This window comes from Megachile rotundata, unplaced genomic scaffold (genome assembly GCF_050947335.1).
Source record: "Megachile rotundata isolate GNS110a unplaced genomic scaffold, iyMegRotu1 scaffold0211, whole genome shotgun sequence".
Classification (NCBI taxonomy): Eukaryota; Metazoa; Arthropoda; class Insecta; order Hymenoptera; family Megachilidae; genus Megachile; species Megachile rotundata.
The window spans coordinates 97,866-169,954 of record NW_027473508.1 but is presented as its reverse complement, the minus strand read 5'-3'; positions in this window follow the sequence as shown (position 1 = coordinate 169,954).

Here is a 72,089-nt window from a genome sequence, read left to right as displayed (position 1 = left end):
GTCACACAATCACAGTCACACAATCACAATCACACAATCACAATCACAGAATCACACAGTCACAATCCCACAATCACGATCACACAATCACGATCACACAATCACAATCACACAGTCACACAATCAAAATCACAATCACACAATCACAATCACAATCACACAATCACGATCACACAATCACGATCGCACAATCACGATCACACAATCACACAATCACAATCCCACAATCACAACCACACAACCACAGTCACACAATCACAATCACACAATCACACAGCCACAATCCCACAATCACGATCACACAATCACGATCACACAGTCACTATCACACAATCCCAATCACACAATCATAATCCCAAAATCACAATCGCGAAATCACAGTCACACAATCACAATCACACAATCACGATCACACAATCACGATCACACTATCACGATCACACAGTCACAATCACACAATCACAATCACACAATCACAATCACACAATCACGATCACACAATCACGATCACACAATCACGATCACACAATCACGATCACACAATCACTATCACACAATCACAATCACACAATCACAATCACACAATCACAATCACACAATCACAATCACACAATCACAATCACACAATCACAATCACACAATCACAATCACACAATCACAATCACACAATCACAATCACACAATCACAATCACACAATCACAATCACACAATCACAATCACACAATCACAATCACACAATCACAATCACACAATCACAATCACACAATCACAATCACACAACCACAATCACACAATCACAATCACACAATCACACAGTCACAATCCCACAATCACGATCACACGATCACGATCACACAATCATGTTCACACAATCACGTTCACACAATCACGATCAGACAATCACGATCACACAATCACAGTCACACAATCACAATCACACAGTCACAATCACAATCACTATCACACAATCGCTATCACACAATCACTATCACACAATCACGATCACACAATCACGATCACACAATCACAATCACACAATCACAATCACACATTCACACAGTCACAATCCCATAATCACAATCCCACAATCACGATTACACAATCACGATCACACATTCACACAGTCACAATCCCATAATCACAATCCCACAATCACGATTACACAATCACGATCACACAGTCACAATCCCACAATCACAGTCACACAATCACAATCACACAATCACGACCACACAACCACCACTACACAATCACAATCCCACAATCACATTCACACAATCACAATCACAATCACGATCACACAATCACGATCACACAATCACGATCACACAATCATGATTACACAATCACGACCACACAATCACGATCACACAATCACGATCACACAATCACGATCACACAATCACTGTCACACAATCACTATCACACTATCGCGATCACACAATCACCATCACACAATCACACAATCACAATCACAACCACACAATCACAATAACACAATCACAATCACACAATTACAATCACACAATCACAATCACACAATCACGACCACACAACCACCACTACACAATCACAATCCCACAATCACATTCACACAATCACAATCACAATCACGATCACACAATCACGGTCACACAATCACGATCACACAATCACAATCCCACAATCACGATCACACAATCACGACCACACGATCACGATCACACAATCACGATCACACAATCACGATCACACAATCACAATCACACAGTCACTCAATCAAAAACACAATAACAATCACACAATCACAATCACACAAACACAATCACGATCACACAATCACGATCACACAATCACACTATCACAATCCCACAATCAAAATCGCACAATCAGAGTCACACAATCACAATCACACAATCACAATCACACAATCACACAGTCACAATCCCACAATCACAATCCCACAATCACGATCATACAATCACGATCACACAGTCACAATCCCACAGTCACCGTCACACAATCAAAGTCACACAATCAAAGTCACACAATCACAATCACACAATCACACAGTCACAAACCCACAATCACGATCACACAAACACGATCACACAAACACGATCACACAGTCACGATCACACAATCGCAATCACACAATCACACAATCACACAATCACACAATCACAATCGCGCAATCACAATCGCGCAATCACAATCGCGCAACCACAATCGCGCAATCACAATCGCGCAATCACAATCGCGCAATCACAATCGCGCAATCACAATCCCGCAATCACAATCCCGCAATCACAATCACGCAATCACAATCACGCAATCACAATCACACAATCACAATCACACAGTCACACAATCACACTCACAATCACACAATCACGATCGCACAATCACGATCGCACAATCACGATCACACAATCACACAATCACAATCCCACAATCACAACCACACAACCACAGTCACACAATCACAATCACACAATCACAATCACACAATCACAATCACACAATCACAAGCACACAGTCACAATCACACAATCACACAATCACAATCACAGAATCACAATCACACAATCACAATCACACAATCACACAGTCACAAACCCACAATCACGATCACACAAACACGATCACACAGTCACAATCCCACAATCACGATCACACAATCACGATCACACAATCACAATCACACAGTCACACAATCAAAATCACAATCACACAATCACAATCACAATCACACAATCACGATCACACAATCACGATCGCACAATCACGATCACACAATCACACAATCACAATCCCACAATCACAACCACACAACCACAGTCACACAATCACAATCACACAATCACACAGCCACAATCCCACAATCACGATCACACAATCACGATCACACAGTCACTATCACACAATCCCAATCACACAATCATAATCCCAAAATCACAATCGCGAAATCACAGTCACACAACCACAATCACACAATCACGATCACACAATCACGATCACACTATCACGATCACACAGTCACAATCACACAATCACAATCACACAATCACGATCACACAATCACGATCACACAATCACGATCACACAATCACGATCACACAATCACGATCACACAATCACAATCACACAATCACAATCACACAATCACAATCACACAATCACAATCACACAATCACAATCACACAATCACAATCACACAATCACAATCACACAATCACAATCACACAATCACAATCACACAATCACAATCACACAATCACAATCACACAATCACAATCACACAATCACAATCACACAATCACAATCACACAATCACGACCACACAACCACCACTACACAATCACAATCCCACAATCACATTCACACAATCACAATCACAATCACGATCACACAATCACGATCACACAATCACGATCACACAATCATGATTACACAATCACGACCACACAATCACGATCACACAATCACGATCACACAATCACTGTCACACAATCACTATCACACTATCGCGATCACACAATCACCATCACACAATCACACAATCACAATCACAACCACACAATCACAATAACACAATCACAATCACACAATTACAATCACACAATCACAATCACACAATCACGACCACACAACCACCACTACACAATCACAATCCCACAATCACATTCACACAATCACAATCACAATCACGATCACACAATCACGATCACACAATCACGATCACACAATCACGATCACACAATCACAATCCCACAATCACGATCACACAATCACGACCACACGATCACGATCACACAATCACGATCACACAATCACGATCACACAATCACGATCACACAATCACAATCACACAGTCACTCAATCAAAATCACAATAACAATCACACAATCACAATCACACAAACACAATCACGATCACACAATCACACTATCACAATCCCACAATCACAATCGCACAATCACAGTCACACAATCACAATCACACAATCACAATCACACAATCACACAGTCACAATCCCACAATCACAATCCCACAATCACGATCATACAATCACGATCACACAGTCACAATCCCACAGTCACCGTCACACAATCAAAGTCACACAATCAAAGTCACACAATCACAATCACACAATCACAATCACACAATCACACAGTCACAAACCCACAATCACGATCACACAAACACGATCACACAAACACGATCACACAGTCACGATCACACAATCACAATCACACAATCACACAATCACACAATCACACAATCACAATCGCGCAATCACAATCGCGCAATCACAATCGCGCAACCACAATCGCGCAATCACAATCGCGCAATCACAATCGCGCAATCACAATCGCGCAATCACAATCGCGCAATCACAATCGCGCAACCACAATCCCGCAATCACAATCACGCAATCACAATCACGCAATCACAATCACACAATCACAATCACACAGTCACACAATCACACTCTCAATCACACAATCACGATCACACAATCACGATCGCACAATCACGATCACACAATCACACAATCACAATCCCACAATCACAACCACACAACCACAGTCACACAATCACAATCACACAATCACAATCACACAATCACAATCACACAATCACAATCACACAATCACAATCACACAATCACAATCACACAATCACACAGTCACAATCCCACAATCACGATCACACAATCACGATTACACAATCACGATCACACAGTCACAATCCCACAATCACAGTCACACAATCACACATACACAGTCATGATCACACAATCACGATCACACGATCACGATCACACAATCACAATCACACAATCGCAATCACACAATCACAATCACACAATCACGACCACACAACCACCATTACACAATCACAATCCCACAATCACAATCACACAATCACAATCACAATCACGATCTCACAATCACGATCACACAATCACGACCACACAATCACGACCACACAATCACGATCACACAATCACGATCACACAATCACGATCACACAATCACTGTCACACAATCACTATCACACTATCACGAACACACAATCACCATCACACAATCACACAATCACAATGACAATCACACAATCACAATCGCGCAATCACAGTCACACAATCACAGTCACACAATCACAATCACAAAATCACAATAACACAATCACAGTCACACAATCACAATCACACAATCACAATCACACAATCATATAGTCACAAACCCACAATCACTGTCACACAATCACTATAACACTATCACGATCACACAATCACGATGGACAATCACGATCACACTATCACACAATCACAATCCTACAATCACAACCACACAACCACAGTCACACAATCACAATCACACAATCACACAGTCACAATCCCACAATCACGATCACACAATCACGATCACACAATCACAATCACACAGTCACACAATCAAAATCACAATCACACAATCACAATCACAATCACACAATCACGATCACACAATCACGATCGCACAATCACAATCACACAATCACACAATCACAATCCCACAATCACAACCACACAACCACAGTTACACAATCACAATCACACAATCACACAGTCACAATCCCACAATCACGATCACACAATCACGATCACACAGTCACTATCACACAATCCCAATCACACAATCATAATCCCAAAATCACAGTCGCGAAATCACAGTCACACAATCACTATCACACAATCACTATCACACAATCACTATCACAGAATCACGATCACACAATCACACAATCACAATCCCACAATCACAATCACACGATCACAGTCACACAATCACAATCACACAATCACAATCGCACAATCACAATCGCACAATCACAATCGCACAATCACAATCGCACAATCACAATCACACAATCACGATCACACAGTCACGATCACACAGTCACGATCACAAAATCACAATCACACAATCAGAATCACACAATCACAATAACACAATCACACAATCACGATCACACAATGACGATCACACAATCACGATCACACAATCACGATCACACAATCCCTATCACACAATCACTATCACACAATCACGATCACACAATCACACAATCACAATCCCACAATCACAATCACACGATCACAGTCACACAATCACAATCGCACAATCACAATCGCACAATCACAATCGCACAATCACAATCGCACAATCACAATCACACAATCACGATCACACAGTCACGATCACACAGTCACGATCACAAAATCACAATCACACAATCAGAATCACACAATCACAATAACACAATCACACAATCACAATCACACAATCACAATCACACAATCACAATCACACAATCACAATCACACAATCACAATCACACAATCACAATCACACAATCACAATCACACAGTCACACAATCACAATCACAATCACAATCACAAAATCACAATGATACAATCACAATGACACAATCACAATGACACAATCACAATGACACAATCACAATGACACAATCACAATGACACAATCACAATCACGATCACACAATCACACAATCACAATCCCACAATCACAGTCACACAATCACAGTCACACAATCACAATCACACAATCACACAATCACAATCACACAATCACAATCACACAATCACAATCACACAATCACAATCACACAATCACAATCACACAATCACAATCACACAATCACAATCACACAATCACAATCACACAATCACAATCACACAATCACAATCACACAATCACACAGTCACAAACCCACAATCACGATCACACAAACTCGATCACACATTCACGATCACACAATCACAATCACACAATCACACAGTCACAATCCCACAATCACGATCACACAATCACGATCACACAATCACGGTCACACAATCACAATCACACAGTCACTCAATCACAATCACAATAACAATCACACAATCACAGTCACACAATCGCAATCACGATCACACAATCACACAATCACAATTCCACAATCACAATCCCACAATCACAGTCACACAATCACAATCACACAATCACAATCACACAATCACAATCACACAATCACAATCACACAATCACAATCACACAATCACAATCACACAAACACACAGTCACAATCGCACAATCACGATCACAAAATCACGATCACACAATCACGATCACACAATCACAATCACACAGTCACACAATCACAATCACAATCACAATCACAATCACAATCACACAATCACAATCACACATTCACACAGTCGCACAGTCACAATCGCACAATCACAATCACGATCACACAGTCACGATCGCACAGTCACGATCACACAATCACACAATCACACTCCCACAACCACAATCACACAATCACGATCACACAATCACAATCACACAGTCACACAGTCGCACAGTCACAGTCACACAATCACACAGTCACAATCGCACAATCACGATCACACAATCACGATCACACAGTCACAATCCCACAATCACGATCACACAATTACGATCACACAGTCACGATCACACAATCATAATCACACAATCAGAATCACAGAATCACAATAACACAATCACAGTTACAGAGTCACAATCACACAATCACAATGACACAATCACAATCACACAATCACAGTCACACAATCACAGTCACACAATCACAATCACAAAATCACAATAACACAATCATAATCACACAATCACACAATCACAATCACACAATCACGATCACACAATCACAATCACACAATCACACTCACACAATCACAATCACACAATCACACTCACACAATCACAATCACACAATCACAATCACAATCCCACAATCACAATCACACAATCACAGTCAGACAATCACAATCACACAATCACAATCACTCAATCACACAGTCACAATCCCATAATCACAATCCCACAATCACGACCACACAGTCACAATCCCACAATCACAGTCACACAATCACAGTCACACAATCACAATCACACAATCACAATCACACAATCATATAGTCACAAACCCACAATCACGATCACACAAACACGATCACACAGTCACGATCACACAATCACAATCACACAATCACAATCACACAATCACAATCACACAATCACAATCACACAATCACAATCACACAATCACAATCACACAATCACAATCACACAATCACAATCACACAATCACAATCACACAATCACAATCACACAATCACAATCACACAATCACAATCACACAATCACAATCACGCAATCACAATCACTCAATCACACAGTCACAATCCCATAATCACAATCCCACAATCACGATCACACAATCACGATCACACAGTCACAATCCCACAATCACAGTCACACAATCACAGGCACACAACCACAATCACACAATCACAATCACGCAATCACAATCACACAATCACAATCACACAATCACAATCACACAATCACAATCACACAATCACAATCACACAATCACAATCACACAATCACAATCACACAGTCACAATCACACAATCACAATCACACAATCACAATCACACAATCACAATCGCACAATCACAATCGCACAATCACAATCGCACAATCACAATCGCACAATCACAATCACACAATCACGATCACACAGTCACGATCACACAGTCACGATCACAAAATCACAATCACACAATCAGAATCACACAATCACAATAACACAATCACACAATCACGATCACACAATGACGATCACACAATCACGATCACACAATCACGATCACACAATCACTATCACACAATCACTATCACACAATCACGATCACACAATCACACAATCACAATCCCACAATCACAATCACACGATCACAGTCACACAATCACAATCACACATTCACAATCACACAATCACAATCACACAATCACAATCGCACAATCACAATCGCACAATCACAATCACACAATCACGTTCACACAGTCATGATCACACAGTCACGATCACAAAATCACAATCACACAATCACAATCACAAAATCACAATAACACAATCACAATCACACAATCACACAATCACGATCACAAAATCACGATCACACAATCACGATCACACAATCACAGTCACACAATCACAATCACACAATCACAATCACACAATCGCACAGTCACAATCCCATAATCACAATCCCACAATCACGATCACACAATCACGATCACACAGTCACGATCACACAATCACGATGGACAATCACGATCACACAATCACACAATCACAATCCTACAATCACAACCACACAACCACAGTCAGACAATCACAATCACACAATCACACAGTCACAATCCCACAATCACGATCACACAATCACGATCACACAATCACAATCACACAGTCACACAATCAAAATCACAATCACACAATCACAATCACAATCACACAATCACGATCACACAATCACGATCGCACAATCACGATCACACAATCACGATCACACAGTCACTATCACACAACCCCAATCACACAATCATAATCCCAAAATCACAGTCGCGAAATCACAGTCACACAATCACTATCACACAATCACTATCACAGAATCACGATCACATAATCACACAATCACAATCCCACAATCACAATCACACGATCACAGTCACACAATCACAATCACACAATCACACAATCACAATCACACAATCACAATCGCACAATCACAATCGCACAATCACAATCGCACAATCACAATCACACAATCACGATCACACAGTCACGATCACACAGTCACGATCACAAAATCACAATCACACAATCAGAATCACACAATCACAATAACACAATCACACAATCACGATCACACAATCACGATCACACAATCCCTATCACACAATCACTATCACACAATCACGATCACACAATCACACAATCACAATCCCACAATCACAATCACACGATCACAGTCACACAATCACAATCACACAATCACACAGTCACAAACCCACAATCACGATCACACAATCACGATCACACAATCACGATCACACAATCACAATCACACAGTCACTCAATCACAATCACAATAACAATCACACAATCACAGTCACACAGTCGCAATCACGATCACACAATCACACAATCACAATTCCACAATCACAATCCCACAATCACAGTCACACAATCACAATCACACAATCACAATCACACAATCACAATCACACAATCACAATCACACAATCACAATCACACAATCACAATCACACAATCACAATCACACAATCACAATCACACAATCACAATCACACAATCACAATCACACAATCACAATCACACAAACACACAGTCACAATCGCACAATCACGATCACAAAATCACGATCACACAATCACGATCACACAATCACAATCACACAGTCACACAATCGCAATCACAATCACACAATCACAATCACACAGTCACACAGTCGCACAGTCACACAATCACACAATCACACAGTCACAATCGCACAATCACGATCACACAATCACGATCACAAAATCACAATCACACAGTCACACAATCACAATCACAATCACAATCACAATCACACAATCACAATCACACAATCACAATCACACAATCACAATCACACAATCACAATCACACAATCACAATCACACAATCACAATCACGATCACACAATCACGATCGCACAGTCACGATCACACAATCACACAATCACACTCCCACAACCATAATCACACAATCTCGATCACACAATCACAATCACACAGTCACACAGTCGCACAGTCACACAATCACAGAATCACACAGTCACAATCGCACAATCACGATCACACAATCACGATCACACAGTCACAATCCCACAATCACGATCACACAATTACGATCACACAGTCACAATCGCACAATCACAATCACACAATCACACTCACACAATCACAATCACACAATCACACTCACACAATCACAATCACACAATCACAATCACAATCCCACAATCACAATCACACAATCACAGTCAGACAATCACAATCACACAATCACAATCACTCAATCACACAGTCACAATCCCATAATCACAATCCCACAATCACGATCACACAATCACGATCACACAGTCACAATCCCACAATCACAGTCACACAATCACAGTCACACAATCACAATCACACAATCACAATCACACAATCATATAGTCACAAACCCACAATCACGATCACACAAACACGATCACACAGTCACGATCACACAATCACAATCACACAATCACAATCACACAATCACAATCACACAATCACAATCACACAATCACAATCACACAATCACAGTCACACAATCACAATCACACAATCACAATCACGCAATCACAATCACTCAATCACACAGTCACAATCCCATAATCACAATCCCACAATCACGATCACACAATCACGATCACACAGTCACAATCCCACAATCACAGTCACACAATCACAATCACACAATCACAATCACACAATCACAATCAAACAATCACAATCACACAATCACAATCACACAATCACAATCACACAATCACAATCACACAATCACAATCACACAATCACAATCACACAATCACAATCACACAATCACAATCACGCAATCACAATCACACAATCACAATCACACAATCACAATCACACAATCACAATCACGATCATTTAATCACACAGTCACAATCCCACAATCACGATCACACTATCATGATTACACAGTCACGATCGCACAATCACGATCACACAATCACGGCCACACAATCACGATCACACAGTCACGATCACACAAACACGATCGCACCATCACGATCACACAATCACGGCCACACAATCACGATCACACAATCACGATCACACAATCACGATCACACAATGAAAATCACACCATCACAATCACACCATCACAATCACACCATCACACAGTCACAATCCCACAATCACGATCACACAATTACGATCACACAATCACGATCACACAATCACGATCACACAATCACAATCACACAGCCACACAGTCACACAGTCACACAATCACATAATCACACAATCACACAGTCACAATCGCACAATCACGATCACACAATCACGATCACACAATCACGATCACACAATGACAATCACACCATCACAATCACACCATGACACAGTCACAATCCCACAATCACAGTCACACAATCACAATCACACAATCACAATCACACAATCACAATCACACAATCACAATCACACAATCACAATCACACAATCACAATCACGCAATCACAATCACGCAATCACAATCACACAATCACAATCACACAATCACAATCACACAATCACAATCACACAATCACAATCACACAATCACAATCACACAATCACAATCACACAATCACAATCACACAATCACAATCACACAATCACAATCACACAAACACACAGTCACAATCGCACAATCACGATCACAAAATCACGATCACACAATCACGATCACACAATCACAATCACACAGTCACACAATCACAATCACAATCACAATCACACAATCACAATCACACAGTCACACAGTCGCACAGTCACACAATCACACAATCACACAGTCACAATCGCACAATCACGACCACACAATCACGATCACACTATCACAATCACACAGTCACACAATCACAATCACAATCACAATCACAATCACACAATCACAATCACACAATCACAATCACACAATCACAATCACACAATCGCAATCACGATCACACAATCACTATCGCACAGTCACGATCACACAATCACACAATCACACTCCCACAACCACAATCACACAATCACGATCACACAATCACAATCACACAGTCACACAGTCGCACAGTCACACAATCACACAATCACACAGTCACAATCGCACAATCACGATCACACAATCACGATCACACAGTCACAATCCCACAATCACGATCACACAATTACGACCACACAGTCACGATCACACAATCACAATCACACAATCACAATCACACAATCATATAGTCACAAACCCACAATCACTGTCACACAATCACAAACACACAGTCACGATCACACAATCACGATCACACGATCACGATCACACAATCACCATCACACAATCACACAATCACAATCACAATCACACAATCACAATAACACAATCACAATCACACAATCACAATCACACAATCACAGTCACACAATTACAATCACACAATCACAATCGCACAATCACACAGTCACAATCTCACAATCACGATCACACAATCACCATCACACAATCACACAATCACAATCACAATCACACAATCACAATAACACAGTCACAATCACACAATCACAATCACACAATCACAATCACACAATCACAATCACACAATCACAATAACACAATCACAATCACACAATCACACAATCACGATCACAAAATCACGATCGCACAATCACGATCACACAATCACACAATCACAATATCACAATCACAATCACACAATCACAGTCACACAATTACAATCACACAATCACAATCGCACAATCACACAGTCACAATCTCACAATCACGATCACACAGTCACTGTCACACAATCCCAATCACACAATCACAATCCCACAATCACAGTCACAAAATCACAGTAATACAATCACAATCACACAATCACACAATCACGATCACAAAATCACGATCGCACAATCACGATCACACAATCACACAATCACAATATCACAATCACAATCACACAATCACAGTCACACAATTACAATCACACAATCACAATCACACAATCACACAGTCACAAGCCCACAATCTCGAACACACAAACACGATCACACAGTCACGATCACACAGTCACGATCACAAAATCACAATCACACAATCAGAATCACACAATCACAATAACACAATCACACAATCACGATCAGACAATGACGATCACACAATCACGATCACACAATCACGATCACACAATCACGATCACACAATCACAATCACACAGTCACTCAATCACAATCACAATAACAATCACACAATCACAGTCACACAATCGCAATCACGATCACACAATCACACAATCACAATTCCACAATCACAATCCCACAATCACAGTCACACAATCACAATCACACAATCACAATCACACAATCACAATCACACAATCACAATCACACAATCACAATCACACAATCACAATCACACAATCACAATCACACAATCACAATCACACAATCACAATCACACAAACACACAGTCACAGTCGCACAATCACGATCACAAAATCACGATCACACAATCACGATCACACAATCACAATCACACAGTCACACAATCACAATCACAATCACAATCACAATCACACAATCACAATCACACAGTCACACAGTCGCACAGTCACAATCGCACAATCACAATCACGATCACACAATCACGATCGCGCAGTCACGATCACACAATCACACAATCACACTCCCACAACCACAATCACACAATCACGATCACACAATCACAATCACACAGTCACACAGTCGCACAGTCACAGTCACACAATCACACAGTCACAATCGCACAATCACTATCACACAATCACGATCACACAGTCACAATCCCACAATCACGATCACACAATTACGACCACACAGTCACGATCACACAATCACAATCACACAATCAGAATCACACAATCACAATAACACAATCACAGTTACAGAGTCACAATCACACAATCACAATCACACAATCACAGTCACACAATCACAGTCACACAATCACAATCACACAATCACAATCACACAATCACAATCACGCAATCACAATCACTCAATCACACAGTCACAATCCCATAATCACAATCCCACAATCACGATCACACAATCACGATCACACAGTCACAATCACGCAATCACAATCACACAATCACAATCACACAATCACAATCACACAATCACAATCACACAATCACAATCACACAATCACAATCACACAATCACAATCACACAATCACAATCACACAATCACAATCACACAATCACAATCACACAATCACAATCACACAATCACAATCACACAATCACAATCACACAATCACACAATCACAATCACACAATCACAATCACACAATCACAATCACACAATCACACAATCACAATCACACAATCACAATCGCACAATCACAATCGCACAATCACAATCGCACAATCACAATCGCACAATCACAATCACACAATCACGATCACACAGTCACGATCACACAGTCACGATCACAAAATCACAATCACACAATCAGAATCACACAATCACAATAACACAATCACACAATCACGATCACACAATGACGATCACACAATCACGATCACACAATCACGATCACACAATCACTATCACACAATCACTATCACACAATCACGATCACACAATCACACAATCACAATCCCACAATCACAATCACACGATCACAGTCACACAATCACAATAACACAATCACAATCACACAATCACAATCACACAATCACAATCGCACAATCACAATCGCACAATCACAATCACACAATCACGATCACACAGTCATGATCACACAGTCACGATCACAAAATCACAATCACACAATCACAATCACAAAATCACAATAACACAATCACAATCACACAATCACACAATCACGATCACAAAATCACGATCACACAATCACGATCACACAATCACAGTCACACAATCACAATCACACAATCACAATCACACAATCGCACAGTCACAATCCCATAATCACAATCCCACAATCACGATCACACAATCACGATCACACAGTCACGATCACACAATCACGATGGACAATCACGATCACACAATCACACAATCACAATCCTACAATCACAACCACACAACCACAGTCAGACAATCACAATCACACAATCACACAGTCACAATCCCACAATCACGATCACACAATCACGATCACACAATCACAATCACACAGTCACACAATCAAAATCACAATCACACAATCACAATCACAACCACACAATCACGATCACACAATCACGATCGCACAATCACGATCACACAATCACGATCACACAGTCACTATCACACAATCCCAATCACACAATCATAATCCCAAAATCACAGTCGCGAAATCACAGTCACACAATCACTATCACACAATCACTATCACAGAATCACGATCACACAATCACACAATCACAATCCCACAATCACAATCACACGATCACAGTCACACAATCACAATCACACAATCACACAATCACAATCACACAATCACAATCGCACAATCACAATCGCACAATCACAATCGCACAATCACAATCACACAATCACGATCACACAGTCACGATCACACAGTCACGATCACAAAATCACAATCACACAATCAGAATCACACAATCACAATAACACAATCACACAATCACGATCACACAATCACGATCACACAATCCCTATCACACAATCACTATCACACAATCACGATCACACAATCACACAATCACAATCCCACAATCACAATCACACGATCACAGTCACACAATCACAATCACACAATCACACAGTCACAAACCCACAATCACGATCACACAAACTCGATCACACAGTCACGATCACACAATCACAATCACACAATCACACAGTCACAATCCCACAATCACGATCACACAATCACGATCACACAATCACGATCACACAATCACAATCACACAGTCACTCAATCACAATCACAATAACAATCACACAATCACAGTCACACAGTCGCAATCACGATCACACAATCACACAATCACAATTCCACAATCACAATCCCACAATCACAGTCACACAATCACAATCACACAATCACAATCACACAATCACAATCACACAATCACAATCACACAATCACAATCACACAATCACAATCACACAATCACAATCACACAAACACACAGTCACAATCGCACAATCACGATCACAAAATCACGATCACACAATCACGATCACACAATCACGATCACACAATCACAATCACACAGTCACACAATCACAATCACAATCACAATCACACAATCACAATCACACAGTCACACAGTCGCACAGTCACACAATCACACAATCACACAGTCACAATCGCACAATCACGATCACACAATCACGATCACACAATCACAATCACACAGTCACACAATCACAATCACAATCACAATCACAATCACAATCACACAATCACAATCACACAATCACAATCACACAATCACAATCACACAATCACAGTCAGACAATCACAATCACACAATCACAATCACTCAATCACACAGTCACAATCCCATAATCACAATCCCACAATCACGATCACACAATCACGATCTCACAGTCACAATCCCACAATCACAGTCACACAATCACAGCCACACAATCACAATCACACAATCACAATCACACAATCATATAGTCACAAACCCACAATCACGATCACACAAACACGATCACACAGTCACGATCACACAATCACAATCACACAATCACAATCACACAATCACAATCACACAATCACAATCACACAATCACAGTCACACAATCACAATCACACAATCACAATCACGCAATCACAATCACTCAATCACACAGTCACAATCCCATAATCACAATCCCACAATCACGATCACACAATCACGATCACACAGTCACAATCCCACAATCACAGTCACACAATCACAATCACACAATCACAATCACAGAATCACACAGTCACAATCCCATAATCACAATCCCACAATCACGATTACACAATCACGATCACACAGTCACAATACCACAATCACAGTCACACAATAACAAACACACAGTCACGATCAAACTATCACGATCACACGATAACGATCACACAATCACAATCACACAATCACAAACACACAATCACGACCACACAACCACCATCACACAATCACAATCCCACAATCACAATCTCACAATCACAAACACAATCACGATCACACAATCACGATCACACAGTCACTATCACACAATCACAATCACACAATCACAATCACAAAATCACAATAACACAATCACAATCACACAATCACACAATCACGATCACAAAATCACGATCACACAATCACGATCACACAATCACGATCACACAATCACAGTCACACAATCACAATCACACAATCACACTCACACAATCACAATCACACAATCGCACAGTCACAATCCCATAATCACAATCCCACAATCACGATCACACAATCACGATCACACAGTCACGATCACACAATCACAATCACACAATCACCATCACACAATCAGACAATCACACTCACACAATCACAATCACACAATCACACTCACACAATAACAATCACATACCCACAATCACAATCACACAATCACAGTCACACAATCACAATCACACAATCACAATCACTCAATCACACAGTCACAATCCCATAATCACAATCCCATAATCACAATCCCACAATCACGATCACACAATCACGATCACACTGTCACGATCACACAATCACGATCGACAATCACGATCACACAATCCCCATCACACAATCATACAATCACAATCACAATCACACAATCACACAATCACAATAACACAATCACAATCACACAATCACAATCACACAATCACAATCACACAATCACAATCGCACAATCACAATCACACAATCACAATCACAATCACAATCACAATCACAATCACAATCACAATCACACAATCACAATCACACAATCACAATCACACAATCACAATCACACAATCACAATCACACAATCACAATCACACAATCACAATCACACAATCACAATCACACAATCACAATCACACAATCACAATCACACAATCACAATCACACAATCACAATCACACAATCACAATCACACAATCACAATCACACAATCACAATCACACAATCACAATCACACAATCACAATCACACAATCACAATCACACAATCACAATCACACAATCACAATCACACAATCACAATCACACAATCACAATCACACAATCACAATCACACAATCACAATCACACAATCACAATCACACAATCACAATCACACAATCACAATCACACAATCACAATCACACAATCACAATCACACAATCACAATCACACAATCACAATCACACAATCACAATCACACAATCACAATCACACAATCACAATCACACAATCACAATCACACAATCACAATCACACAATCACAATCACACAATCACAATCACGCAATCACAATCACACAATCACAATCACACAATCACAATCACACAATCACAATCACACAATCACAATCACACAATCACAATCACACAATCACAATCACACAATCACAATCACACAATCACAATCACACAATCACAATCACACAATCACAATCACACAATCACAATCACACAATCACAATCACACAATCACAATCACACAATCACAATCACACAATCACAATCACACAATCACAATCACACAATCACAATCACACAATCACAATCACACAATCACAATCACACAATCACAATCACACAATCACAATCACACAATCACAATCACACAATCACAATCACACAATCACAATCACACAATCACAATCACACAATCACAATCACACAATCACAATCACACAATCACAATCACACAATCACAATCACACAATCACAATCACACAATCACAATCACACAATCACAATCACACAATCACAATCACACAATCACAATCACACAATCACAATCACACAATCACACAATCACAATCACACAATCACAATCACGATCATTTATTCACACAGTCACAATCCCACAATCACGATCACACAATCATGATCACACAGTCACGATCGCACAATCACGATCACACAATCACGATCACACAATGACAATCACACCATCACAATCACACCATCACAATCACACCATCACACAGTCACAATCCCACAATCACGATCACACAATTACGATCACACAATCACGATCACACAATCACGATCACACAATCACGTTCACACAATCACAATCACACAGCCACACAGTCACACAGTCACACAATCACACAATCACACAGTCACAATCGCACAATCACGATCACACAATCACGATCACACAATCACGATCACACAATGACAATCACACCATCACAATCACACCATGACACAGTCACAATCCCACAATCACAGTCACACAATCACAATCACACAATCACAATCACACAATCACAATCACACAATCACAATCACACAATCACAATCACACAATCACAATCACACAATCACAATCACACAATCACAATCACACAATCACAATCACACAATCACAATCACACAATCACAATCACACAATCACAATCACACAATCACAATCACACAATCACAATCACACAATCACAATCACACAATCACAATCACACAATCACAATCACACAATCACAATCACACAATCACAATCACACAATCACAATCACACAATCACAATCACACAATCACAATCACACAATCACAATCACACAATCACAATCACACAATCACAATCACACAATCACAATCACACAATCACAATCACACAATCACAATCACACAATCACAATCACACAATCACAATCACACAATCACAATCACACAAACACACAGTCACAATCGCACAATCACGATCACAAAATCACGATCACACAATCACGATCACACAATCACAATCACACAGTCACACAATCACAATCACAATCACAATCACAATCACAATCACACAATCACAATCACACAGTCACACAGTCGCACAGTCACACAATCACACAATCACACAGTCACAATCGCACAATCACGATCACACAATCACGATCACACAATCACAATCACACAGTCACACAATCACAATCACAATCACAATCACACAATCACAATCGCACAATCACAATCACACAATCACAATCACACAATCACAATCACACAATCACAATCACACAATCACAATCACGATCACACAATCACGATCGCACAGTCACGATCACACAATCACACAATCACACTCCCACAACCACAATCACACAATCACAATCACACAGTCACACAGTCGCACAGTCACACAATCACACAATCACACAGTCACAATCGCACAATCACGATCACACAATCACGATCACACAGTCACAATCCCACAATCACGATCACACAATTACGATCACACAGTCACGATCACACAATCACAATCACACAATCACAATCACACAATCACACAATCACAATCACACAATCACAATCACACAATCACAATCACGCAATCACAATCACTCAATCACACAGTCACAATCCCATAATCACAATCCCACAATCACGATCACACAATCACGATCACACAGTCACAATCACGCAATCACAATCACACAATCACAATCACACAATCACAATCACACAATCACAATCACACAATCACAATCACACAATCACAATCACACAATCACAATCACACAATCACAATCACACAATCACAATCACACAATCACAATCACACAATCACAATCACACAATCACAATCACACAATCACAATCACACAATCACACAATCACAATCACACAATCACAATCACACAATCACAATCACACAATCACACAATCACAATCACACAATCACAATCGCACAATCACAATCGCACAATCACAATCGCACAATCACAATCGCACAATCACAATCACACAATCACGATCACACAGTCACGATCACACAGTCACGATCACAAAATCACAATCACACAATCAGAATCACACAATCACAATAACACAATCACACAATCACGATCACACAATGACGATCACACAATCACGATCACACAATCACGATCACACAATCACTATCACACAATCACTATCACACAATCACGATCACACAATCACACAATCACAATCCCACAATCACAATCACACGATCACAGTCACACAATCACAATAACACAATCACAATCACACAATCACAATCACACAATCACAATCGCACAATCACAATCGCACAATCACAATCACACAATCACGATCACACAGTCATGATCACACAGTCACGATCACAAAATCACAATCACACAATCACAATCACAAAATCACAATAACACAATCACAATCACACAATCACACAATCACGATCACAAAATCACGATCACACAATCACGATCACACAATCACAGTCACACAATCACAATCACACAATCACAATCACACAATCGCACAGTCACAATCCCATAATCACAATCCCACAATCACGATCACACAATCACGATCACACAGTCACGATCACACAATCACGATGGACAATCACGATCACACAATCACACAATCACAATCCTACAATCACAACCACACAACCACAGTCAGACAATCACAATCACACAATCACACAGTCACAATCCCACAATCACGATCACACAATCACGATCACACAATCACAATCACACAGTCACACAATCAAAATCACAATCACACAATCACAATCACAATCACACAATCACGATCACACAATCACGATCGCACAATCACGATCACACAATCACGATCACACAGTCACTATCACACAATCCCAATCACACAATCATAATCCCAAAATCACAGTCGCGAAATCACAGTCACACAATCACTATCACACAATCACTATCACAGAATCACGATCACACAATCACACAATCACAATCCCACAATCACAATCACACGATCACAGTCACACAATCACAATCACACAATCACACAATCACAATCACACAATCACAATCGCACAATCACAATCGCACAATCACAATCGCACAATCACAATCACACAATCACGATCACACAGTCACGATCACACAGTCACGATCACAAAATCACAATCACACAATCAGAATCACACAATCACAATAACACAATCACACAATCACGATCACACAATCACGATCACACAATCCCTATCACACAATCACTATCACACAATCACGATCACACAATCACACAATCACAATCCCACAATCACAATCACACGATCACAGTCACACAATCACAATCACACAATCACACAGTCACAAACCCACAATCACGATCACACAAACTCGATCAACAAGTCACGATCACACAATCACAATCACACAATCACACAGTCACAATCCCACAATCACGATCACACAATCACGATCACACAATCACGATCACACAATCACAATCACACAGTCACTCAATCACAATCACAATAACAATCACACAATCACAGTCACACAGTCGCAATCACGATCACACAATCACACAATCACAATTCCACAATCACAATCCCACAATCACAGTCACACAATCACAATCACACAATCACAATCACACAATCACAATCACACAATCACAATCACACAATCACAATCACACAATCACAATCACACAATCACAATCACACAAACACACAGTCACAATCGCACAATCACGATCACAAAATCACGATCACACAATCACGATCACACAATCACGATCACACAATCACAATCACACAGTCACACAATCACAATCACAATCACAATCACACAATCACAATCACACAGTCACACAGTCGCACAGTCACACAATCACACAATCACACAGTCACAATCGCACAATCACGATCACACAATCACGATCACACAATCACAATCACACAGTCACACAATCACAATCACAATCACAATCACAATCACAATCACACAATCACAATCACACAATCACAATCACACAATCACAATCACACAATCACAGTCAGACAATCACAATCACACAATCACAATCACTCAATCACACAGTCACAATCCCATAATCACAATCCCACAATCACGATCACACAATCACGATCTCACAGTCACAATCCCACAATCACAGTCACACAATCACAGCCACACAATCACAATCACACAATCACAATCACACAATCATATAGTCACAAACCCACAATCACGATCACACAAACACGATCACACAGTCACGATCACACAATCACAATCACACAATCACAATCACACAATCACAATCACACAATCACAATCACACAATCACAGTCACACAATCACAATCACACAATCACAATCACGCAATCACAATCACTCAATCACACAGTCACAATCCCATAATCACAATCCCACAATCACGATCACACAATCACGATCACACAGTCACAATCCCACAATCACAGTCACACAATCACAATCACACAATCACAATCACAGAATCACACAGTCACAATCCCATAATCACAATCCCACAATCACGATTACACAATCACGATCACACAGTCACAATACCACAATCACAGTCACACAATAACAAACACACAGTCACGATCAAACTATCACGATCACACGATAACGATCACACAATCACAATCACACAATCACAAACACACAATCACGACCACACAACCACCATCACACAATCACAATCCCACAATCACAATCTCACAATCACAAACACAATCACGATCACACAATCACGATCACACAGTCACTATCACACAATCACAATCACACAATCACAATCACAAAATCACAATAACACAATCACAATCACACAATCACACAATCACGATCACAAAATCACGATCACACAATCACGATCACACAATCACGATCACACAATCACAGTCACACAATCACAATCACACAATCACACTCACACAATCACAATCACACAATCGCACAGTCACAATCCCATAATCACAATCCCACAATCACGATCACACAATCACGATCACACAGTCACGATCACACAATCACAATCACACAATCACCATCACACAATCAGACAATCACACTCACACAATCACAATCACACAATCACACTCACACAATAACAATCACACAATCACAATCACATACCCACAATCACAATCACACAATCACAGTCACACAATCACAATCACACAATCACAATCACTCAATCACACAGTCACAATCCCATAATCACAATCCCATAATCACAATCCCACAATCACGATCACACAATCACGATCACACTGTCACGATCACACAATCACGATCGACAATCACGATCACACAATCCCCATCACACAATCATACAATCACAATCACAATCACACAATCACAATAACACAATCACAATCACACAATCACAATCACACAATCACAATCACACAATCACAATCGCACAATCACAATCACACAATCACAATCACAATCACAATCACAATCACAATCACACAATCACAATCACACAATCACAATCACACAATCACAATCACACAATCACAATCACACAATCACAATCACACAATCACAATCACACAATCACAATCACACAATCACAATCACACAATCACAATCACACAATCACAATCACACAATCACAATCACACAATCACAATCACACAATCACAATCACACAATCACAATCACACAATCACAATCACACAATCACAATCACACAATCACAATCACACAATCACAATCACACAATCACAATCACACAATCACAATCACGCAATCACAATCACACAATCACAATCACACAATCACAATCACACAATCACAATCACACAATCACAATCACACAATCACAATCACACAATCACAATCACACAATCACAATCACACAATCACAATCACACAATCACAATCACACAATCACAATCACACAATCACAATCACACAATCACAATCACACAATCACAATCACACAATCACAATCACACAATCACAATCACACAATCACAATCACACAATCACAATCACACAATCACAATCACACAATCACAATCACACAATCACAATCACACAATCACAATCACACAATCACAATCACACAATCACAATCACACAATCACAATCACACAATCACAATCACACAATCACAATCACACAATCACAATCACACAATCACAATCACACAATCGCAATCACACAATCACAATCACACAATCACAATCACACAATCACAATCACACAATCACAATCACACAATCACAATCACACAATCACAATCACACAATCACACAATCACAATCACACAATCACAATCACGATCATTTATTCACACAGTCACAATCCCACAATCACGATCACACAATCATGATCACACAGTCACGATCGCACAATCACGATCACACAATCACGATCACACAATGACAATCACACCATCACAATCACACCATCACAATCACACCATCACACAGTCACAATCCCACAATCACGATCACACAATTACGATCACACAATCACGATCACACAATCACGATCACACAATCACGTTCACACAATCACAATCACACAGCCACACAGTCACACAGTCACACAATCACACAATCACACAGTCACAATCGCACAATCACGATCACACAATCACGATCACACAATCACGATCACACAATGACAATCACACCATCACAATCACACCATGACACAGTCACAATCCCACAATCACAGTCACACAATCACAATCACACAATCACAATCACACAATCACAATCACACAATCACAATCACACAATCACAATCACACAATCACAATCACACAATCACAATCACACAATCACAATCACACAATCACAATCACACAATCACAATCACACAATCACAATCACACAATCACAATCACACAATCACAATCACACAATCACAATCACACAATCACAATCACACAATCACAATCACACAATCACAATCACACAATCACAATCACACAATCACAATCACACAATCACAATCACACAATCACAATCACACAATCACAATCACACAATCACAATCACACAATCACAATCACACAATCACAATCACACAATCACAATCACACAATCACAATCACACAAACACACAGTCACAATCGCACAATCACGATCACAAAATCACGATCACACAATCACGATCACACAATCACAATCACACAGTCACACAATCACAATCACAATCACAATCACAATCACACAATCACAATCACACAGTCACACAGTCGCACAGTCACACAATCACACAATCACACAGTCACAATCGCACAATCACGATCACACAATCACGATCACACAATCACAATCACACAGTCACACAATCACAATCACAATCACAATCACACAATCACAATCGCACAATCACAATCACACAATCACAATCACACAATCACAATCACACAATCACAATCACACAATCACAATCACGATCACACAATCACGATCGCACAGTCACGATCACACAATCACACAATCACACTCCCACAACCACAATCACACAATCACAATCACACAGTCACACAGTCGCACAGTCACACAATCACACAATCACACAGTCACAATCGCACAATCACGATCACACAATCACGATCACACAGTCACAATCCCACAATCACGATCACACAATTACGATCACACAGTCACGATCACACAATCACAATCACACAATCACAATCACACAATCACACAATCACAATCACACAATCACAATCACACAATCACAATCACGCAATCACAATCACTCAATCACACAGTCACAATCCCATAATCACAATCCCACAATCACGATCACACAATCACGATCACACAGTCACAATCACGCAATCACAATCACACAATCACAATCACACAATCACAATCACACAATCACAATCACACAATCACAATCACACAATCACAATCACACAATCACAATCACACAATCACAATCACACAATCACAATCACACAATCACAATCACACAATCACAATCACACAATCACAATCACACAATCACAATCACACAATCACACAATCACAATCACACAATCACAATCACACAATCACAATCACACAATCACACAATCACAATCACACAATCACAATCGCACAATCACAATCGCACAATCACAATCGCACAATCACAATCGCACAATCACAATCACACAATCACGATCACACAGTCACGATCACACAGTCACGATCACAAAATCACAATCACACAATCAGAATCACACAATCACAATAACACAATCACACAATCACGATCACACAATGACGATCACACAATCACGATCACACAATCACGATCACACAATCACTATCACACAATCACTATCACACAATCACGATCACACAATCACACAATCACAATCCCACAATCACAATCACACGATCACAGTCACACAATCACAATAACACAATCACAATCACACAATCACAATCACACAATCACAATCGCACAATCACAATCGCACAATCACAATCACACAATCACGATCACACAGTCATGATCACACAGTCACGATCACAAAATCACAATCACACAATCACAATCACAAAATCACAATAACACAATCACAATCACACAATCACACAATCACGATCACAAAATCACGATCACACAATCACGATCACACAATCACAGTCACACAATCACAATCACACAATCACAATCACACAATCGCACAGTCACAATCCCATAATCACAATCCCACAATCACGATCACACAATCACGATCACACAGTCACGATCACACAATCACGATGGACAATCACGATCACACAATCACACAATCACAATCCTACAATCACAACCACACAACCACAGTCAGACAATCACAATCACACAATCACACAGTCACAATCCCACAATCACGATCACACAATCACGATCACACAATCACAATCACACAGTCACACAATCAAAATCACAATCACACAATCACAATCACAATCACACAATCACGATCACACAATCACGATCGCACAATCACGATCACACAATCACGATCACACAGTCACTATCACACAATCCCAATCACACAATCATAATCCCAAAATCACAGTCGCGAAATCACAGTCACACAATCACTATCACACAATCACTATCACAGAATCACGATCACACAATCACACAATCACAATCCCACAATCACAATCACACGATCACAGTCACACAATCACAATCACACAATCACACAATCACAATCACACAATCACAATCGCACAATCACAATCGCACAATCACAATCGCACAATCACAATCACACAATCACGATCACACAGTCACGATCACACAGTCACGATCACAAAATCACAATCACACAATCAGAATCACACAATCACAATAACACAATCACACAATCACGATCACACAATCACGATCACACAATCCCTATCACACAATCACTATCACACAATCACGATCACACAATCACAATCCCACAATCACAATCACACGATCACAGTCACACAATCACAATCACACAATCACACAGTCACAAACCCACAATCACGATCACACAAACTCGATCACACAGTCACGATCACACAATCACAATCACACAATCACACAGTCACAATCCCACAATCACGATCACACAATCACGATCACACAATCACGATCACACAATCACAATCACACAGTCACTCAATCACAATCACAATAACAATCACACAATCACAGTCACACAGTCGCAATCACGATCACACAATCACACAATCACAATTCCACAATCACAATCCCACAATCACAGTCACACAATCACAATCACACAATCACAATCACACAATCACAATCACACAATCACAATCACACAATCACAATCACACAATCACAATCACACAATCACAATCACACAATCACAATCACACAAACACACAGTCACAATCGCACAATCACGATCACAAAATCACGATCACACAATCACGATCACACAATCACGATCACACAATCACAATCACACAGTCACACAATCACAATCACAATCACAATCACACAATCACAATCACACAGTCACACAGTCGCACAGTCACACAATCACACAATCACACAGTCACAATCGCACAATCACGATCACACAATCACGATCACACAATCACAATCACACAGTCACACAATCACAATCACAATCACAATCACAATCACAATCACACAATCACAATCACACAATCACAATCACACAATCACAATCACACAATCACAGTCAGACAATCACAATCACACAATCACAATCACTCAATCACACAGTCACAATCCCATAATCACAATCCCACAATCACGATCACACAATCACGATCTCACAGTCACAATCCCACAATCACAGTCACACAATCACAGCCACACAATCACAATCACACAATCACAATCACACAATCATATAGTCACAAACCCACAATCACGATCACACAAACACGATCACACAGTCACGATCACACAATCACAATCACACAATCACAATCACACAATCACAATCACACAATCACAATCACACAATCACAGTCACACAATCACAATCACACAATCACAATCACGCAATCACAATCACTCAATCACACAGTCACAATCCCATAATCACAATCCCACAATCACGATCACACAATCACGATCACACAGTCACAATCCCACAATCACAGTCACACAATCACAATCACACAATCACAATCACAGAATCACACAGTCACAATCCCATAATCACAATCCCACAATCACGATTACACAATCACGATCACACAGTCACAATACCACAATCACAGTCACACAATAACAAACACACAGTCACGATCAAACTATCACGATCACACGATAACGATCACACAATCACAATCACACAATCACAAACACACAATCACGACCACACAACCACCATCACACAATCACAATCCCACAATCACAATCTCACAATCACAAACACAATCACGATCACACAATCACGATCACACAGTCACTATCACACAATCACAATCACACAATCACAATCACAAAATCACAATAACACAATCACAATCACACAATCACACAATCACGATCACAAAATCACGATCACACAATCACGATCACACAATCACGATCACACAATCACAGTCACACAATCACAATCACACAATCACACTCACACAATCACAATCACACAATCGCACAGTCACAATCCCATAATCACAATCCCACAATCACGATCACACAATCACGATCACACAGTCACGATCACACAATCACAATCACACAATCACCATCACACAATCAGACAATCACACTCACACAATCACAATCACACAATCACACTCACACAATAACAATCACACAATCACAATCACATACCCACAATCACAATCACACAATCACAGTCACACAATCACAATCACACAATCACAATCACTCAATCACACAGTCACAATCCCATAATCACAATCCCATAATCACAATCCCACAATCACGATCACACAATCACGATCACACTGTCACGATCACACAATCACGATCGACAATCACGATCACACAATCCCCATCACACAATCATACAATCACAATCACAATCACACAATCACAATAACACAATCACAATCACACAATCACAATCACACAATCACAATCGCACAATCACAATCGCACAATCACAATCACACAATCACAATCACAATCACAATCACAATCACAATCACACAATCACAATCACACAATCACAATCACACAATCACAATCACACAATCACAATCACACAATCACAATCACACAATCACAATCACACAATCACAATCACACAATCACAATCACACAATCACAATCACACAATCACAATCACACAATCACAATCACACAATCACAATCACACAATCACAATCACACAATCACAATCACACAATCACAATCACACAATCACAATCACACAATCACAATCACACAATCACAATCACACAATCACAATCACACAATCACAATCACACAATCACAATCACACAATCACAATCACACAATCACAATCACACAATCACAATCACACAATCACAATCACACAATCACAATCACACAATCACAATCACACAATCACAATCACACAATCACAATCACACAATCACAATCACACAATCACAATCACACAATCACAATCACACAATCACAATCACACAATCACAATCACGCAATCACAATCACGCAATCACAATCACGCAATCACAATCACACAATCACAATCACACAATCACAATCACACAATCACAATCACACAATCACAATCACACAATCACAATCACACAATCACAATCACACAATCACAATCACACAATCACAATCACACAATCACAATCACACAATCACAATCACACAATCACAATCACACAATCACAATCACACAATCACAATCACACAATCACAATCACACAATCACAATCACACAATCACAATCACACAATCACAATCACACAATCACAATCACACAATCACAATCACACAATCACAATCACACAATCACAATCACACAATCACAATCACACAATCACAATCACACAATCACAATCACACAATCACAATCACACAATCACAATCACACAATCACAATCACACAATCACAATCACACAATCACAATCACACAATCACAATCACACAATCACAATCACACAATCACAATCACACAATCACAATCACACAATCACAATCACACAATCACAATCACACAATCACAATCACACAATCACAATCACACAATCACAATCACACAATCACAATCACACAATCACAATCACACAATCACAATCACACAATCACAATCACACAATCACAATCACACAATCACACAATCACAATCACACAATCACAATCACACAATCACAATCACGATCATTTATTCACACAGTCACAATCCCACAATCACGATCACACAATCATGATCACACAGTCACGATCGCACAATCACGATCACACAATCACGATCACACAATGACAATCACACCATCACAATCACACCATCACAATCACACCATCACACAGTCACAATCCCACAATCACGATCACACAATTACGATCACACAATCACGATCACACAATCACGATCACACAATCACGTTCACACAATCACAATCACACAGCCACACAGTCACACAGTCACACAATCACACAATCACACAGTCACAATCGCACAATCACGATCACACAATCACGATCACACAATCACGATCACACAATGACAATCACACCATCACAATCACACCATGACACAGTCACAATCCCACAATCACAGTCACACAATCACAATCACACAATCACAATCACACAATCACAATCACACAATCACAATCACACAATCACAATCACACAATCACAATCACACAATCACAATCACACAATCACAATCACACAATCACAATCACACAATCACAATCACACAATCACAATCACACAATCACAATCACACAATCACAATCACACAATCACAATCACACAATCACAATCACACAATCACAATCACACAATCACAATCACACAATCACAATCACACAATCACAATCACACAATCACAATCACACAATCACAATCACACAATCACAATCACACAATCACAATCACACAATCACAATCACACAATCACAATCACACAATCACAATCACACAATCACAATCACACAATCACAATCACACAATCACAATCACACAAACACACAGTCACAATCGCACAATCACGATCACAAAATCACGATCACACAATCACGATCACACAATCACAATCACACAGTCACACAATCACAATCACAATCACAATCACAATCACACAATCACAATCACACAGTCACACAGTCGCACAGTCACACAATCACACAATCACACAGTCACAATCGCACAATCACGATCACACAATCACGATCACACAATCACAATCACACAGTCACACAATCACAATCACAATCACAATCACACAATCACAATCGCACAATCACAATCACACAATCACAATCACACAATCACAATCACACAATCACAATCACGATCACACAATCACGATCGCACAGTCACGATCACACAATCACACAATCACACTCCCACAACCACAATCACACAATCACAATCACACAGTCACACAGTCGCACAGTCACACAATCACACAATCACACAGTCACAATCGCACAATCACGATCACACAATCACGATCACACAGTCACAATCCCACAATCACGATCACACAATTACGATCACACAGTCACGATCACACAATCACAATCACACAATCACAATCACACAATCATATAGTCACAAACCCACAATCACTGTCACACAATCACAAACACACAGTCACGATCACACAATCACGATCACACGATCACGATCACACAACCACAATCACACAATCACAATCACACAATCGCGACCACACAACCACCATTACACAATCACAATCCCACAATCACAATCACACAATCACAATCACAATCACGATCACACAATCACGATCACACAATCACGACCACACTATCACGATCACACAATCACGATCACACAATCACTGTCACACAATCACTATCACACTGTCACGATCACACAATCACGATCGACAATCACGATCACACAATCACCATCACACAATCACACAATCACAATCACAATCACACAATCACAATAACACAATCACAATCACACAATCACAATCACACAATCACAATCACACAATCACAATCACACAATCACAATAACACAATCACAATCACACAATCACACAATCACGATCACAAAATCACGATCGCACAATCACGATCACACAATCACACAATCACAATATCACAATCACAATCACACAATCACAGTCACACAATTACAATCACACAATCACAATCGCACAATCACAATCCCACAATCACAGTCACACAATCACAATCACACAATCACAATCACACAATCACAATCACACAATCACAATCGCACAATCACAATCGCACAATCACAATCACACAATCACAATCACAATAACAATCACAATCACAATCACAATCACAATCACACAATCACAATCACACAATCACAATCACACAATCACAATCACACAATCACAATCACACAATCACAATCACACAATCACAATCACACAATCACAATCACACAATCACAATCACACAATCACAATCACACAATCACAATCACACAATCACAATCACACAATCACAATCACACAATCACAATCACACAATCACAATCACACAATCACAATCACACAATCACAATCACACAATCACAATCACACAATCACAATCACACAATCACAATCACACAATCACAATCACACAATCACAATCACACAATCACAATCACACAATCACAATCACACAATCACAATCACACAATCACAATCACACAATCACAATCACACAATCACAATCACACAATCACAATCACACAATCACAATCACACAATCACAATCACACAATCACAATCACACAATCACAATCACACAATCACAATCACACAATCACAATCACACAATCACACAATCACAATCACACAATCACAATCACACAATCACAATCACACAATCACAATCACACAATCACAATCACACAATCACAATCACACAATCACAATCACACAATCACAATCACACAATCACAATCACACAATCACAATCACACAATCACAATCACACAATCACAATCACACAATCACAATCACACAATCACAATCACACAATCACAATCACACAATCACAATCACACAATCACAATCACACAATCACAATCACACAATCACAATCACACAATCACAATCACACAATCACAATCACACAATCACAATCACACAATCACAATCACACAATCACAATCACACAATCACAATCACACAATCACAATCACACAATCACAATCACACAATCACAATCACACAATCACAATCACACAATCACAATCACACAATCACAATCACACAATCACAATCACACAATCACAATCACACAATCACAATCACACAATCACAATCACACAATCACAATCACACAATCACAATCACACAATCACAATCACACAATCACAATCACACAATCACAATCACACAATCACAATCACACAATCACAATCACACAATCACAATCACACAATCACAATCACACAATCACAATCACACAATCACAATCACACAATCACAATCACACAATCACAATCACACAAACACACAGTCACAATCGCACAATCACGATCACAAAATCACGATCACACAATCACGATCACACAATCACAATCACACAGTCACACAATCACAATCACAATCACAATCACAATCACAATCACACAATCACAATCACAATCACACAATCACAATCACACAATCACAATCACACAATCACAATCACACAATCACAATCACACAATCACAATCACACAATCACAATCACACAATCACAATTACACAATCACAATCACACAATCACAATCACACAACCACAATCACACAATCACAATCACACAATCACAATCACACAATCACAATCACAAAATCACAATCACACAATCACAATCACACAATCACAATCACACAATCACAATCACACAATCACAATCACACAATCACAATCACACAATCACAATCACACAATCACAATCACACAATCACAATCACACAATCACAATCACACAATCACAATCACACAAACACACAGTCACAATCGCACAATCACGATCACAAAATCACGATCACACAATCACAATCACACAATCACAATCACACAATCACAATCATGATCACACAATCACGATCGCACAGTCACGATCACACAATCACACAAGCACACTCCCACAACCACAATCACACAATCACGATCACACAATCACAATCACACAGCCACACAGTCGCACAGTCACACAATCACACAATCACACAGTCACAATCGCACAATCACGATCACACAATCACGATCACACAGTCACAATCCCACAATCACGATCACACAATTACGATCACACAGTCACGATCACACAATCACAATCACACAATCACAATCACACAATCATATAGTCACAAACCCACAATCACTGTCACACAATCACAAACACACAGTCACGATCACACAATCACGATCACACGATCACGATCACACAATCACCATCACACAATCACACAATCACAATCACAATCACACAATCACAATAACACAATCACAATCACACAATCACAATCACACAATCACAATCACACAATCACAATAACACAATCACAATGACACAATCACACAATCACGATCACAAAATCACGATCGCACAATCACGATCACACAATCACACAATCACAATATCACAATCACAATCACACAATCACAGTCACACAATTACAATCACACAATCACAATCGCACAATCACACAGTCACAATCTCACAATCACGATCACACAATCACCATCACACAATCACACAATCACAATCACAATCACACAATCACAATAACACAATCACAATCACACAATCACAATCACACAATCACAATCCCACAATCACAGTCACAAAATCACAGTAATACAATCACAATCACACAATCAAAATCACACAATCACAATCACACAATCAAAATCACACAATCACAATCACACAATCACACAGTCACAAGCCCACAATCTCGAACACACAAACACGATCACACAGTCACGATCACAAAATCACAATCACACAATCAGAATCACACAATCACAATAACACAATCACACAATCACGATCAGACAATGGCGATCACACAATCACGATCACACAATCACGATCACACAATCACTATCACACAATCACTATCACAGAATCACGATCACACAATCACACAATCACAATCCCACAATCACAATCACACGATCACAGTCACACAATCACAATCACACAATCACAATCACACAATCACAATCACACAATCACAATCACACAATCACAATCACACAATCACAATCACACAATCACAATCACACAATCACAATCACACAATCACAATCACACAGTCACACAATCACACAGTCACACAATCACAATTACAATCACAATCACACAATCACAGTCACACAATCGCAATCACGATCACACAATCACACAATCACAATTCCACAATCACAATCCCACAATCACAATCACACAATCACAATCACACAATCACAATCACACAATCACACAGTCACAAACCCACAATCACTGTCACACAATCACAAACACACAGTCACGATCACACAATCACGATCACACGATCACGATCACACAACCACAATCACACAATCACAATCACACAATCGCGACCACACAACCACCATTACACAATCACAATCCCACAATCACAATCACACAATCACAATCACAATCACGATCACACAATCACGATCACACAATCACGACCACACTATCACGATCACACAATCACGATCACACAATCACTGTCACACAATCACTATCACACTGTCACGATCACACAATCACGATCGACAATCACGATCACACAATCACCATCACACAATCACACAATCACAATCACAATCACACAATCACAATAACACAATCACAATCACACAATCACAATCACACAATCACAATCACACAATCACAATCACACAATCACAATAACACAATCACAATCACACAATCACACAATCACGATCACAAAATCACGATCGCACAATCACGATCACACAATCACACAATCACAATATCACAATCACAATCACACAATCACAGTCACACAATTACAATCACACAATCACAATCGCACAATCACAATCCCACAATCACAGTCACACAATCACAATCACACAATCACAATCACACAATCACAATCACACAATCACAATCGCACAATCACAATCGCACAATCACAATCACACAATCACAATCACAATAACAATCACAATCACAATCACAATCACAATCACACAATCACAATCACACAATCACAATCACACAATCACAATCACACAATCACAATCACACAATCACAATCACACAATCACAATCACACAATCACAATCACACAATCACAATCACACAATCACAATCACACAATCACAATCACACAATCACAATCACACAATCACAATCACACAATCACAATCACACAATCACAATCACACAATCACAATCACACAATCACAATCACACAATCACAATCACACAATCACAATCACACAATCACAATCACACAATCACAATCACACAATCACAATCACACAATCACAATCACACAATCACAATCACACAATCACAATCACACAATCACAATCACACAATCACAATCACACAATCACAATCACACAATCACAATCACACAATCACAATCACACAATCACAATCACACAATCACAATCACACAATCACAATCACACAATCACAATCACACAATCACAATCACACAATCACACAATCACAATCACACAATCACAATCACACAATCACAATCACACAATCACAATCACACAATCACAATCACACAATCACAATCACACAATCACAATCACACAATCACAATCACACAATCACAATCACACAATCACAATCACACAATCACAATCACACAATCACAATCACACAATCACAATCACACAATCACAATCACACAATCACAATCACACAATCACAATCACACAATCACAATCACACAATCACAATCACACAATCACAATCACACAATCACAATCACACAATCACAATCACACAATCACAATCACACAATCACAATCACACAATCACAATCACACAATCACAATCACACAATCACAATCACACAATCACAATCACACAATCACAATCACACAATCACAATCACACAATCACAATCACACAATCACAATCACACAATCACAATCACACAATCACAATCACACAATCACAATCACACAATCACAATCACACAATCACAATCACACAATCACAATCACACAATCACAATCACACAATCACAATCACACAATCACAATCACACAATCACAATCACACAATCACAATCACACAATCACAATCACACAATCACAATCACACAATCACAATCACACAATCACAATCACACAATCACAATCACACAATCACAATCACACAAACACACAGTCACAATCGCACAATCACGATCACAAAATCACGATCACACAATCACGATCACACAATCACAATCACACAGTCACACAATCACAATCACAATCACAATCACAATCACAATCACACAATCACAATCACAATCACACAATCACAATCACACAATCACAATCACACAATCACAATCACACAATCACAATCACACAATCACAATCACACAATCACAATCACACAATCACAATTACACAATCACAATCACACAATCACAATCACACAACCACAATCACACAATCACAATCACACAATCACAATCACACAATCACAATCACAAAATCACAATCACACAATCACAATCACACAATCACAATCACACAATCACAATCACACAATCACAATCACACAATCACAATCACACAATCACAATCACACAATCACAATCACACAATCACAATCACACAATCACAATCACACAATCACAATCACACAAACACACAGTCACAATCGCACAATCACGATCACAAAATCACGATCACACAATCACAATCACACAATCACAATCACACAATCACAATCATGATCACACAATCACGATCGCACAGTCACGATCACACAATCACACAAGCACACTCCCACAACCACAATCACACAATCACGATCACACAATCACAATCACACAGCCACACAGTCGCACAGTCACACAATCACACAATCACACAGTCACAATCGCACAATCACGATCACACAATCACGATCACACAGTCACAATCCCACAATCACGATCACACAATTACGATCACACAGTCACGATCACACAATCACAATCACACAATCACAATCACACAATCATATAGTCACAAACCCACAATCACTGTCACACAATCACAAACACACAGTCACGATCACACAATCACGATCACACGATCACGATCACACAATCACCATCACACAATCACACAATCACAATCACAATCACACAATCACAATAACACAATCACAATCACACAATCACAATCACACAATCACAATCACACAATCACAATAACACAATCACAATGACACAATCACACAATCACGATCACAAAATCACGATCGCACAATCACGATCACACAATCACACAATCACAATATCACAATCACAATCACACAATCACAGTCACACAATTACAATCACACAATCACAATCGCACAATCACACAGTCACAATCTCACAATCACGATCACACAATCACCATCACACAATCACACAATCACAATCACAATCACACAATCACAATAACACAATCACAATCACACAATCACAATCACACAATCACAATCCCACAATCACAGTCACAAAATCACAGTAATACAATCACAATCACACAATCAAAATCACACAATCACAATCACACAATCAAAATCACACAATCACAATCACACAATCACACAGTCACAAGCCCACAATCTCGAACACACAAACACGATCACACAGTCACGATCACAAAATCACAATCACACAATCAGAATCACACAATCACAATAACACAATCACACAATCACGATCAGACAATGGCGATCACACAATCACGATCACACAATCACGATCACACAATCACTATCACACAATCACTATCACAGAATCACGATCACACAATCACACAATCACAATCCCACAATCACAATCACACGATCACAGTCACACAATCACAATCACACAATCACAATCACACAATCACAATCACACAATCACAATCACACAATCACAATCACACAATCACAATCACACAATCACAATCACACAATCACAATCACACAATCACAATCACACAGTCACACAATCACACAGTCACACAATCACAATTACAATCACAATCACACAATCACAGTCACACAATCGCAATCACGATCACACAATCACACAATCACAATTCCACAATCACAATCCCACAATCACAATCACACAATCACAATCACACAATCACAATCACACAATCACACAGTCACAAACCCACAATCACGATCACACAAACTCGATCACACAGTCACGATCACACAATCACAATCACACAATCACACAGTCACAATCCCACAATCACGATCACACAATCACGATCACACAATCACGATCACACAATCACAATCACATAGTCACTCAATCACAATCACAATAACAATCACACAATCACAGTCACACAATCGCAATCACGATCACACAATCACACAATCACAATTCCACAATCACAATCCCACAATCACAGTCACACAATCACAATCACACAATCACAATCACACAATCACAATCACACAATCACAATCGCACTATCACAATCGCACAATCACAATCGCACAATCACAATCACACAATCACAATCACACAATCACAATCACACAATCACAATCACACAATCACAATCACACAATCACAATCACACAATCACAATCACACAATCACAATCACACAATCACAATCACACAATCACAATCACACAATCACAATCACACAATCACAATCACACAATCACAATCACACAATCACAATCACACAATCACAATCACACAATCACAATCACACAATCACAATCACACAATCACAATCACACAATCACAATCACACAATCACAATCACACAATCACAATCACACAATCACAATCACACAATCACAATCACACAATCACAATCACACAATCACAATCACACAATCACAATCACACAATCACAATCACACAATCACAATCACACAATCACAATCACACAATCACAATCACACAATCACAATCACACAATCACAATCACACAATGACAATCACGATCATTTAATCACACAGTCACAATCCCACAATCACGATCACACACTCATGATCACACAGTCACGATCGCACAATCACGATCACACAATCACGGCCACACAATCACGATCGCACAGTCACGATCACACAAACACGATCGCACAATCACGATCACACAATCACGGCCACACAATCACGATCACACAATCACGATCACACAATCACAATCGCACAATCACGATCACACAATCACGATCACACAATCACGATCACACAATGACAATCACACCATCACAATCACACCATGACACAGTCACAATCCCACAATCACAGTCACACAATCACAATCACACAATCACAATCACACAATCACAATCACACAATCACAATCACACAATCACAATCACACAATCACAATCACACAATCACAATCACACAATCACAATCACACAAACACACAGTCACAATCGCACAATCACGATCACAAAATCACGATCACACAATCACGATCACACAATCACAATCACACAGTCACACAATCACAATCACAATCACAATCACAATCACACAATCACAATCACACAGTCACACAGTCGCACAGTCTCACAATCACACAATCACACAGTCACAATCGCACAATCACGATCACACAATCACGATCACACAATCACAATCACACAGTCACACAATCACAATCACAATCACAATCACACAATCACAATCACACAATCACAATCACACAATCACAATCACACAATCACAATCACACAATCACAATCACACAATCACAATCACACAATCACAATCACACAATCACAATCACACAATCACAATCACACAATCACAATCACACAATCACAATCACACAATCACAATCACACAATCACAATCACACAATCACAATCACACAATCACAATCACACAATCACAATCACACAATCACAATCACGATCACACAATCACGATCGCACAGTCACGATCACACAATCACACAATCACACTCCCACAACCACAATCACACAATCATGATCACACAATCACAATCACACAGTCACACAGTCGCACAGTCACACAATCACACAATCACACAGTCACAATCGCACAATCACGATCACACAATCACGATCACACAGTCACAATCCCACAATCACGATCACACAATTACGATCACACAGTCACGATCACACAATCACAATCACACAATCAGAATCACACAATCACAATAACACAATCACAGTTACAGAGTCACAATCACACAATCACAATGACACAATCACAATCACACAATCACAGTCACACAATCACAGTCACACAATCACAATCACAAAATCACAATAACACAATCACAATCACACAATCACAATCACACAATCACAATCACACAATCACAATCACAATCCCACAATCACAATCACAGAATCACAGTCAGACAATCACAATCACACAATCACAATCACTCAATCACACAGTCACAATCCCATAATCACAATCCCACAATCACGATCACACAATCACGATCACACAGTCACAATCCCACAATCACAGTCACACAATCACAGTCACACAATCACAATCACACAATCATATAGTCACAAACCCACAATCACGATCACACAAACACGATCACACAGTCACGATCACACAATCACAATCACACAGTCACAATCACACAATCACAATCACACAATCACAATCACACAATCACAATCACACAATCACAATCGCGCAATCACAATCACTCAGTCACACAGTCACAATCCCATAATCACAATCCCACAATCACGATCACACAATCACGATCACACAGTCACAATCCCACAATCACAGTCACACAATCACAGTCACACAATCCCAATCACACAATCACAATCACAGAATCACACAGTCACAATCCCATAATCACAATCCCACAATCACGATTACACAATCACGATCACACAGTCACACAATCACAAACACACAGTCACGATCAAACAATCACGATCACACGATAACGATCACACAATCACAATCACACAATCACAAACACACAATCACGACCACACAACCACCATCACACAATCACAATCCCACAATCACAATCTCACAATCACAAACACAATCACGATCACACAATCACGATCACACAGTCACTATCACACAATCACAATCACACAATCACAATCACAAAATCACAATAACACAATCACAATCACACAATCACAATCACACAATCACAATCACACAATCACAATCACACAATCACAATAACACAATCACAATCACACAGTCACACAATCACAATCACAATCACAATCACAATCACACAATCACAATCACACAATCACAATCACACAATCACAATCACACAATCACAATCACACAATCACAATCACACAATCACAATCACACAATCACAATCACACAATCACAATCACACAATCACAATCACACAATCACAATCACGATCACACAATCACGATCGCACAGTCACGATCACACAATCACACAATCACACTCCCACAACCACAATCACACAATCATGATCACACAATCACAATCACACAGTCACACAGTCGCACAGTCACACAATCACACAATCACACAGTCACAATCGCACAATCACGATCACACAATCACGATCACACAGTCACAATCCCACAATCACGATCACACAATTACGATCACACAGTCACGATCACACAATCACAATCACACAATCAGAATCACACAATCACAATAACACAATCACAGTTACAGAGTCACAATCACACAATCACAATGACACAATCACAATCACACAATCACAGTCACACAATCACAGTCACACAATCACAATCACAAAATCACAATAACACAATCACAATCACACAATCACAATCACACAATCACAATCACACAATCACAATCACACAATCACAATCACAATCCCACAATCACAATCACAGAATCACAGTCAGACAATCACAATCACACAATCACAATCACTCAATCACACAGTCACAATCCCATAATCACAAACCCACAATCACGATCACACAAACACGATCACACAGTCACGATCACACAATCACAATCACACAGTCACAATCACACAATCACAATCACACAATCACAATCACACAATCACAATCGCACAATCACAATCGCGCAATCACAATCACTCAGTCACACAGTCACAATCCCATAATCACAATCCCACAATCACGATCACACAATCACGATCACACAGTCACAATCCCACAATCACAGTCACACAATCACAGTCACACAATCCCAATCACACAATCACAATCCCACAATCACAATCTCACAATCACAAACACAATCACGATCACACAATCACGATCACACAGTCACTATCACACAATCACAATCACACAATCACAATCACAAAATCACAATAACACAATCACAATCACACAATCACAATCACACAATCACAATCACACAATCACAATCACACAATCACAATAACACAATCACAATCACACAATCACACAATCACGATCACAAAATCACGATCGCACAATCACGATCACACAATCACACAATCACAATATCACAATCACAATCACACAATCACAGTCACACAATTACAATCACACAATCACAATCACACAAACACACAGTCACAATCGCACAATCACGATCACAAAATCACGATCACACAATCACGATCACACAATCACAATCACACAGTCACACAATCACAATCACAATCACAATCACACAATCACAATCACACAGTCACACAGTCGCACAGTCACACAATCACACAATCACACAGTCACAATCGCACAATCACGATCACACAATCACGATCACACAATCACAATCACACAGTCACACAATCACAATCACAATCACAATCACAATCACAATCACACAATCACAATCACACAATCACAATCACACAATCACAATCACACAATCACAATCACACAATCACAATCACACAATCACAATCACACAATCACAATCACACAATCACAATCACGATCGCACAGTCACGATAACACAATCACACAATCACACTCCCACAACCACAATCACACAATCACGATCACACAATCACAATCACACAGTCACACAGTCGCACAGTCACACAATCACACAATCACACAGTCACAATCGCACAATCACGATCACACAATCACGATCACACAGTCACAATCCCACAATCACGATCACACAATTACGATCACACAGTCACGATCACACAATCACAATCACACAATCACAATCACACAATCATATAGTCACAAACCCACAATCACTGTCACACAATCACAAACACACAGTCACGATCACACAATCACGATCACACGATCACGATCACACAATCACCATCACACAATCACACAATCACAATCACAATCACACAATCACAATAACACAATCACAATCACACAATCACAATCACACAATCACAATCACACAATCACAATAACACAATCACAATGACACAATCACACAATCACGATCACAAAATCACGATCGCACAATCACTATCACACAATCACACAATCACAATATCACAATCACAATCACACAATCACAGTCACACAATTACAATCACACAATCACAATCGCACAATCACACAGTCACAATCTCACAATCACGATCACACAATCACCATCACACAATCACACAATCACAATCACAATCACACAATCACAATAACACAATCACAATCACACAATCACAATCACACAATCACAATCACACAATCACAATAACACAATCACAATCACACAATCACAATCACACAATCACAATCACACAATCACAATAACACAATCACAATCACACAATCACACAATCACGATCACAAAATCACGATCGTACAATCACGATCACACAATCACACAATCACAATATCACAATCACAATCACACAATCACAGTCACACAATTACAATCACACAATCACAATCGCACAATCACACAGTCACAATCTCACAATCACGATCACACAGTCACTGTCACGCAATCCCAATCACACAATCACAATCCCACAATCACAGTCACAAAATCACAGTAATACAATCACAATCACACAATCAAAATCACACAATCACAATCACACAATCAAAATCACACAATCACAATCACACAATCACACAGTCACAAGCCCACAATCTCGAACACACAAACACGATCACACAGTCACGATCACAAAATCACAATCACACAATCAGAATCACACAATCACAATAACACAATCACACAATCACGATCAGACAATGACGATCACACAATCACGATCACACAATCACGATCACACAATCACTATCACACAATCACTATCACAGAATCACGATCACACAATCACACAATCACAATCCCACAATCACAATCGCACAATCACACAGTCACAATCTCACAATCGCGATCACACAGTCACTGTCACACAATCCCAATCACACAATCACAATCCCACAATCACAGTCACAAAATCACAGTAATACAATCACAATCACACAATCAAAATCACACAATCACAATCACACAATCAAAATCACACAATCACAATCACACAATCACACAGTCACAAGCCCACAATCTCGAACACACAAACACGATCACACAGTCACGATCACAAAATCACAATCACACAATCAGAATCACACAATCACAATAACACAATCACACAATCACGATCAGACAATGACGATCACACAATCACGATCACACAATCACGATCACACAATCACTATCACACAATCACTATCACAGAATCACGATCACACAATCACGATCACACAATCACAATCACACAGTCACACAATCACAATCACAATCACAATCACAATCACAATCACACAATCACAATCACACAATCACAATCACACAATCACAATCACACAATCACAATCACACAATCACAATCACACAATCACAATCACACAATCACAATCACACAATCACAATCACACAATCACAATCACACAATCACAATCACGATCGCACAGTCACGATAACACAATCACACAATCACACTCCCACAACCACAATCACACAATCACGATCACACAATCACAATCACACAGTCACACAGTCGCACAGTCACACAATCACACAATCACACAGTCACAATCGCACAATCACGATCACACAATCACGATCACACAGTCACAATCCCACAATCACGATCACACAATTACGATCACACAGTCACGATCACACAATCACAATCACACAATCACAATCACACAATCATATAGTCACAAACCCACAATCACTGTCACACAATCACAAACACACAGTCACGATCACACAATCACGATCACACGATCACGATCACACAATCACCATCACACAATCACACAATCACAATCACAATCACACAATCACAATAACACAATCACAATCACACAATCACAATCACACAATCACAATCACACAATCACAATAACACAATCACAATGACACAATCACACAATCACGATCACAAAATCACGATCGCACAATCACGATCACACAATCACACAATCACAATATCACAATCACAATCACACAATCACAGTCACACAATTACAATCACACAATCACAATCGCACAATCACACAGTCACAATCTCACAATCACGATCACACAATCACCATCACACAATCACACAATCACAATTCCACAATCACAATCCCACAATCACAATCACACAATCACAATCACACAATCACAATCACACAATCACACAGTCACAAACCCACAATCACGATCACACAAACTCGATCACACAGTCACGATCACACAATCACAATCACACAATCACACAGTCACAATCCCACAATCACGATCACACAATCACGATCACACAATCACGATCACACAATCACAATCACATAGTCACTCAATCACAATCACAATAACAATCACACAATCACAGTCACACAATCGCAATCACGATCACACAATCACACAATCACAATTCCACAATCACAATCCCACAATCACAGTCACACAATCACAATCACACAATCACAATCACACAATCACAATCGCACTATCACAATCGCACAATCACAATCGCACAATCACAATCACACAATCACAATCACACAATCACAATCACACAATCACAATCACACAATCACAATCACACAATCACAATCACACAATCACAATCACACAATCACAATCACACAATCACAATCACACAATCACAATCACACAATCACAATCACACAATCACAATCACACAATCACAATCACACAATCACAATCACACAATCACAATCACACAATCACAATCACACAATCACAATCACACAATCACAATCACACAATCACAATCACACAATCACAATCACACAATCACAATCACACAATCACAATCACACAATCACAATCACACAATCACAATCACACAATCACAATCACACAATCACAATCACACAATCACAATCACACAATCACAATCACACAATCACAATCACACAATGACAATCACGATCATTTAATCACACAGTCACAATCCCACAATCACGATCACACACTCATGATCACACAGTCACGATCGCACAATCACGATCACACAATCACGGCCACACAATCACGATCGCACAGTCACGATCACACAAACACGATCGCACAATCACGATCACACAATCACGGCCACACAATCACGATCACACAATCACGATCACACAATCACAATCGCACAATCACGATCACACAATCACGATCACACAATCACGATCACACAATGACAATCACACCATCACAATCACACCATGACACAGTCACAATCCCACAATCACAGTCACACAATCACAATCACACAATCACAATCACACAATCACAATCACACAATCACAATCACACAATCACAATCACACAATCACAATCACACAATCACAATCACACAATCACAATCACACAATCACAATCACACAAACACACAGTCACAATCGCACAATCACGATCACAAAATCACGATCACACAATCACGATCACACAATCACAATCACACAGTCACACAATCACAATCACAATCACAATCACAATCACACAATCACAATCATACAGTCACACAGTCGCACAGTCTCACAATCACACAATCACACAGTCACAATCGCACAATCACGATCACACAATCACGATCACACAATCACAATCACACAGTCACACAATCACAATCACAATCACAATCACACAATCACAATCACACAATCACAATCACACAATCACAATCACACAATCACAATCACACAATCACAATCACACAATCACAATCACACAATCACAATCACACAATCACAATCACACAATCACAATCACACAATCACAATCACACAATCACAATCACACAATCACAATCACACAATCACAATCACACAATCACAATCACGATCACACAATCACGATCGCACAGTCACGATCACACAATCACACAATCACACTCCCACAACCACAATCACACAATCATGATCACACAATCACAATCACACAGTCACACAGTCGCACAGTCACACAATCACACAATCACACAGTCACAATCGCACAATCACGATCACACAATCACGATCACACAGTCACAATCCCACAATCACGATCACACAATTACGATCACACAGTCACGATCACACAATCACAATCACACAATCAGAATCACACAATCACAATAACACAATCACAGTTACAGAGTCACAATCACACAATCACAATGACACAATCACAATCACACAATCACAGTCACACAATCACAGTCACACAATCACAATCACAAAATCACAATAACACAATCACAATCACACAATCACAATCACACAATCACAATCACACAATCACAATCACAATCCCACAATCACAATCACAGAATCACAGTCAGACAATCACAATCACACAATCACAATCACTCAATCACACAGTCACAATCCCATAATCACAATCCCACAATCACGATCACACAATCACGATCACACAGTCACAATCCCACAATCACAGTCACACAATCACAGTCACACAATCACAATCACACAATCATATAGTCACAAACCCACAATCACGATCACACAAACACGATCACACAGTCACGATCACACAATCACAATCACACAGTCACAATCACACAATCACAATCACACAATCACAATCACACAATCACAATCACACAATCACAATCGCGCAATCACAATCACTCAGTCACACAGTCACAATCCCATAATCACAATCCCACAATCACGATCACACAATCACGATCACACAGTCACAATCCCACAATCACAATCACACAATCACAGTCACACAATCCCAATCACACAATCACAATCACAGAATCACACAGTCACAATCCCATAATCACAATCCCACAATCACGATTACACAATCACGATCACACAGTCACACAATCACAAACACACAGTCACGATCAAACAATCACGATCACACGATAACGATCACACAATCACAATCACACAATCACAAACACACAATCACGACCACACAACCACCATCACACAATCACAATCCCACAATCACAATCTCACAATCACAAACACAATCACGATCACACAATCACGATCACACAGTCACTATCACACAATCACAATCACACAATCACAATCACAAAATCACAATAACACAATCACAATCACACAATCACAATCACACAATCACAATCACACAATCACAATCACACAATCACAATAACACAATCACAATCACACAGTCACACAATCACAATCACAATCACAATCACAATCACACAATCACAATCACACAATCACAATCACACAATCACAATCACACAATCACAATCACACAATCACAATCACACAATCACAATCACACAATCACAATCACACAATCACAATCACACAATCACAATCACACAATCACAATCACGATCACACAATCACGATCGCACAGTCACGATCACACAATCACACAATCACACTCCCACAACCACAATCACACAATCATGATCACACAATCACAATCACACAGTCACACAGTCGCACAGTCACACAATCACACAATCACACAGTCACAATCGCACAATCACGATCACACAATCACGATCACACAGTCACAATCCCACAATCACGATCACACAATTACGATCACACAGTCACGATCACACAATCACAATCACACAATCAGAATCACACAATCACAATAACACAATCACAGTTACAGAGTCACAATCACACAATCACAATGACACAATCACAATCACACAATCACAGTCACACAATCACAGTCACACAATCACAATCACAAAATCACAATAACACAATCACAATCACACAATCACAATCACACAATCACAATCACACAATCACAATCACAATCCCACAATCACAATCACAGAATCACAGTCAGACAATCACAATCACACAATCACAATCACTCAATCACACAGTCACAATCCCATAATCACAATCCCACAATCACGATCACACAATCACGATCACACAGTCACAATCCCACAATCACAGTCACACAATCACAGTCACACAATCACAATCACACAATCACAATCACACAATCATATAGTCACAAACCCACAATCACGATCACACAAACACGATCACACAGTCACGATCACACAATCACAATCACACAGTCACAATCACACAATCACAATCACACAATCACAATCACACAATCACAATCGCACAATCACAATCGCGCAATCACAATCACTCAGTCACACAGTCACAATCCCATAATCACAATCCCACAATCACGATCACACAATCACGATCACACAGTCACAATCCCACAATCACAGTCACACAATCACAGTCACACAATCCCAATCACACAATCACAATCCCACAATCACAATCTCACAATCACAAACACAATCACGATCACACAATCACGATCACACAATCACAATCACACAGTCACACAATCACAATCACAATCACAATCACACAATCACAATCACACAGTCACACAGTCGCACAGTCACACAATCACACAATCACACAGTCACAATCGCACAATCACGATCACACAATCACGATCACACAATCACAATCACACAGTCACACAATCACAATCACAATCACAATCACAATCACAATCACACAATCACAATCACACAATCACAATCACACAATCACAATCACACAATCACAATCACACAATCACAATCACACAATCACAATCACACAATCACAATCACACAATCACAATCACACAATCACAATCACACAATCACAATCACACAATCACAATCACGATCGCACAGTCACGATAACACAATCACACAATCACACTCCCACAACCACAATCACACAATCACGATCACACAATCACAATCACACAGTCACACAGTCGCACAGTCACACAATCACACAATCACACAGTCACAATCGCACAATCACGATCACACAATCACGATCACACAGTCACAATCCCACAATCACGATCACACAATTACGATCACACAGTCACGATCACACAATCACAATCACACAATCACAATCACACAATCATATAGTCACAAACCCACAATCACTGTCACACAATCACAAACACACAGTCACGATCACACAATCACGATCACACGATCACGATCACACAATCACCATCACACAATCACACAATCACAATCACAATCACACAATCACAATAACACAATCACAATCACACAATCACAATCACACAATCACAATCACACAATCACAATAACACAATCACAATGACACAATCACACAATCACGATCACAAAATCACGATCGCACAATCACGATCACACAATCACACAATCACAATATCACAATCACAATCACACAATCACAGTCACACAATTACAATCACACAATCACAATCGCACAATCACACAGTCACAATCTCACAATCACGATCACACAATCACCATCACACAATCACACAATCACAATCACAATCACACAATCACAATAACACAATCACAATCACACAATCACAATCACACAATCACAATCACACAATCACAATAACACAATCACAATCACACAATCACAATCACACAATCACAATCACACAATCACAATAACACAATCACAATCACACAATCACACAATCACGATCACAAAATCACGATCGTACAATCACGATCACACAATCACACAATCACAATATCACAATCACAATCACACAATCACAGTCACACAATTACAATCACACAATCACAATCGCACAATCACACAGTCACAATCTCACAATCACGATCACACAGTCACTGTCACGCAATCCCAATCACACAATCACAATCCCACAATCACAGTCACAAAATCACAGTAATACAATCACAATCACACAATCAAAATCACACAATCACAATCACACAATCAAAATCACACAATCACAATCACACAATCACACAGTCACAAGCCCACAATCTCGAACACACAAACACGATCACACAGTCACGATCACAAAATCACAATCACACAATCAGAATCACACAATCACAATAACACAATCACACAATCACGATCAGACAATGACGATCACACAATCACGATCACACAATCACGATCACACAATCACTATCACACAATCACTATCACAGAATCACGATCACACAACCACACAATCACAATCCCACAATCACAATCGCACAATCACACAGTCACAATCTCACAATCGCGATCACACAGTCACTGTCACACAATCCCAATCACACAATCACAATCCCACAATCACAGTCACAAAATCACAGTAATACAATCACAATCACACAATCAAAATCACACAATCACAATCACACAATCAAAATCACACAATCACAATCACACAATCACACAGTCACAAGCCCACAATCTCGAACACACAAACACGATCACACAGTCACGATCACAAAATCACAATCACACAATCAGAATCACACAATCACAATAACACAATCACACAATCACGATCAGACAATGACGATCACACAATCACGATCACACAATCACGATCACACAATCACTATCACACAATCACTATCACAGAATCACGATCACACAATCACGATCACACAATCACAATCACACAGTCACACAATCACAATCACAATCACAATCACAATCACAATCACACAATCACAATCACACAATCACAATCACACAATCACAATCACACAATCACAATCACACAATCACAATCACACAATCACAATCACACAATCACAATCACACAATCACAATCACACAATCACAATCACGATCGCACAGTCACGATAACACAATCACACAATCACACTCCCACAACCACAATCACACAATCACGATCACACAATCACAATCACACAGTCACACAGTCGCACAGTCACACAATCACACAATCACACAGTCACAATCGCACAATCACGATCACACAATCACGATCACACAGTCACAATCCCACAATCACGATCACACAATTACGATCACACAGTCACGATCACACAATCACAATCACACAATCACAATCACACAATCATATAGTCACAAACCCACAATCACTGTCACACAATCACAAACACACAGTCACGATCACACAATCACGATCACACGATCACGATCACACAATCACCATCACACAATCACACAATCACAATCACAATCACACAATCACAATAACACAATCACAATCACACAATCACAATCACACAATCACAATCACACAATCACAATAACACAATCACAATGACACAATCACACAATCACGATCACAAAATCACGATCGCACAATCACGATCACACAATCACACAATCACAATATCACAATCACAATCACACAATCACAGTCACACAATTACAATCACACAATCACAATCGCACAATCACACAGTCACAATCTCACAATCACGATCACACAATCACCATCACACAATCACACAATCACAATCACAATCACACAATCACAATAACACAATCACAATCACACAATCACAATCACACAATCACAATAACACAATCACAATCACACAATCACAATCCCACAATCACAGTCACAAAATCACAGTAATACAATCACAATCACACAATCAAAATCACACAATCACAATCACACAATCAAAATCACACAATCACAATCACACAATCACACAGTCACAAGCCCACAATCTCGAACACACAAACACGATCACACAGTCACGATCACAAAATCACAATCACACAATCAGAATCACACAATCACAATAACACAATCACACAATCACGATCAGACAATGACGATCACACAATCACGATCACACAATCACGATCACACAATCACTATCACACAATCACTATCACAGAATCACGATCACACAATCACACAATCACAATCCCACAATCACAATCACACGATCACAGTCACACAATCACAATCACACAATCACAATCACACAATCACAATCACACAATCACAATCACACAATCACAATCACACAATCACAATCACACAATCACAATCACACAATCACAATCACACAATCACAATCACACAATCACAATCACACAATCACAATCACACAATCACAATCACACAATCACAATCACACAGTCACACAATCACAATCACACAATCACAGTCACACAATCGCAATCACGATCACACAATCACACAATCACAATTCCACAATCACAATCCCACAATCACAGTCACACAATCACAATCACACAATCACAATCACACAATCACAATCGCACAATCACAATCGCACAATCACAATCACACAATCACAATCACAATCACAATCACAATCACAATCACAATCACACAATCACAATCACACAATCACAATCACACAATCACAATCACACAATCACAATCACACAATCACAATCACACAATCACAATCACACAATCACAATCACACAATCACAATCACACAATCACAATCACACAATCACAATCACACAATCACAATCACACAATCACAATCACACAAACACACAGTCACAATCGCACAATCACGATCACAAAATCACGATCACACAATCACGATCACACAATCACAATCACACAGTCACACAATCACAATCACAATCACAATCACAATCACACAATCACAATCACACAGTCACACAGTCGCACAGTCTCACAATCACACAATCACACAGTCACAATCGCACAATCACGATCACACAATCACGATCACACAATCACAATCACACAGTCACACAATCACAAACACAATCACAATCACACAATCACAATCCCACAATCACAGTCACACAATCACAGTCACACAATCACAATCACACAATCACAATCACACAATCACAATCACACAATCACAATCACACAATCACAATCACACAATCACAATCACACAATCACAATCACACAATCACAATCCCACAATCACGATCACACAATTACGATCACACAATCACGATCACACAATCACGATCACACAATCACGATCACACAATCACAATCACACAGCCACACAGTCACACAGTCACACAATCACACAATCACACAATCACACAGTCACAATCGCACAATCACGATCACACAATCACGATCACACAATGACAATCACACCATCACAATCACACCATGACACAGTCACAATCCCACAATCACAGTCACACAATCACAATCACACAATCACAATCACACAATCACTCTCACACAATCACAATCACACAATCACAATCACACAAACACACAGTCACAATCGCACAATCACGATCACAAAATCACGATCACACAATCACGATCACACAATCACAGTCACACAGTCACACAATCACAATCACAATCACAATCACGATCACACAATCACAATCACACAGTCACACAATCACAATCACAATCACAATCACAATCACAATCACACAATCACAATCACACAATCACAATCACACAATCACAATCACACAATCACAATCACAATCACACAATCACAATCACACAATCACAATCACACAATCACAATCACACAATCACAATCACACAATCACAATCACACAATCACAATCACACAATCACAATCACACAATCACAATCACACAATCACAATCACACAATCACAATCACACAATCACACAGTCACAAACCCACAATCACGATCACACAAACTCGATCACACAGTCACGATCACACAATCACAATCACACAATCACACAGTCACAATCCCACAATCACGATCACACAATCACGATCACACAATCACGATCACACAATCACAATCACATAGTCACTCAATCACAATCACAATAACAATCACACAATCACAGTCACACAATCGCAATCACGATCACACAATCACACAATCACAATTCCACAATCACAATCCCACGATCACAGTCACACAATCACAATCACACAATCACAATCACACAATCACAATCGCACAATCACAATCGCACAATCACAATCGCACAATCACAATAACACAATCACAATCACACAATCACAATCACACAATCACAATCACACAATCACAATCACACAATCACAATAACACAATCACAATCACACAATCACAATCACACAATCACGATCACAAAATCACGATCGCACAATCACGATCACACAATCACACAATCACAATATCACAATCACAATCACACAATCACAGTCACACAATTACAATCACACAATCACAATCGCACAATCACACAGTCACAATCTCACAATCACGATCACACAGTCACTGTCACACAATCCCAATCACACAATCACAATCCCACAATCACAGTCACAAAATCACAGTAATACAATCACAATCACACAATCAAAATCACACAATCACAATCACACAATCAAAATCACACAATCACAATCACACAATCATACAGTCACAAGCCCACAATCTCGAACACACAAACACGATCACACAGTCACGATCACAAAATCACAATCACACAATCAGAATCACACAATCACAATAACACAATCACACAATCACGATCAGACAATGACGATCACACAATCACGATCACACAATCACGATCACACAATCACTATCACACAATCACTATCACAGAATCACGATCACACAATCACACAATCACAATCCCACAATCACAATCACACGATCACAGTCACACAATCACAATCACACAATCACAATCACACAATCACAATCACACAATCACAATCACACAATCACAATCACACAATCACAATCACACAATCACAATCACACAATCACAATCACACAATCACAATCACACAATCACAATCACACAATCACAATCACACAATCACAATCACACAATCACAATCACACAATCACAATCACACAATCACAATCACACAATCACAATCACACAATCACAATCACACAATCACAATCACACAATCACAATCACACAATCACAATCACACAATCACAATCACACAATCACAATCACACAATCACAATCACACAATCACAATCACACAATCACAATCACACAATCACAATCACACAATCACAATCACACAATCACAATCACACAATCACAATCACACAATCACAATCACACAATCACAATCACACAATCACAATCACACAATCACAATCACACAATCACAATCACACAATCACAATCACACAATCACAATCACACAATCACAATCACACAATCACAATCACACAATCACAATCACACAATCACAATCACACAATCACAATCACACAATCACAATCACACAATCACAATCACACATTCACAAACACACAGTCACACAATCACAATCACAATCACAATCACACAATCACAATGATACAATCACAATGACACAATCACAATGACACAATCACAATGACACAATCACAATGACACAATCACAATGACACAATCACAATGACACAATCACAATCACGATCACACAATCACACAATCACAATCCCACAATCACAGTCACACAATCACAGTCACACAATCACAATCACACAATCACAATCACACAATCACAATCACACAATCACAATCACACAATCACAATCACACAATCACAATCACACAATCACAATCACACAATCACAATCACACAATCACAATCACACAATCACAATCACACAATCACACAGTCACAAACCCACAATCACGATCACACAAACTCGATCACACAGTCACGATCACACAATCACAATCACACAATCACACAGTCACAATCCCACAATCACGATCACACAATCACGATCACACAATCACGATCACACAATCACGATCACACAATCACAATCACATAGTCACTCAATCACAATCACAATAACAATCACACAATCACAGTCACACAATCACAATCACGATCACACAATCACACAATCACAATTCCACAATCACAATCCCACAATCACAGTCACACAATCACAATCACACAATCACAATCACACAATCACAATCACACAATCGCAATCGCACAATCACAATCGCACAATCACAATCACACAATCACAATCACAATCACAATCACAATCACAATCACACAATCACAATCACACAATCACAATCACACAATCACAATCACACAATCACAATCACACAATCACAATCACACAATCACAATCACACAATCACAATCACACAATCACAATCACACAATCACAATCACACAATCACAATCACACAATCACAATCACACAATCACAATCACACAATCACAATCACACAATCACAATCACACAATCACAATCACACAATCACAATCACACAATCACAATCACACAATCACAATCACACAATCACAATCACACAATCACAATCACACAATCACAATCACACAATCACAATCACACAATCACAATCACACAATCACAATCACACAATCACAATCACACAATCACAATCACACAATCACAATCACACAATCACAATCACACAATCACAATCACACAATCACAATCACACAATCACAATCACACAATCACAATAACACAATCACACAATCACGATCAGACAATGACGATCACACAATCACGATCACACAATCACGATCACACAATCACGATCACACAATCACGATCACACAATCACAATCACACAGTCACTCAATCACAATCACAATAACAATCACACAATCACAGTCACACAATCGCAATCACGATCACACAATCACACAATCACAATTCCACAATCACAATCCCACAATCACAGTCACACAATCACAATCACACAATCACAATCACACAATCACAATCACACAATCACAATCACACAATCACAATCACACAATCACAATCACACAATCACAATCACACAATCACAATCACACAAACACACAGTCACAGTCGCACAATCACGATCACAAAATCACGATCACACAATCACGATCACACAATCACAATCACACAGTCACACAATCACAATCACAATCGCAATCACAATCACACAATCACAATCACACAGTCACACAGTCGCACAGTCACAATCGCACAATCACAATCACGATCACACAATCACGATCACACAATCACGATCGCACAGTCACGATCACATAATCACACAATCACACTCCCACAACCACAATCACACAATCACGATCACACAATCACAATCACACAGTCACACAGTCGCACAGTCACAGTCACACAATCACACAGTCACAATCGCACAATCACTATCACACAATCACGATCACACAGTCACAATCCCACAATCACGATCACACAATTACGACCACACAGTCACGATCACACAATCACAATCACACAATCAGAATCACACAATCACAATAACACAATCACAGTTACAGAGTCACAATCACACAATCACAATCACACAATCACAGTCACACAATCACAGTCACACAATCACAATCACACAATCACAATCACACAATCACAATCACGCAATCACAATCACTCAATCACACAGTCACAATCCCATAATCACAATCCCACAATCACGATCACACAATCACGATCACACAGTCACAATCCCACAATCACAGTCACACAATCACAGGCACACAATCACAATCACACAATCACAATCACGCAATCACAATCACACAATCACAATCACACAATCACAATCACACAATCACAATCACACAATCACAATCACACAATCACAATCACACAATCACAATCACACAGTCACAATCACACAATCACAATCACACAATCACAATCACACAATCACAATCACACAATCACAATCACACAATCACACAATCACAATCACACAATCACAATCACACAATCACAATCACACAATCACACAATCACAATCACACAATCACAATCGCACAATCACAATCGCACAATCACAATCGCACAATCACAATCGCACAATCACAATCACACAATCACGATCACACAGTCACGATCACACAGTCACGATCACAAAATCACAATCACACAATCAGAATCACACAATCACAATAACACAATCACACAATCACGATCACACAATGACGATCACACAATCACGATCACACAATCACGATCACACAATCACTATCACACAATCACTATCACACAATCACGATCACACAATCACACAATCACAATCCCACAATCACAATCACACGATCACAGTCACACAATCACAATAACACAATCACAATCACACAATCACAATCACACAATCACAATCGCACAATCACAATCGCACAATCACAATCACACAATCACGATCACACAGTCATGATCACACAGTCACGATCACAAAATCACAATCACACAATCACAATCACAAAATCACAATAACACAATCACAATCACACAATCACACAATCACGATCACAAAATCACGATCACACAATCACGATCACACAATCACAGTCACACAATCACAATCACACAATCACAATCACACAATCGCACAGTCACAATCCCATAATCACAATCCCACAATCACGATCACACAATCACGATCACACAGTCACGATCACACAATCACGATGGACAATCACGATCACACAATCACACAATCACAATCCTACAATCACAACCACACAACCACAGTCAGACAATCACAATCACACAATCACACAGTCACAATCCCACAATCACGATCACACAATCACGATCACACAATCACAATCACACAGTCACACAATCAAAATCACAATCACACAATCACAATCACAATCACACAATCACGATCACACAATCACGATCGCACAATCACGATCACACAATCACGATCACACAGTCACTATCACACAATCCCAATCACACAATCATAATCCCAAAATCACAGTCGCGAAATCACAGTCACACAATCACTATCACACAATCACTATCACAGAATCACGATCACACAATCACAATCACACAATCACAATCACACAATCACAATCACACAATCACAATCACACAATCACAATCACACAATCACAATCACACAATCACAATTACACAATCACAATCACACAATCACAATCACACAATCACAATCACACAATCACAATCACACAATCACAATCACACAATCACAATCACACAATCACAATCACACAATCACAATCACACAATCACAATCACACAATCACAATCACACAATCACAATCACACAATCACAATCACACAATCACAATCACACAATCACAATCACACAGTCACACAATCACAATCACACAATCACAGTCACACAATCGCAATCACGATCACACAATCACACAATCACAATTCCACAATCACAATCCCACAATCACAATCACACAATCACAATCACACAATCACACAGTCACAAACCCACAATCACGATCACACAAACTCGATCACACAGTCACGATCACACAATCACAATCACACAATCACACAGTCACAATCCCACAATCACGATCACACAATCACGATCACACAATCACGATCACACAATCACAATCACATAGTCACTCAATCACAATCACAATAACAATGACACAATCACAGTCATACAATCGCAATCACGATCACACAATCACACAATCACAATTCCACAATCACAATCCCACAATCACAGTCACACAATCACAATCACACAATCACAATCACACAATCACAATCGCACAATCACAATCGCACAATCACAATCACACAATCACAATCACAATCACAATCACAATCACAATCACAATCACAATCACACAATCACAATCACACAATCACAATCACACAATCACAATCACACAATCACAATCACACAATCACAATCACACAATCACAATCACACAATCACAATCACACAATCACAATCACACAATCACAATCACACAATCACAATCACACAATCACAATCACACAATCACAATCACACAATCACAATCACACAATCACAATCACACAATCACAATTACACAATCACAATCACACAATCACAATCACACAATCACAATCACACAATCACAATCACACAATCACAATCACACAATCACAATCACACAATCACAATCACACAATCACAATCACACAATCACAATCACACAATCACAATCACACAATCACAATCACACAATCACAATCACACAATCACAATCACACAATCACAATCACACAATCACAATCACACAATCACAATCACACAATCACAATCACACAATCACAATCACACAATCACAATCACACAATCACAATCACACAATCACAATCACACAATCACAATCACACAATCACAATCACACAATCACAATCACACAATCACAATCACACAATCACAATCACACAATCACAATCACACAATCACAATCACACAATCACAATCACACAATCACAATCACACAATCACAATCACACAATCACAATCACACAATCACAATCACACAATCACAATCACACAATCACAATCACACAATCACAATCACACAATCACAATCACACAATCACAATCACACAATCACAATCACACAATCACAATCACACAATCACAATCACACAATCACAATCACACAATCACAATCACACAATCACAATCACACAATCACAATCACACAATCACAATCACACAATCACAATCACACAATCACAATCACACAATCACAATCACACAAACACACAGTCACAATCGCACAATCACGATCACAAAATCACGATCACACAATCACGATCACACAATCACAATCACACAGTCACACAATCACAATCACAATCACAATCACAATCACACAATCACAATCACACAGTCACACAGTCGCACAGTCTCACAATCACACAATCACACAGTCACAATCGCACAATCACGATCACACAATCACGATCACACAATCACAATCACACATTCACACAATCACAAACACAATCACAATCACACAATCACAATCCCACAATCACAGTCACACAATCACAGTCACACAATCACAATCACACAATCACAATCACACAATCACAATCACACAATCACAATCACACAATCACAATCACACAATCACAATCACACAATCACAATCACACAATCACAATCCCACAATCACGATCACACAATTACGATCACACAATCACGATCACACAATCACGATCACACAATCACGATCACACAATCACAATCACACAGCCACACAGTCACACAGTCACACAATCACACAATCACACAATCACACAGTCACAATCGCACAATCACGATCACACAATCACGATCACACAATGACAATCACACCATCACAATCACACCATGACACAGTCACAATCCCACAATCACAGTCACACAATCACAATCACACAATCACAATCACACAATCACTCTCACACAATCACAATCACACAATCACAATCACACAAACACACAGTCACAATCGCACAATCACGATCACAAAATCACGATCACACAATCACGATCACACAATCACAGTCACACAGTCACACAATCACAATCACAATCACAATCACGATCACACAATCACAATCACACAGTCACACAATCACAATCACAATCACAATCACAATCACAATCACACAATCACAATCACACAATCACAATCACACAATCACAATCACACAATCACAATCACAATCACACAATCACAATCACACAATCACAATCACACAATCACAATCACACAATCACAATCACACAATCACAATCACACAATCACAATCACACAATCACAATCACACAATCACAATCACACAATCACAATCACACAATCACAATCACACAATCACAATCACACAATCACACAGTCACAAACCCACAATCACGATCACACAAACTCGATCACACAGTCACGATCACACAATCACAATCACACAATCACACAGTCACAATCCCACAATCACGATCACACAATCACGATCACACAATCACGATCACACAATCACAATCACATAGTCACTCAATCACAATCACAATAACAATCACACAATCACAGTCACACAATCGCAATCACGATCACACAATCACACAATCACAATTCCACAATCACAATCCCACGATCACAGTCACACAATCACAATCACACAATCACAATCACACAATCACAATCGCACAATCACAATCGCACAATCACAATCGCACAATCACAATAACACAATCACAATCACACAATCACAATCACACAATCACAATCACACAATCACAATCACACAATCACAATCACACAATCACAATCACACAATCACAATCACACAATCACAATCACACAATCACAATCACACAATCACAATCACACAATCACAATCACACAATCACAATCACACAATCACAATCACACAATCACAATCACACAATCACAATCACACAATCACAATCACACAATCACAATCACACAATCACAATCACACAATCACAATCACACAATCACAATCACACAATCACAATCACACAATCACAATCACACAATCACAATCACACAATCACAATCACACAAACACACAGTCACAATCGCACAATCACGATCACAAAATCACGATCACACAATCACGATCACACAATCACAATCACACAGTCACACAATCACAATCACAATCACAATCACAATCACACAATCACAATCACACAGTCACACAGTCGCACAGTCTCACAATCACACAATCACACAGTCACAATCGCACAATCACGATCACACAATCACGATCACACAATCACAATCACACAGTCACACAATCACAAACACAATCACAATCACACAATCACAATCCCACAATCACAGTCACACAATCACAGTCACACAATCACAATCACACAATCACAATCACACAATCACAATCACACAATCACAATCACACAATCACAATCACACAATCACAATCACACAATCACAATCACACAATCACAATCACACAATCACAATCCCACAATCACGATCACACAATTACGATCACACAATCACGATCACACAATCACGATCACACAATCACGATCACACAATCACAATCACACAGCCACACAGTCACACAGTCACACAATCACACAATCACACAATCACACAGTCACAATCGCACAATCACGATCACACAATCACGATCACACAATGACAATCACACCATCACAATCACACCATGACACAGTCACAATCCCACAATCACAGTCACACAATCACAATCACACAATCACAATCACACAATCACTCTCACACAATCACAATCACACAATCACAATCACACAAACACACAGTCACAATCGCACAATCACGATCACAAAATCACGATCACACAATCACGATCACACAATCACAGTCACACAGTCACACAATCACAATCACAATCACAATCACGATCACACAATCACAATCACACAGTCACACAATCACAATCACAATCACAATCACAATCACAATCACACAATCACAATCACACAATCACAATCACACAATCACAATCACACAATCACAATCACAATCACACAATCACAATCACACAATCACAATCACACAATCACAATCACACAATCACAATCACACAATCACAATCACACAATCACAATCACACAATCACAATCACACAATCACAATCACACAATCACAATCACACAATCACACAGTCACAAACCCACAATCACGATCACACAAACTCGATCACACAGTCACGATCACACAATCACAATCACACAATCACACAGTCACAATCCCACAATCACGATCACACAATCACGATCACACAATCACGATCACACAATCACAATCACATAGTCACTCAATCACAATCACAATAACAATCACACAATCACAGTCACACAATCGCAATCACGATCACACAATCACACAATCACAATTCCACAATCACAATCCCACGATCACAGTCACACAATCACAATCACACAATCACAATCACACAATCACAATCGCACAATCACAATCGCACAATCACAATCGCACAATCACAATAACACAATCACAATCACACAATCACAATCACACAATCACAATCACGCAATCACAATCACACAATCACAATAACACAATCACAATCACACAATCACAATCACACAATCACGATCACAAAATCACGATCGCACAATCACGATCACACAATCACACAATCACAATATCACAATCACAATCACACAATCACAGTCACACAATTACAATCACACAATCACAATCGCACAATCACACAGTCACAATCTCACAATCACGATCACACAGTCACTGTCACACAATCCCAATCACACAATCACAATCCCACAATCACAGTCACAAAATCACAGTAATACAATCACAATCACACAATCAAAATCACACAATCACAATCACACAATCAAAATCACACAATCACAATCACACAATCATACAGTCACAAGCCCACAATCTCGAACACACAAACACGATCACACAGTCACGATCACAAAATCACAATCACACAATCAGAATCACACAATCACAATAACACAATCACACAACCACGATCAGACAATGACGATCACACAATCACGATCACACAATCACGATCACACAATCACTATCACACAATCACTATCACAGAATCACGATCACACAATCACACAATCACAATCCCACAATCACAATCACACGATCACAGTCACACAATCACAATCACACAATCACAATCACACAATCACAATCACACAATCACAATCACACAATCACAATCACACAATCACAATCACACAATCACAATCACACAATCACAATCACACAATCACAATCACACAATCACAATCACACAATCACAATCACACAATCACAATCACACAATCACAATCACACAATCACAATCACACAATCACAATCACACAATCACAATCACACAATCACAATCACACAATCACAATCACACAATCACAATCACACAATCACAATCACACAATCACAATCACACAATCACAATCACACAATCACAATCACACAATCACAATCACACAATCACAATCACACAATCACAATCACACAATCACAATCACACAATCACAATCACACAATCACAATCACACAATCACAATCACACAATCACAATCACACAATCACAATCACACAATCACAATCACACAATCACAATCACACAATCACAATCACACAATCACAATCACACAATCACAATCACACAATCACAATCACACAATCACAATCACACAGTCACAATCACACAATCACAATCACACAATCACAATCACACAATCACAATCACACAATCACAATCACACAATCACACAGTCACAAACCCACAATCACGATCACACAAACTCGATCACACAGTCACGATCACACAATCACAATCACACAATCACACAGTCACAATCCCACAATCACGATCACACAATCACGATCACACAATCACGATCACACAATCACGATCACACAATCACAATCACATAGTCACTCAATCACAATCACAATAACAATCACACAATCACAGTCACACAATCACAATCACGATCACACAATCACACAATCACAATTCCACAATCACAATCCCACAATCACAGTCACACAATCACAATCACACAATCACAATCACACAATCACAATCACACAATCACAATCGCACAATCACAATCGCACAATCACAATCACACAATCACAATCACACAATCACAATCACACAATCACAATCACACAATCACAATCACACAATCACAATCACACAATCACAATCACACAATCACAATCACACAATCACAATCACACAATCACAATCACACAATCACAATCACACAATCACAATCACACAATCACAATCACACAATCACAATCACACAATCACAATCACACAATCACAATCACACAATCACAATCACACAATCACAATCACACAATCACAATCACACAATCACAATCACACAATCACAATCACACAATCACAATCACGATCATTTAATCACACAGTCACAATCCCACAATCACGATCACACTATCATGATTACACAGTCACGATCGCACAATCACGATCACACAATCACGGCCACACAATCACGATCACACAGTCACGATCACACAAACACGATCGCACCATCACGATCACACAATCACGGCCACACAATCACGATCACACAATCACGATCACACAATCACGATCACACAATGAAAATCACACCATCACAATCACACCATCACAATCACACCATCACAATCACACCATCACACAGTCACAATCCCACAATCACGATCACACAATTACGATCACACAATCACGATCACACAATCACGATCACACAATCACAATCACACAGCCACACAGTCACACAGTCACACAATCACATAATCACACAATCACACAGTCACAATCGCACAATCACGATCACACAATCACGATCACACAATCACGATCACACAATGACAATCACACCATCACAATCACACCATGACACAGTCACAATCCCACAATCACAGTCACACAATCACAATCACACAATCACAATCACACAATCACAATCACACAATCACAATCACACAATCACAATCACGCAATCACAATCACGCAATCACAATCACGCAATCACAATCACACAATCACAATCACACAATCACAATCACACAATCACAATCACACAATCACAATCACACAATCACAATCACACAATCACAATCACACAATCACAATCACACAATCACAATCACACAATCACAATCACACAATCACAATCACACAATCACAATCACACAATCACAATCACACAATCACAATCACACAATCACAATCACACAATCACAATCACACAAACACACAGTCACAATCGCACAATCACGATCACAAAATCACGATCACACAATCACGATCACACAATCACAATCACACAGTCACACAATCACAATCACAATCACAATCACACAATCACAATCACACAGTCACACAGTCGCACAGTCACACAATCACACAATCACACAGTCACAATCGCACAATCACGACCACACAATCACGATCACACTATCACAATCACACAGTCACACAATCACAATCACAATCACAATCACAATCACACAATCACAATCACACAATCACAATCACACAATCACAATCACACAATCACAATCACACAATCACAATCACACAATCGCAATCACGATCACACAATCACTATCGCACAGTCACGATCACACAATCACACAATCACACTCCCACAACCACAATCACACAATCACGATCACACAATCACAATCACACAGTCACACAGTCGCACAGTCACACAATCACACAATCACACAGTCACAATCGCACAATCACGATCACACAATCACGATCACACAGTCACAATCCCACAATCACGATCACACAATTACGACCACACAGTCACGATCACACAATCACAATCACACAATCACAATCACACAATCATATAGTCACAAACCCACAATCACTGTCACACAATCACAAACACACAGTCACGATCACACAATCACGATCACACGATCACGATCACACAATCACCATCACACAATCACACAATCACAATCACAATCACACAATCACAATAACACAATCACAATCACACAATCACAATCACACAATCACAATCACACAATCACAGTCACACAATTACAATCACACAATCACAATCG